This window comes from Rhinoraja longicauda, chromosome 12 (assembly GCF_053455715.1).
Source record: "Rhinoraja longicauda isolate Sanriku21f chromosome 12, sRhiLon1.1, whole genome shotgun sequence".
NCBI lineage: Eukaryota > Metazoa > Chordata > Chondrichthyes > Rajiformes > Arhynchobatidae > Rhinoraja > Rhinoraja longicauda.
Window position 1 is genome coordinate 53011107 of NC_135964.1, and position 72089 is coordinate 53083195.

Genomic DNA, 72089 nt, shown 5'->3' on the forward strand with positions numbered 1-72089 from the left:
TGCCAACTTCCTCACTCCCAAATACGGTAGAAGGTGACGTCACCGCCCCGCGCCCCACGTGACCTCACCCAGCCAGCGCCCATGTGCTCCCGCTCCACCGATGGCGGCCGCCCGGGCCGGGAGGCGGGTTGCTAGGCAACCTCCATCAGGCGGCGCCCGGGCCTCCGGGCCTACACTGTCCAGAGCTAAAATGTCGGAAACCTAAACTGTCAGGACCTAAACTGTCGGGACCTGCAGCGTCGGGGCCTACTGTGTCCGGGCCTACACTGTTCGGGCCTACTGTGTCCGGGCCTACATTGTTCGGTCCTACATTGTTCGGGCCTACTGTGCCTGGCCTACACTGTTCGGGCCTACTGTGTCCGGGCCCACACTGGTCGGGCCTAAAGTGTCGGGGCCTACAGCTGCAGGAGGAGGCCATTCGGCCCTTTGAGCCAGCACCGCATTCATTGTGATCACAGCTGATCATCCACAATCAGTAACCCGTGCCTGCCTTCTCCCCATATCCCTTGATTCCACTAGCCCCTAGAGCTCTATCTAACTCTCTTTTAAATACATCCAGTGAATTGGCCTCCACTGCCTTCTGTGGCAGAGAATTCCACAAATCCACAACAAATTCTCTGGGTGAAAAGTTTTTTTCTCACCTCAGTTTTAAATGGCCTCCCCCTTTATTCTTAGACTGTGTGACCCCTGGTTCTGGAAGCATCGCTCAGTTGCGTTGTTCGATGGGATTAGGATATCCCTTTGACTGTGGGTTTAATCCGACAAAGCCCTTTGTCCATTGATCTGCCTTTCACTGGTCGAGGTGGATTGGGGGAGTTTGGGGGGGGGGGGTGGGGGGTCGGAGGGGGGTGGGGGGATTGTTGATGAGCTCAACAATATCCTCAGTGTGAGATCATCGGTGCTCAATGGAGTGGTTCGGGAGCTCCCAGGCTCCCCCCTTCACTGCGTTGAATGGGCCACTGTCTTCAGTGAAAGGGGGCAGAGCTGAAAGGATCCATTGATGTCCCTGCAGACTCCAACGTCCAAGGAGAAATAATGGACGCCGTCCATCCCATCAACAGACCATGTCCCGACAGACAGGTGTCGGTAATCCTCCATTCAAGAGAGAGCTAGATAGAGCTCTTAAGGATAGCGGAGTCAGGGGGTATGGGGAGAAGGCAGGAACCGGGTACTGATTGAGAATGATCAGCCACGATCACATTGAATGGCGGTGCTGGCTCGATGGGCCGAATGGCCTCCTCCTGCACCTATTGTCTATTGCCAATGTCTAACCCATCCTACACTGTCCTTCAGTTCAGCCTGAAGAAGGGTCTCAACCCGAAACGTCACCCATTCCTTCTCTCCAGAGATGCTGCCTGACCCGCTGAGTTACTCCAACATTTTGTGTCTACCTTCTTTGTCCTTCATTGCTTCATAGAAACGTAGAAAAAATAGGTGCAGGAGGAGGCCATTCGGCCCATCCATCCAGCACCGCCATTCAAATCAGAATCATGATCCCGACTATGGGTGCTGTCTGTACGGAGTTTGTACGTTCTCCCCGTAACCCGCATGGGTTTTCTCCGAGATCTTCGGTTTCCTCCCACACTCCAAAGACGTGCAGGATTGCAGGTTAAATGGCTTGGTATAAATGTAAAAATTGTCCCCAGTGTGTGTAGGATAGTGTTAATGTGCGGGGATCGCTGGTCGGCGCGGACCCGGTGGGCCGAAGGGCCTGTTTCCGCGCTGTAAACTAAACAATCGTCTCCGTTGGTCTCTGATCGCTGAAACTCCCTCACAATTAAGGAGCGAGGGTGGTTTCACTCCACCGCCCGACCTCCTGCCCTCTCAGTTCCCCAGCAACACACTCCCAAAGATGCAACACAAAATGCTGGGGTAACTCAGCGGGTCAGGCAGGCAGCATCTCTGGAGAGAAGGAAAGGGTGACGTTTCAGGTCGAGACCCTTCTTCACCTGAAACGTCACCCATTCCTTCTCTCCAGAGATGCTGCCTGCCTGACCCGCTGAGTTACTCCAGCATTTTGTGATGCCTTCGATTTGCACCAATAGACAATAGACAAAAGGTGCAGGAGTAGGCCATTCGGCCCCTCGAGCCAGCACCGCCATTCAATGTGATCATGGCTGATCATTCTCAATCAGTACCCCGTTCCTGCCTTCTCCCCATACCCCCTGACTCCGCTATCCTTATGAGCTCTATCTAGCTCTCTCTTGAAAGCATTCAGAGAATTGGCCTCCACTGCCTTCTGAGGCAGAGAATTCCACAGATTCACAACTCTCTTTACAACTCAATGATCCGACACCATTATTTTTATGTGTGAGTTACTACTTTTTTTTTATTTTTTAAAATCTATTTTGATTATTCGGCGTTACATTTGTGAGCCAGATGCGACGGAATTTCGGTCAAATATGCACTCGTCTGGTGTATAGTTTTTGAACGGCAATAAAGTTATATTCATTCATTCATTCATTCTTGACTGGCCTAGCGAGATCTATGGCTAAGACTATGACAAGGCAACGATTGAAGCAGGCCGGCGAAGACCACACACTGGAGTTATCAACAGTGTTTGATCTTCATCTTAAATATTGCATTTCCAACTCCCACCTCGTCCGAGCGTGCTGGAAGTTATAGGGCAGCGGGGTGAAATGTAGGAGTAAATCGGGCGTAGCACGTTTGACCAAAAACCAAAGACCCGTTGAGTAACTCCAGATTTCTGTGTAGATCATCCATCTGAGAGTCAGGTATTCCCATTCTTTGTGGCCCTTCTATCTGTGTCAGTCTGAAGAGTTAGATAGAGCTCTAGGGGCTAGTGGAATCAAGGGATATGGGGAGAAGGCAGGCACGGGTTACTGATTGTGGACGATCAGCCAATGAATGGCGCTGCTGGCACGAAGGGCCGAATGGCCTCCTCCTGCACCTATTTTCTATGTTTCTATGTTTCTCTGTAAGAAGGCTCTCGACCCGAAACGTCGCCCATTCCTTCTCTCCCGAGATGCTGCCTGTCCTGCTGAGTTACCCCAGCATTTTGTGTCTTATCTTCTGTGATGCGTTTGGAGATCAGAGCGCTGAGTCCCGATTCAATTCAACCTCTCAGACGCTCGATCTTTTCTCATTGAAATCAAGGCAGAGATCCAGCCGAGGATGATAAACCCGCCCGGATAAATATTTTGACGAGCGCAGAATCCGTCTGAAGAAAGGCGTTTTGAAGTCCGGATTATGCTCGTGAATGGGGACAACTGGGCAAGTGAACAATACCATCACACTGGGGGCCTCGTTGAACAGGGTTACGAGCCACTGTGAGAGGGGGTGGGGGTGGGGGGGGCAGGTGGGTGGGACATTGGAAACTCTGCACACACACACACACAGTCTCCTCTCAGCATCCCCGGCGTTTCATGTAGCAAAAAAAAAGCCGCTCGGCTTTACAATTGCCTTTTTGTGTGAGTGCAGTTATTGCAAAATAATTAATACTGTCAAAACAGTAATTTAACACCTCTTCAGTGTCTGGGACTACTAAACCGGAAAGGAGGGGGGGTGGGAGGGGGGGTTAGGCCGCGAGCCTACACACACACACACAGCTCTGGGTAGAAACACATACCTTCAACATTATTACAACAGTCCCATAAAAGAAAACTCAGAGACAGAAATGTTCACACATTTCATTCACACCAGCTGGAGGTTTCAGAGCACCAGTTCTCATCCTCGGCCACAACTGATTCATCGCCACCGTCTGATGGAGGGTCTCGAGCCCGAAACGCCACCCCATTCCTTCTCTCCAGAGATGCTGCCTGACCCGCTGAGTTACTCCAACACTTTGTGCCTATCTTCGGTGTGTAAACTGGCACCTGCAGTTCCTTCCTAAACAAAACTTCTCCCTTTTATAGACAATAGGTGCAGGAGGAGGCCATTCGGCCCTTCGAGCCAGCACCGCCATTCAATCTGATCATGGCTGATCATTCTCAATCAGTACCCCGTTCCTGCCTTCTCCCCATACCCCCTGACTCCGCTATCCTTAAGAGCTCTATCTAGCTCTCTCTTGAATGCATTCAGAGAACTGGCCTCCACTGCCTTCTGAGGCAGAGAATTCCACAGATTCACAACTCTCTGACTGAAAACGTTTTTCCTCGTCTCCTTTCTAAATGGCCTACCCGTTATTCTTAAACTCCAAAGACGTACAGGTTTGTAGGTTAATTGACTGGGCAAATGTAAGAATTGTCCCTAGTGTGTGTGTGTAGGATAGTGTTAGTGCGCGGGGATCGCTGGGCGGCGCGGACCCGGTGGGCCGAAGGGCCTGTTTCCGCGCTGTATTTCTAAATCTAAATCTAAAACCGTAGCCCCTGGTTCTGGACTCCCCCGACATTGGGAACATGTTTCCTGCCTCTAACGTGTCCACTTTTAATTTGAAACGAGTAATTTGATGGAGACCACGAGCCACTGAAGCCTTGAGTGGTGGTATCGGACTGTTGCCTGGTGGCCTGTTACCTAGTGTTGTACTGGCTCTCTGATGCTCTCTCAGCCACTTGCAAGTTGGCTTTTCCCTATCAGCTGGCAGCAGCTGTCTGCGTTTAATTATTTGGACTGCTCTCCCATTGAAACGGATGAAACGCACCACCACAGACATGTTATCGGTGCTGAGTAAGTTAGATGAGAATACATAAGCCAGCATATGTTTTCAAAGTTCTTCTTAATAGGTTCGGGAAAGGCTGATATATATATTTTTTTTATTTGGCCGTCGTGAACTTTTAGCTTAGACACGAAATGCTGGAGTAACTCAGCGGGTCGGGCAGCATCTCGAGAGAGAGAAGGAATGGGTGACTTTCGGGTCGAGACCCTTCTTCAGACTGATTTAAACACTCAGACATTCGATTTAAACCAGCATCTGCAGTTTTTTTCCTACATACTTTAGTTTAGTTTAGTTTAGAGATAGAGTGGGGAAATACAAGCCCTTCGGCCCACCGGGTCCGGGCCAACCATCGATCACCCGTACACTAGTTCCATCCTATACACACTAGGGACAATTTTACACAAGGCAATTAACCAACAAACCTGCACGTCTTTGGGATGTGGGGGGAAACCGGAGATCCCAGAGAAAACCCACGCAGGTCAAGGGGAGAACGTGCAAACTCCGTACAGACGGCGCCCGTAGTTGGGATCGAACCTGTGTGTTAATATGAGGGGATCGCTGGTTGGGCCGAAGGGCCTGTTTCCGCGCTGGGCCTCTAAACTAAACCAAAAGAAACTAAATTACTGAGTGTGTGGGAAAGAACTGCAGATGCTGGTTTAAATCGAAGACAGACACAAAATGCTGGAGTAACTCAGCGGGACAGGCAGCACCTCTGGAGAGAAGGAATGGGTGACGTTTCGGGACTCAAGAAGGGTCTCGACCCGAAACATCACCCATTCCTTCTCTGCAGAGATGCTGAATTACTGAGTACTGCATCTATAGGCCAGTTATGTCTCTGCATGTCAGAATTTCATTGTTCCGTTTTGGTACTTATGGCAAAAACACACATGCTTGATTCTAACTGCTGGATTCTAACATCACACCCGGAACTAAGAGAGGGCAGGACGCACACAGCTGCTCGGCAATCGGAAGGGAACCATTTTTAGATTTAGATTTAGAGATACAGCGCGGAAACAGGCCCTTCGGCCCACCGGGTCCGCGCCGCCCAGCGATCCCCGCACACTAACACTATCCTACACACACTAGGGACAATTTTTACATTTACCCAGTCAATTAACCTACAAACCTGCACGTCTTTGGAGTGTGGGAGGAAACCGAAGATCTCGGAGAAAACCCACGCAGGTCACGGGGAGAACGTACAAACTCCGTACAGACGGCGCCCGTAGTCGGGATGGAACCTGAGTCTCCGGCGCTGCATTCGCTGTAAGGCGGCAACTCTACCGCCGCGCCACCGTGCCGCCCCTGCGCCAACTCTTTCTAAGCGTTCCATCATTCACTGAAGCGGAATCCTTCATAGAAACAAAGAAAATAGGTGCAGGAGTAGGCCATTCGGCCCTTCGAGGCTGCACCGCCATTCAATATGATCATGGCTGATCATCCAACTCAGTATCCCGTACCTGCCTTCTCTCCATACCCCCTGATCCCTTTAGCCACAAGGGCCACATCTAACTCCCTCTTAAATATAGCCAATGAACTGGCCTCAACTACCTTCTGTGGCAGAGAATTCCACAGATTCACCACTCTCTGTGTGAAAAAAAACTTTCTCATCTCGGTCCTAAAAGACTTCCCCCTTATCCTTCAGCTGTGACCCCTGGTTCTGGACTTCCCCAACATCGGGAACAATCTTCCCGCATCTAGCCTCTCCAACCCCTTAAGAATTTTATATGTTTCTATAAGATCCCCCCTCAGTCTTCTAAATTCCAGCGAGTACAAGCCGAGTCTATCCAGTGCCTACTTCATGTCCCATTGTTACCTCGTTGAATAAAGATCAAGGGATTCTCTGGAAGCTTTCAAGAGAGAGTTGGATTGAGCTCCTAATGATAGCAGAGTCAAGGGAAGGCAGGAATGGGGTACTGATTGTGGATGATCAGCCATGATCACAGTGAATGGCGCTGCTGGCTCGACGGGCCGAATGGCCTCCTCCTGCACCTATTGTCTATTGTCTACAAATGGCTCTCCAAACATGGAGCAGATTGTAAATGAGATCTCAATGAGTTACAGACAGCGGTAGAAGTTCTCCCCTCTCCCATCGGGCAAGAGGTACAGAAGTGTGAAAACGCACACCTCCAGATTCAGAGACAGTTTCTTTTCCCGGCTGTTACCAGGCAACTGAACCATCCCACCACAACCAGAGAGCAGTGCTGAACTACTATCCACCTCATTGGTGACCCTCGGACTATCCTTGATCGGACTTTGCTGGCTTTACCTTGCACTGAACGTTATTCCCTTATCATGTATCTGTACACTGTAAATGGATGGATTGTAATCATGTATTGTCTTTCCGCTGACTGGAGAGCACGCAATAAAAAGCTTTTAGACAATAGACAATAGGTGCAGGAGGAGGCCATTCGGCCCTTCGAGCCAGCACTGCCATTCAATGTGATCATGGCTGATCATTCTCAATCAGTACCCCGTTCCTGCCTTCTCCCCATACCCTCTGACTCCGCTATCCTTAAGAGCTCTATCTAGCTCTCTCTTGAATGCATTCAGAGAATTGGCCTCCACTGCCTTCTGAGGCAGCACCTGCAGTTTTTTTCCTACTACACTGTCCTGACCCACAGCGCCCCCCGGGCCTAATACGGGACAAGAGCGGTCCCGTATGGGACAACCAATTTAGCCCTAAATACGGGATGTCCCGGCTAATACGGGACAGTTGGCAACCCTACCCATGATTGAACGGTGTAGACTTGATGGACTGAATGGCCTAATTCTGCTCCTATCATTTATGAACTTACGAAATTATGCTTCCGCGCTGTTTCTCTAAACTAATCAAAGCTGAGCTCAGACCGACACTCCCTACACACCACACAGGGCGCTCTTCAATCACACACTCTGCATTGCACATTCAATCTGCAAACAGCCCAACGACTAAATCATTTGTGTGGCGGTTTCGAGATAGTGTGCAGACTCTCACCGATACTGGAAATGCTAAGTTGCTAAGTTAAAGTGGGAGCTTTGAGTGATTATCTTTTAATGGAACATCCCTGCTGTCCAACTTCAAATCCTTCGTCGGTCTCCTGATCCGAGAGTCCTTGTATCATCACGGCACCAGCTTAGCAGAGTGTATGATCCTTGGGTTAGAGTACAGTGGAGATTTCTTCACTGGAAATACCACAGTCTGAAGTGGCATCAAAGGTCCTGTCGCAGTTACGCGTATTTTAAGGCGACTGCCGGCGACTGTCAAAGTCGTAGATCGCCGGAATGTTCTTTCACCCCACGGCAATGACAACGACAATGACCGCGACAATGACCACGACAATGACCACAATGACCACCACAATGACCACAATGACCACCACAATGACCACAATGACCACGACAATGACCACGACAATGACCACAATGACCACCACAATGACCACAACGACGACCACAATGACCACAACGACCACGACAATGACCACGACAATGACCGCGACAGTGACCGTGACAATGACCGTGACAATGACCACGACAATGACCACGACAGTGACCACGACAATGACCGCGACAATGACCGCGACAATGACCACGACAGTGACCACGACAATGACCACGACCACGACAATGACCACGACAATGACCACGACAGTGACCACGACAACGACCACGACAATGACCACGACAGTGACCACGACAATGACCGCGACAATGACCGTGACAATGACCACGACAGTGACCACGACAATGACCACGACCACGACAATGACCACGACAATGACCACGACAACGACCACGACAACGACCATGACAACGACCACGACAGTGACCACGACAATGACCGCGACAATGACCGCGACAATGCCGAGTCAGGTCGACACCGGTCACTTTTCTTGTGAAACTAGCAGCTGGCTAAGAGATTACACCGTCTTCGGAAACATCGCGAAATTCCCACACTTACCTGACCGTCAAACTGCCGCCTCCAATCTACCCGTCAAATGTCCTGACGGTAAATAAATTGGTTCAACAAAACTATCTTCTGGTGTCTTCAAATGCATTTTCTTAATTTAATATTACGTGCTTCTAAACGCATCTGAGACAACCTGGCAAACCTGGGGCCAGCGTGCGACAGACAGCGCCCACAATAAGCAACGATACCTGGCCACAAGCCGGCTGTCACCGAGACATTTCTAGCAGGTAAATGTTTCCGCGACGCGCCGAGATCCGCTACGATTCGTTGAAGATTCCTCGCGATCGTGCCCGCAACACCTCGGCAAACGTTCAACGACAGCCTAGTCACCGGCAGGCGCCTTAACGTAACCTAAGTGGGACAGGGCCTTTAGAATATTGAGGGTGTTCAGAACCAGGTCTTCAGCAGATCTGGTGTTGGACGACGAGGGTTGAAATTAAGAAGGTGTCTGCTGTGTGACGATGTTATGGATTCGTACAGCGCAAAAACTGGCCCTTCGGCCCATCGAGCCCGACCTGATCATCAAACACCCGTTTACGCCAATCCTACACCGATCCCATTCATATCTTCCCAATTTCATAGAGTCATAGAGACAGACAGCGTGGAAACAGGCCCTTCGGCCCAACTTGCCCACACCAACCGACACGCCTCATCTATACCAGTCCCACCTGCCTGTGTTTGGCCCCTATCCCTCCAAACTCTGCCACAGAAGGTAGTTGAGGCCAGTTCATTGGCTATATTTAAGAGGGAGTTAGATGTGGCCCTTGTGGCTAAAGGGATCAGGGGGTATGGAGAGAAGGCAGGGACAGGATACTGAGTTGGATGATCAGCCATGATCATATTGAATGGCGGTGCAGGCTCGAAGGGCCGAATGGCCTACTCCTGCACCTATTTTCTATGTTTTCTATGTCTATGTTTCCATCCATGTACCTGTCCAACTGTTTCTTAAACGTTGGGATAGTCCCAGCCTCAGCTACCTCCTCTGGCAGCTTGTTCCATACACCCACCACCCTCTGTGTGAAAAGGTTACCCCTCGGATTCCTATTAAATCTTTTCCCCTTCACCTTGAACCTATGTCCTCTGGTCCTCGATTCCCCTACTCTGGGCAAGAGACTCTGTGCATCTACCAGATCTATTCCTCTCATGATTTTGTACACCTCTATAAGATCGCCCCTCATTCTCCTGCGCTCCAAGGAATAGAGTCAATCGACAATAGACAATAGACAATAGATGCAGGAGGAGGCCATTCAGCCCTTCGAGCCAGCACCGCCATTCAATGTGATCATGGCTGATCATTCTCAATCAGTACCCCGTTCCTGCCTTCTCCCCATACCCCCTGACTCCGCTATCCTTAAGAGCTCTATCTAGCTCTCTCTTGAATGCATTCAGAGAATTGGCCTCCACTGCCTTCTGAGTCCCTGTTCAACCGCTTCCTACACCGAGGTACAGTGAAAAGCTTTTGTTGCGTGCTAACAAGTCAGTGGAAAGACAATACATGATTGCAATCGTCATCCACAGTTACCTTTTCATGAACGTAACTTCCCTATGGAAGACCATACCTGGAGCAGAATTAGGCCATTCGGCCCATCAAGTCTACTACGCCATTCAATCATGGTCGATCTATGTAGGAAGGAACTGCAGATGCTGGTTTAAACCGAAGATAGACACAAATAGCTGGAGTAGCTCAGCGGGACAGGCAACATCTCTGGAGAGCAGGAATGGGCGACGTTTCAGGTCGAGACCCTTCTTCAGACTGAGATAGCGTCAGCCGTATGTAAACATTTCTGTTGATACAAGTGTGGAGCTGGCAAAGCCATCTGGCTATCTCCGCACGAACGTGAAGTGATTACAAATTAATGAGCAGCTCGTTAGTGGAGGTTAGCTGGAGGTTTATACGTGGGAACTAACGGAGAGGCCACCAGGCCCTTGGCCCCGACCAGTGCAGACTTTAGCAGCGGGGAGAGAGGTCTTGTACCGCAACATCATGAGGCCCATCATGTCTACTCCGCCATTGAATCACGACTGATCTCTCTCTCCCTCCTAACCCCATTCTCCTGCCTTCTCCCCATAACCCCTGACACCCGCACTGATCAAGAATCTAGCTATCTCTGGAATTAAAAATATCCACTGACTTGGCCTCCACAGCCGACCACAGATTCACCACCCTCAGGAAATTCCTCCTCATCTCCTTCCTAAAGGTACTCCCTTTTATTCTGAGGCTGTGACCTCCGGTCCTAGCCTCTCCCATCAGTGGCAACATCCTCTCCACATCCACTCCACCCTTTTCTTCTCTGCATTGAATATATATTGCCTGCCGCCATTTCAGCTCGGTGAAGACACAAGACCCACAGATGATGGAATCTGGAGAAATGTCAAAGTGCTGGAGTAACTCAACAGGTCAGGAAGCATTTCTGGAGGACATGCTTAGGCGATGTTTCTAGGTCGACACCCTTCTTCAGGCTTTATGTTCATCTCCTGCAGGGATCCTGTCTGACTCGCTGAGTTACTCTTGCCTACAGCGTCCGGGCCTACAGTGTCCGGGCCTACAGTGTCCGGGCCTACAGCGTCCGGGCCTACAGCGTCCGGGCCTACAGCGTCCGGGCCTACAGCGTCCGGGCCTACAGCGTCCGGGCCTACAGCGTCCGGGCCTACCGTGTCCGGACCAACAGCGCCCCCCGGGCCTAATACCGGACAAGGGTGGTCCCGTACGGGACAAACCAATTTAGCCCAAAATACGGGATGTCCCGGCTAATACGGGTCAGTTGGCAACCCTAAGTGTGTTGCCAAAGGTCCCTGGAGCCAGGAGATACAATCATAAAGGCAATGATGTGGAAACATGCATCTTCCAGCAAAGGAGGGGGAACTCTAAAGGAAACCCTCCAAACCTATAATGTTACTGCACATAATGGATGCCTTGCAGTGAATTGAACGATAGCAATCTAATCCTTGAAACCTCTCGAACAGATTACTGCTTGTAAAGCACCGTGAGAGACTCAGCCTTTCAATATTTCTTTTCCAAAAGAGAAACATTCTAATTATTGGTTTAATCCCCAGTGCTCTCTGTATTTTCTGGTGTGTTGATCACATTAGGAGCTCTAACTCGGAATGTTCATTTGGAAGGCAGACTCAGAGTGCCGGAGTAACTCAGCGGGTCAGGCAGCATCTCGGGAGAGAAGGAATGGGTGACGTTTCGGGTCGAGACCCTTCCTCAGACTGATGTCAGGGGAGGGGGGGGGGGGGGGGGCGGGACAAAGATAGAATGTAGTCAGAGACAGGAAAACTAGTGGGAAAACTGGGAAGGGGTGGGGATGGAGAGAGAGGGGGAAAGCAGGGACTATCTGAAGTATCATTTGGAAGGCTCCTGGTTGTGAGTTGTCAGTCAGATGACGTCACGGTGGCGCAGTGGTAGAGTTGCCGCCTTACAGCGAATGCAGCGCCGGAGACCCAGGTTCCATCCCGACTACCGGCGCTGTCTTATGGAGTTTGTACATTCTCCCCGTGACCTGTGTGGGTTTTCTCCGAGATCTTCGGTTTCCTCCCACACTCCAAAGACGTGCAGGTTTGTAGGTTAATTGGTTTGGTATAAATGTAAAAATTGTCCCTAGTGTGTGTAGGATAGTGTTAGTGTGCGGGGATCGCTGGTCGGCGCGGACCCGGTGGGCCGAAGGGCCTGTTTTCTCACTGTGTCTCTAAACGAAACTAAACCAAACTGAAAACCCATTGATCGTGAAAAAAGCCCATCAACCATCGACGGTAGACAATAGACAATAGGTGCAGGAGGAGGCCATTCGGCCCTTCGAGCCAGCACTGCCATTCAATGTGATCATGGCTGATCATTCTCAATCAGTACCCCGTTCCTGCCTTCTCCCCATACCCCCTGACTCCACTATCCTTAAGAGCTCTATCTAGCTCTCTCTTGAATGCATTCAGAGAATTGTCCTCCACTGCCTTCTGAGGCAGAGAATTCCACAGATTCACAACTCTCTGACTGAAAAAGTTTTTCTCATCTCCGTTGTAAATGGCCTACCCCTTATTCTTAAACTGTGGCCCCTGGTTCTGGACTCCCCCAACATTGGGAACATGTTTCCTGCCTCTAATGTGTTAAACCCCCTAATAGTCTTGTATGTTTCGATAAGATCCCCTCTCATCCTTCTAAATTCCAGTGTATACAAGCCTAGTTGCTCCAGTCTTTCAACATACGACAGTCCCGCCATTCCAGGAATTAACCTAGTAAACCTACGCTGCACGCCCTCAATAGCAAGAATGTCCTTCCTCAAATTTGGAGACCAAAACTGCACACAGTACTCCAGGTGCGGTCTCACCAGGGCCCTGTACAACTGCTGTATGTTGTGTAAGATGCTGGTACAAATCAAAGGTATTTATTCACAAAATGCTGGAGTAACTCAGCAGGTCAGGCAGCATCTCAGGAGAGAAGAAATGGGCGACGTTTCAGGTCGAGACCCTTCTGACTGGCTGCATCACTTCCTAGTTTGGCAACTCAAACGACTAGGACCAAATGAGATTCCAAAATGTGGTGGACACTGCCCGGTCCATCACTGGCTCTGGCCTGCCCACCATCGAAGGGAACTACAGGAGTCGCTGCCTAAAGAAAGGCAGCCAGCATCATCAGAGACCCACACCATCCCGGCCACACACTCACTGACCCACACCACCCTGGCCACACTCTCACTGACCCACACCACCCTGGCCACACTCTCACTGACCCACACCACCCTGGCCACACTCTCACTGACCCACACCACCCTGGCCACACTCTCACCTCGCTGCTACCATGGGGGAGAAGGTACAGGAGCCTGAAAACCGTGACCTCCAGGTTCAGGAACAGCTTGTTCCCAGCAACCATTGGGCTATTGAACACTGCACACTCCAACTAAACTCCAAACTGCCATGGATAGAAACAGAAACATAGAAAATAGGTGCAGGAGGAGGCCATTCGGCCCTTCGAGCCAGCACCGCCATTCATTGTGATCATGGCCGATCATCCACAATCAGTAACCCGTGCCTGCCTTCTCCCCATATCCCTTGATTCCACTAGCCCCTAGAGCTCGATCTAACTCTCTTTTAAATCCTTCCAGTGAATCGGCCTCCACTGCCCTCTGTGCAGAGAATTCCACAGATTCACAACTCTCTGGGTGAAAACGTTTTTTTCTCACCTCAGTTTTAAACGGCCTCCCCTTTATTCTTAGACTGTGTGGCCCCTGGTTCTGGACTCCCCCAACATTGGGAACATTTTTCCTGCATCTAGCTTGTCCAGTCCTTTTATAATTTTATACGTCTCTATAAGATCCCCTCTCATCCTTCTAAACTCCAGTGAATGCAAGCCTTGTCTTTTCAATCTTTCCTTATATGACAGTCCTACCATCCCGGGGATTAACCTCCTGAACCTACGCTGCACTGCCTCAATAGCAAGGATGTTGCCATTCGATCCATCGAGTCCATGCTAGCCACTAGCAGAACAATCCCATCAGTCTCATTTTCCTGCTCTTTCCCCTACATCCCTGTAAACTATTTTCATACAGCTACCTCTCAGATTACCTTTGAAATCCCCCTGGCAGGCAGTGATTTACATCCACTCCCTGCGTGAATGAGATATTTAACATTTACAATTAGTTTAGTTTAGAGATTTAGTTCAGAGATACAGTGCGGAAACAGGCCCACCGAGCCCACACCGCCCAGCGATCCCCGCACACTAACACTATCCTACACAAACTAGGGGACAATTTACATTTATACCAAGCCAATTAGCCTACAAACCTGCAAGTCTTTGGAGTGTGGGAGGAAACCGAAGATCTCGGAGAAAACCCACGCAGGTCACGGGGAGAACGTACAAACTCCGTACAGACGGCGCCCGTAGTCGGGATCCCTGGCGCTATGAGGCAGCAACTCTACCACTGCGACACCGTGCCGCCCTTGAATTCATGAAATTAGATGAGCTTTAATCAGACAGCCACGCTGATGCAGAGACAGTGGGCGGTCACGGTGGCGCGGCTGTAGAGTTGCCGCCTTACAGCGAATGCAGAATTCCACAGATTCAGAATTCCACAGATTCACCACCCTCTGACTAAAGACATTTCTCCTCGTCTCCTTCCTAAAAGAAAGTCCGTTAATTCCGTATCAAAATTTTGGACACTTCCATCAGGTCTCCCTTCAATCTCTGGCGTTCCGGAGAAAACAATCCAAGCAATTCCCATCCCCACACTGACCTTTCTGTCCTGGACCTCCTCCATTGTTGTAGTGAAGACACGTGCCAACTGGAGGAACAAGGTCTGATATTTCCCCCGGGCATCTTACCACCCAATGGTATGAACATTGATTTTTCTAATTTCAAGTAACTACTGCATTCCCTCTTCCTCCTCTCCTCTACACCACTCTACACCCCTCTACACCCCTCTACACCACTCTACACCCCTCTACACCACTCTACACCCCTCTTCAACAGACAGTAGACAATAGGTGCAGGAGGAGGCCATTCGGCCCTTCGCGCCAGCACCGCCATTCACTGTGATCATGGCTGATCGTCCACAATCAGTATCCCGTTCCTGCCTTCTCCTCATACCCCCTGACTCCGCTATCCTTAAGAGCTCTATCTAGCTCTCTCTTGAATGCATTCAGAGAATTGGCCTCCACTGCCTTCCTAGCGGAGTCAGGGGGTATGGGGAGAAGGCAGGAATGGGGTACTGATTGAGAATGATCAGCCATGATCCCATTGAATGGCGGTGCTGGCTCGGGGTCGAATGGCCTCCTCCTACACCTATTGTCTATTATCTATTGTCAACTACCTCCTCTGGCACGTTGCTCCAAACACCCACCACCCTCTGTGTTAAAAAGTTAACCCCTCGGATTCTTATTGAGTCTTTCTCAGCGACTATCACACTTCCAATGTTAATGCAATGTCTTGCACTCATGGTTCGTGCAGTAATCGTCCACTGAAGACACACTCTTCACCTGACCGCGACCATCTGTCGGCCTTCTACTGTTGTCTTTATCTGCCGTGACTACTGGAGTTCTCTGGCCATCAGGTGGCAGTGAAGTGGGGAGCAGGAGTTATTAAAAAATCCTAAATGACTATGTTAATAGTTGTTGAATAATTTGTTCACTCAATGGTGCACCATATGTTACATTAACATTATTGTAAGTGTAATTAGACAGCACAAACCCTTGGAGCGCTGGCGCGGTGATTCAATACTCATGGCTAATGAGTCGGCCCAAGTGTGGCGTCGAGCCTGGGGAGATCGGAGAGACAGGGGGCTTCTGACCCACTCCTCACTGTGTCTTTAACCCCCTTAGAAGGATGAGAGGGGATCTTGTAGTGAGTCCAGACGAGTGGTATTATCCAAATTCTTTATTGGTATAAAACCCGTGACAAACGCAACAGACTTCTTTCTGGACGAACACTAACTACACTCACTAATCTAATCTCTAATCTAACGTTTGGCGCCAAGCATTTAAATACCCCGCGCTTCCTCACCCCGTGACCGTAACCCAATCCGAGGGTTCTATTACCTGGCCAATCCCTATGTCCCTACATGACCCCCCCCAGAACCCTCGAAACCATACCTCACGGGCGGCCGAACCTCCCGCCCAGAACGTGTACAGATGGGGGAAACCGATACCCCCAGCGTGACAGGAGGCAGGGTGGACGCCGCCGCTGGAGGCGATGGGGGGTCCACTGGAGCGGAGGGTGCAGGTGACGGGGGGCACTTGATGAACAACGGCAGCCCGGGACCAACCATAGGCGGCGGAGGCCCAAGAGGTGGTAAACTGGGCGCCGCTGACGGGACCAGTCGAGCAGCCACAGGCCGGCCCCGGCGCGGCAGCTGAGCCACCGACACGGGGAGGTCCTGGTCTAAATGGGCCGGCTTGAGACGGGACACTGAAACCAGTTGCAAGGTGAAGGTTACAGTCCCTCTTTTGAGCACCTGGAACGGGCCCTGGTAAACCGGCTGGAGAGGGGGGCGGTGGCAATCTTTCCGAAGAAACACGAAATCACAGCTCCGCAATTCCGACGGAACGTGAACTGCTGTGCTTCCGTGACTAGAGGTGGGGACTGGAGCCAGAGAACCCACCCGTTCCCGGAGGGAGCACAAGACTGACGTGACGGATGGCGGCAAGGCGGGAGTGGAAGGGAGAATGTCGCCCGGCACCCGCAGGGGCGAACCGTAGACGAGCTCGGCCGAAGATGTGCCCAGCTCAGCCCGCGGGGCCGTACGGATGCCGAGGAGGACCCAAGGCAGCTGGTCAGCCCAATCGTAGCCAGTCAGGCGAGCACAGAGGGACGCCTTCAGCTGCCGATGGAAACGCTCAACCATCCCGTTGGCTTGGGGATGATAGGCGGTGGTCTGCTGTAATCGAGCACCATACAGCTGCGCCAGCGCGGCCCAGAGAGACGAGGTGAACTGGGCTCCCCGATCTGTAGTGATGATAGCCGGGACCCCGAAACGAGCCACCCAATGCAACGCCAGGGCCCGTGCACAGGAGGCCGCCTCCGGCCAACGAGTGAACCGATCAACCACCGTCAGTAGATGAGTGTAACCCCTAGAATAGGGCAATGGACCCACCAAATCCACATGGATGTGGAAAAAACGGGCGGGGGGAACCTCGAATCTCTGGTGTGGGGGCTGGACATGACGATGGACTTTGGAGGTCTGGCACGGAATGCAGGCGCGTGCCCAGGCTGCCACCTGCTTTCGCAGGCCATGCCAGACAAACCGGTCAGCCACCATGGCTGAAGTCGCCCTGATGGACGGATGTGCCAGGCCATGAATGGCCTCAAAAACCTTACGCCGCAGAGCGGCAGGCACCACCGGGCGAGGGCGTGGGAGAGTAACGTCGCACCACAACTTGATACCTGTGGGGCCACACGCCACCTGCTCTAAACGCAGTCCCGAGGTTGTGGAGGCGTACACCGCGGCAGTTCCTTCCAGGCGCTGAGCCTCCGCTAGCTCCTGGAAATCCACATGTTTACCAACCACGGCTACGGAGGGAATGGCCGGCCGGGACAGGGCATCAGCAACGGCATTCAGCCTACCCGCAATATGACGGACATCGGTCGTAAACTCCGAAATGAGGGTTAGGTGCCGCTGCTGACGAGCCGACCACGGATCAGAAACCTTAGCAAAAGCGAATGTCAAAGGTTTGTGATCCGTGTAGACCACGAAAGAACGGCCTTCTAAAAAATAACGGAAGATTATTAAGGGTTTGGACACGTTAGAGGCAGGAAACATGTTCCCAATGTTGGGGGAGTCCAGAACCAGGGGCCACAGTTTAAGAATAAGGGGTAGGCCATTTACAACGGAGATGAGGAAAATCTTTTTCAGTCAGAGAGTTGTGAATCTGTGGAATTCTCTGCCTCAGAAGGCAGTGGAGGCCAATTCTCTGAATGCATTCAAGAGAGAGCTAGATAGAGCTCTTAAGGATAGCGGAGTCAGGGGGTATGGGGAGAAGGCAGGAACGGGGTACTGATTGAGAATGATCAGCCATGATCACATTGAATGGCGGTGCTGGCTCGAAGGGCCGAATGGCCTACTCCTGCACCTATTGTCTGTTGTCTATTGTCTATTGTAAGATCTGGTGCAAATTTTTTGTTTTTGTTGGAGCCGAACCGTCAGAAACACAGAAACATAGAAAAATAGGTGCAGGAGTAGGCCATTCGGCCCATCGAGCCAGCACTGCCATTCAATACAATCACAGCTGATCATCCACAATCAGTACCCTTTTCCTGCTTTCTCCCCGTATCCCTTGGTTCCGATAGCCCTAAGAGCTAAATCTGACTATATTGTCTATACTGTTCCCCCACAACACTGACTACACTGCGAGAGGCAGAGCGAACGGGAAGGTTATTTTTCTTTTCAAATGTTTCTGGACGTTTCTGCCTACTAAAATGGCGCCGTGACGTACTACGGTTTTTAGGGTCGAGTGGTCTATCTTGCTCCTCTAGTATCTTTGGGCAGCATCTCTGGAGAGAAGGAATGGGTGACGTTTCGGGTCAAGACCTTTCTTCAGACTGAGAGTCAGGGGGAGAGGGAAACGAGAGAGATAGACGGTGATGTGGAGAGATATAGAACAAATAGCAGTCAGCTGGTTTTGACAGGAGACAATAGACAATAAACAATAGGTACAGGAGGAGGCCATTCGGCCCTTCGAGCCAGCACCGCCATTCAATGTGATCATGGCTGATCATTCTCAATCAGTACCCCATTCCTGCCTTCTCCCCATACCCCCTGACTCCGGTATCCTTAAGAGCTCTATCTAGCTCTCTCTTGAATGCATTCAGAGAATTGGCCTCTCTGACTGAAAACGTTTTTCCTCATCTCCGTTCTAAATGGCCTCCGTTCTAAATGGCCCCTTATTCTTAAACTGTGGCCCCTGGTTCTGGACTCCCCCAACATTGGGAACATGTTTCCTGCCTCTAACGTGTCCAACCCCTTAATAATCTTATATGTTTCGATAAGATCCCCTCTCATCCTTCTAAATTCCAGTGTATACAAGCCTAGTCGCTCCAGTCTTTCAACATACGACAGTCCCGCCATTCCGGGAATTAACCTAGTAAACCTACGCTGCACGCCCTCAATAGCAAGAATATCCTTCCTCTTCGCTTCCTATTTTGCTTACTAAAATGGCTCCTTTGCGTACTACACTTCAGTATAGGCGATTTGAACAGAGTCGTCCATCTTGTTCCTCTGGTATCTTTGATGCTGCCTGTCCCGCTGAGTTACTCCAGCTTTGTGCGGCTCTCAGTCAGGGCCGGACTGGGCCGGCCTGCTAGGGAGAAGAACGTGCAGTTCAACAACCTCCAGCTTGCTCCCCTGAGAACCTGCACAGTGCGATGCAGAATGTCACACAGGGAGGGGCATGTGTGTGCTTTTTATGGTCTTCTGCCCAGAAACGGAACGATGAAACCCTTTACCTGCAGCAGCACAACAGATACATGACATAGTGCTCCCCTAAACACATCGTAAACGACACAACAAAAAGATAGACACGCAAAAATGCTGGAGTAACTCAGCGGGACAGGCAGCGTCTCGGGATAGAAGGGATGGGTGACGTTTTGGGTCGAGAAACGTCAGTCTGAAGAAGGGGACCCCACCCGGAACGTCACCCATTCCTTCTCTCCGGAGATGCTGCCTGACCCGCTGAGTTACTCCAGCACTCTGTGAAACGTCACCTATCCATTTTCTCCACAGATGCTGCCTGACCCGCTGAGTTACTCCAGCACTCTGTGAAACGTCACCTATCCATTTTCTCCACAGATGCTGCCTGACCCGCTGAGTTATTCCAGCACTCTGTGAAACGTCACCTATCCATGTTCTCCAGAGATGCTGCCTGACCCGCTGAGTTACTCCGGCACTCTGTGTGTGACTCCCCTTGAGTTATGTGTTGAGTTTAGTTATGAGTTTATGAGTTTATTGTCACGTGTAGCGAGGTACAGTGAAAAGCTTTTGTTGCGTTTCCCTGCACGAGCAATGGGATTGTGTATTCAGGTTTGTAGGTTCATGAGTTCTAGGAGCAGAATTAAGGATCTTATAGAATTAGACGTTGCCTGTCCCGCTGAGTTACTCCAACATTTTGCGTCTATCTTCGGTTTAAACCAGCGTCTGCAGTTCCTTCTATCACCCCTCACTGATAGCGGTGGAATGTTTATTTCCCAGCCAACGCTAATGACTTCGGCAGAGGGGTTTGGCTGTCACGGATAGCGGGAGGAATAGGAGATCATCGACCGGCGATATCTACACTCTCCCCCCTCCCCTCCCCAGTACAGGTCGAAGGCTCAGAGGATGGTAATCTGTCTTCACTCGAACTGCCAGCTCATTAATATCTCCAGAGGCCCCACCGCTAACAAAGCCTGCATCAGCCGTGACTTAAAACACGCTGAGGGCGAGAAAAAAAGAAAAACCAACTAAAGTTAAAAGGAGGAACTGTGGATCGTGGGGACTCAGACCTAGAGTTGCACACGCACGCAAACAGGACGTCCTTGCTATTGAGGCAGTGCAGCGTAGGTTCACCAGGTTAATCCCCGGGATGGCGGGACTGTCATATGAGGAAAGATTGGAAAGACTAGGCTTGTATTCACTGGAGTTTAGAAGGATGAGAGGGGATCTTATAGAGACGTGTAAAATTATAAAAGGACTGGACAAGCTAGATGCAGGAAAAATGTTCCCAATGTTGGGGGAGTCCAGAACCAGGGGCCACACAGTCTAAGAATAAGGGGGAGGCCATTGAAAACTGAGGTGAGAAAAAAAACTTTTTCACCCAGAGAGTTGTGAATTTGTGGAATTCTCTGCCACAGAGGGCAGTGGAGGCCGATTCACTGGATGGATTTAAAAGAGGGTTAGATAGAGCTCTAGGGGCTAGTGGAATCAAGGGATATGGGGAGAAGGCAGGCACAGGTTACTGATTGTGGATAATCAGCCTTGATCACAATGAATGGCGGTGCTGGCTCGAAGGGCCAAATGGCCTCCTCCTGCACCTATTTTCTGTGTTTTTTCTATGTAACTCATCTCTGCCTCCCATGAAGTCTCTCTGAATATCGACACTTGTGTAAGAGGGGACTGCAGATGCTGGTTTACACCGAAGGTAGATGCTGGAGTAACTCAGCGGGACGGGCAGCATCTCTGGAGAGGGGGGAACGGGTGACGTTTAGGGTCGAGGCCCTTCGATCAGACTGAGAGTCAGGGGGAGAGGGAGGCAGAGATGTGGAAGGGTAAGGTTTGACCTCTCTCTTTTACACCTTACACCTCAATATCTCCGTCTCCCTCCAAACCTGCACGTCTTTGGAGAGTGGGAGGAAACCGGAGCACCCGGAGAAAACCCACGCGGGTCACGGGGAGAACGTGCAAACTCCGTACTGACAGCGCCCGTAGTCGGGATCGAACCCAGGTCTCTGGCGCTGTGAGGCAGCAACTCTACCGCCGTGAAGGGACTGTTTCTGAGCTGTACGACTGAGCTTTTCCGGATGTTGGTAAAAATCCCGGTAGTGGGAGGAATCACAGCTAACGATTAATGCTGACTTACAACACGACTATGTGCAGGAAGGAACAGCAGATGCTGGTTTACACCGAAGGTAGGCACAAAATGCTGGAGTAACTCAGTGGGTCAGGCAGCATCTGTGGAGAACATGGATAGGTGACGTTTCACAGAGTGCTGGAGTAACTCAGCGGGTCAGGCAGCATCTTTGGAGAACATGGATAGGTGACGTTTCACAGAGTGCCGGAGTAACTCAGCGGGTCAGGCAGCATCTGTGGAGAACATGGATAGGTGACGTTTCACAGAGTGCTGGAGTAACTCAGCGGGTCGGGCAGCATCTGTGGAGAGGAGGAATGAGCGACGTTTCGGGTCGAGACTACTTCTCCGGGAAGCTCTCGACCCGAAACGTCATCCCGGTTCCTTCTCTCCAGAGACGCTGCCTGTCCCGCTGAGTTGCTCCAGCATTCTGTGTCTTCTCTTCGACACACTTTGTCTTGTTTGGGTTACGCAGGCTCATTGGGCCCACGACGGAGGCCCTCGGGACCCACTCTCGCTGGGCCTACGGGTCAGGCCCGGCCTGGTCGTCACGGCGATGGCCACAGCAGCAGCAGTTGTCAAGAAGGAGGCAGAGAGAGGAAAGCAAAAGAGCAATAGAGCATCAAATCCCTGCAATTAGCTCCCGATAATGATGGCCGCAGGGTGCAGTTTTCTAATTTTACACGGCTTAATTTTATTCCTTATTATCTACTTAATAATTTTCCCCTTCATAATTTCAAGGTATCAGGGAGCAAAGATCCTATTCATGCTAATTTATGTTTCAAAGCCAATTAAGTAATGGGAGGTTAGATAACGACACTGATGCCGACTTGACGACCAAACACTGGATGTCTATTTTACTCAAACGGTCCGTGTGGCTGTGGTGGTTGCCAACTATCCCACTCCAAAATACGGGACAAAGGGTGACGTCACTGCCCCACGCACCGCCCTGCGTGACCTCACCCAGCCAGCGGCCACGTGCTCCCCACGCAGGTCACGGGGAGAACGTACAAACTCCGTACAGACGGCGCCCGTAGTCAGGATGGAACACGGGTCTCCTGCGCTGCATTCGCTGTAAGGCAACAACTCTACCGCTGCGCCATCGTGCCGCCCCTATCTAACTCAACTGGGGACAGTAATCATTCAAGGATGTTGGTGCCATTAGGTCATAGGGCCATAAATGATAGGAGTAAAATTAGGCCCTTCGGCCCATCAAGTCCACTCCACAATTCAATCATGGTTCTTGGTTCTTGGTCCTCCAAAATATTCCAAATGGAATTTAAACTGGTTGATCTATCTCTCCCTCCTAACCCCATTCTCCTGCCTTCTCCCCATAACCCCTGACACCCGCACTGATCAACAATCTATCAACCCGTGCCTTAAAAATACCCACTGACTTGTGGCCTCCACAGCCGTCTGTGGCAAAGAATTCCACAGATTTACCACCCATTGACTAAAGAAATTCCTCCTCATCTCCTTCCTAAAATAACGTCCTGTAATTCTGAGGCTGTGCCCTCTGGTCCTAGACTCTCCCACTACTGGAAACATCCTCTCCACATCCACTCTATCCAGGCCGCTCACTGTTCTGTACGTTTCAATGAGATCCCCCTCTCATTCCTTCTAAACTCCAGCGAGTACAGGCCCAGTGCCCACAAACGATCATCATAGGTTAACCCTCTCATTCCTGGGATCGTTCTTGTGAACCTACCTAGTCTTTCCGCCGACTGGTCAGCACGCAACGTAAACCTTTCACTACACCTCGGTGCACGTGACAATAAACGAAACCACTGGAAGCGTACAGGGTTACAGCAGCAGGAAGAGGCCCTTCGGCCCACCGGGTCTGTGCCGACTCTCAACAACCCGTAACAGTGAGGCGGTGGTGAGAAGGTTACCTGTGGTTGGATCGGAGCTGTGCGGGCTTGCGGTGGGCTGTGTGGAGTCAGGGGTGGCCGCGGTGCTTCTCGGCTCTCTCCTGCACGGATGGGGTCTCCAAGGAATCCGCCTGAGCAGGAGGAAGGGCCACGCTCGGTAACGTTCTCGCCTGCAACCCTTTGCCTGGCGCGCCACACGTCTCTTCCCACTCATTTCCAAATGGCCTAGGATTCAACGGCAGAGGTTTGCTGACAGTCTGAAGAATGGGTCTCGACCCGAAACGTCGCCCATTCCTGTTCTCCAGAGATGCTGCCCGACCCGTTGAGTTACTCCGGGCTTTCAGATTTTAGATTTAGATTTAGAGATACAGCACGGAAACAGGCCCTTCGGCCCACCGGGTCCGCGCCGCCCAGCGATCCCCGCACACTAACACTATCCTACACCCACTAGGGACAATTTTTACATTTGCCCAGCCAATTAACCTACAAACCTGTACGATTTGGAGTGTGGGAGGAAACCGAAGATCTCGGAGAAAACCCACGCAGGTAACGGGGAGAACGTACAAACTCCGTACAGACGGCGCCCGTAGTCGGGATGGAACCCAGGTCTCCGGCGCTGCATTCGCTGTAAGGCGGCAACTCTACCGCTGCGCCACCGTGACCGCCTTAATTGGCTTCTGTAAATTGTCCCTAGTATGTGTAGGATAGACTTGGGCCTCCTTCCTGAATCTATCAGTGTTACCTTCTCTCACGCCAACATCACTCGTGTGTATCTGAGAGAGAAAGGAATCGCAAGCGTTACACTTTTCCATTTTTACCGCAAGTTCTATATTCTCATGGAGAAACATCGAAACATAGAAAATAGGTGCACGAGGAGGCCATTTGGCCCTTCGAGCCAGCACCGCCATTCATTGTGATCATGGCTGATCGTCCACAATCAGTAACCCGTGCCTGCCTTCTCCCCATATCCCTTGATTCCACTAGCCCCGCAAGCTCTATCTAACTCTCTTTTAAATTCATCCAGTGAATTGGCCTCCACTGCCCTGTGTGGCAGAGAATTCCACAAATTCCCAACTCCCTGGGTGAAAAAGTTTTTTCTCACCTCAGTTTTAAATGGCCTCCCCTTTATTCTTAGACCGTGTGGCCCCTGGTTCTGGATTCCCCCAACATTGGGAACATTTTTCCTTTTACAATTTTATACATTTCTATAAGATCCCCTCTCATTCTTCTAAACTCCAGTGAATACAAGCCCATAGTCTTTCCAATCTTTCCTCATACGACAGTCCCGCCATCCCGGGGATTAGCCAGGTGAACCTATGCTGCCCTGCCTCAATAGCAAGGACGTCCTTCCTCAAATGAGGAGACCAAAACTGCACACAATTGTTTTAGTGGGTTTTTTTGTGACATCTTCCATGATGAAGATCTTACTTTATTGTCACTAGCTCCTAGGTACAGTGACATTTCTTTAGTTTTGCTTACAAAATACACAACTTCCCCAGATGTGGCGTTGAAAGTATTTTATCGGGATGCATCACTCCACAGTTTTGGTAACAGCTCCATCCCAGAGCGCAAGAAATTGCAGAGAGTTGTGGACGCAGCCCAGACCATCACACAAACCAACCTCCCTTCCATCGACTCCATCTACACCTCACGCTGCCTCGGCAAGGCCAGCAGCATCATCAAGGACCAGTCTCACCCCCGGCCACTCCCTCTCCTCCCCTCTCCCATCGGGCAAGAGGTACAGAAGTGTTGAAACTAAGCTATAAAACTAAAGTGATGTGTAAACCGAAGGTAGACACAAAACGCCAGAGTAACTCAGCGGGTCAGGCAGCATCTCCAGAGAGAAGGAATGGGTGGCGTTTCGGGTCGAGACCCGTCTTCCGACACAGAGATATGGAAGGGTAAGGTGTGAAACGCAAGGGTAAGTGGCAAGGTTTTGATCTCTCGTTTCCACACCTCATCCATTCCTTCTCTCCAGAGATGCTGCCAGTCCCGCTGAGTTGCTCCAGCCTTTTGTGTCTCTCTGGAGCAGATGCAGGTTTACTTAATGATGGGACCTTCCATTCAAGATTCAAGATAGGTGTGTTGAATGATGGGACCTTCCGTTCAACAGTCAGGTGAGTGCACCTGGAATTGACCAGTTCAGGTGATGGAGGGAGGAGTCGAGGTGAAGACCGAGGAGTCAGGCGATCAGCAGCACGCGGGGGTTGGGGGGAGGGGGAGAGAGCAGGCGGGAGAGGTTACCTGGGCCCAGAGTCACAGTGTGGGGAGTGGAAGTGCTGACTGCCGCCTTGGAGGTAGTAGACCTTGGCAATCCGAGTAGCCTTGCCTCCAGATCCTTGGCGCAGGGAAGATCCATCTCAAAGTCCCGACTGTACGCTCCCAGCATCAGCAGATGGCTGAGACAAACCTTTTCCCGGTAGGGTCTGCGTCCTTTATGTAACCTCTGCCAAAGCCCTGGAAGTCAACGGCACATGTTTGTGAAACGGTGGTCTTTTCACGCGCTGAGATAGATCGGAGTCTAAGCGAGCAGGTAACTGAAGGGGCGATGGGTTACACTGGAAAGCCATGGGCCAGTGGCGTGCTCGGAACTACGAGGTCTTAGTCGGTCCATCTGGAACCCACCGTTCCATCATCTCCTCACGGTCATCTATTCTCAGCGCCCAGCAGAAGGACCAAGGGCTTCACGAAGGCTGTGGAGGCCAAGTCAATGGATGTATTTAAGGCAGAGATGGATAGGTTCTTGATCAGTTCGGGCGCCAGGGGTTACAGGGAGAAGGCAGGAGAACGGGGTTGGGAGGGAGAGATAGATCGGCCGCGATTGAATGGCGGAGTAGACTTGATGGGCCGAATGGCCTAATTCTGCTCCTATCACTTGTGACACCTCCAGGTCTCTGCATTCCTGCACGTTTGACACAATAGACAATAGACAATAGACAATAGACAATAGACAATAGGTGCAGGAGGAGACCATTCAGCCCTTCGAGCCAGCACCGCCATTCAATGTGATCATGGCTGATCATTCTCAATCAGTACCCCGTTCCTGCCTTCTCCCCATACCCCCTGACTCCGCTATCCTTAAGCGCTCCATCTAGCTCTCTCTTGAATGCATTCAGAGAATTGGCCTCCACTGCCTCCTGAGGCAGAGAATTCCACAGATTCACAACTCTCTGACTGAAAAGGTTTTTCCTCATCTCAGTTCTAAATGGACAAGGAAACCTCTCCCTGGCAACAGAGCACAAAGGATTGCAAGCTTGGGGGTTGGGGGGGGGGGGGGGGGGGAAGAGGTCGGGTTGAAGGCTGACGTTCCTGTGCTTTTTGCGCGGTGTTCTCTTCAGCCAACTCCCGCCCGAGGAGGTAGCAGTGCTCAGTGTGAAAGCGAGGGGGACTTTGCGATTGAGAAGGTTGGAGCAAGAGAACGTTCAAAGCCAAAGAGACCCAATTAATTAATTGGGCATGCGTAGGGGTTGCCAACTCCCTCACTCCCAAACGCGGGACAAGGTGACGTCACCGCCCCGCGCCCCACGCGACCTCACCCAGCCAGCGGCCACGTGCTCCCGCTCCACCAATGGCGGCCGCCCGGGCCGGGAGGCGGGTTGCTACGCAACCTCCGTTAGGCGGACGCACTCCGTTAGCCTACGCTGTCCAGGCCAACAGCGGCCCGCGGGATAGTGTAGGCTAATGGAGTGTGTTCGGAGGTTGCGTAGGGGCCTGCGGGCCTAATACGGGACAAGGGCGGTCCAAACCAGCTTAGCCCAAAATACGGGATGTCCCGGCTAATAAGGGACAGTTGGCGACCCTAGACATGCGGGACATGAGGGGGGAGGTTCTCTGCCACCTCCTTCAGTCCTCTAATCCTCCACAATCACTGCGCTCCTCCAGTATAAAAGACTGGAGCGACTAGGCTTGTATACACTGGAATTTAGAAGGATGAGAGGAGATCTTATCGAAACATATAAGATTATTAAGGGGTTGGACACATTAGAGGCAGGAAACATGTTCCCAATGTTGGGGGAGTCCAGAACAAGGGGCCACAGTTTAAGAATAAGGGATAGGCCATTTAGAATTGAGACGAGGAAAAACGTTTTCAGTCAGAGAGTTGTGAATCTGTGGATTTCTCTGCCTCAGAAGGCAGTGGAGGCCAATTCTCTGAATGCATTCAAGAGAGAGCTAGATAGAGCTCTTAAGGATAGCAGAGTCAGGGGGTATGGGGAGAAGGCAGGAACGGGGTACTGATTGAGAATGATCAGCCATGATCACATTGAATGGCGGCGCTGGCTCGAAGGGCCGAATGGCCTCCTCCTGCACCTATTGTCTATTGTCTATTGTTTTGACCTCTTCAAGTCAAGTCAAGTTTAACCTCCTGGATTGCAGCCACTCCCCAACTGATGGCCAAAGCTTCCGACAAAAAGGTTCTCAGCTCTGGGATTCCCTCCTTTGCTGGGACACTGGGTCACAGCGACCTGTCCAAGCAAGGTTTTGAACGGCTGTATATCAAAATGTTCCCGTGTGGAATGTGCAGAACCGAAGGTAGACACAAAAGGCTGGAGTAACTCAGCGGGACGGCCAGCCTCTCTGGAGAAAAATGGAATGGGTTTTCTCTCCAGAGACTCCTCCCGTTCCTTCTCTCCAGAGTTACTCCAGCACTTTGTGTCTATCTTTAGTATAAACCAGCATCTGCAGTTCTTTGTTCCTACGTTTCTTCAAATTCTCCCCGAGCACCTTTGACTGCTTTGTTTAGAGATACAGCGCGGAAACAGGCCCTTCGGCCCACCGGGTCCGCGCCGACCAGCGATCCCCGCACACTAACACTATCCTACACACACACTAGGGACAATTTTTGACATTTATACCAAGCCAATCAACCTACAAACCTGCACGTCTTTGGTATGTGGGAGGAAACAGAAGATCTCGGAGAAAACCCACGCAGGTCACGGGGAGAACGTACAAACTCCGTACAGACGGCGCCCGTAGTCGGGATGGAACCCGGGTCTCCGGCGCTGCATTCGCTGTAAGGCGGCAACTCTACCGCTAGTGAGGTGTAGTGAAGGCAAGGTGCTATAATAGAACATAAGTCATTGATGGTGCCCATACGGAAATAGCAATATATGGTAAGTAATAAATAGAAAGGTGGAGATAGCAGATGGGTTTGAGCAAAGTTATTGATCCTTGACTCGATGTGGCTAATCAATGGGAAACAGTCAATGACGAGGCAGGGAAAGACCCAGGGAAATGTCAATAGGCATTTGAATGTTAATCAACAGACCTCATAAAAAATGACTGAGACAATTTACTTCAACCTGTGGCCCATCTCTAGAGGACGAAGGCCAACATGCGCATGGGAACACCGCCCCCTGCAGGCCGCACTCCACGCCCGGTCGGGAGACCAGCGGCCTCTTAAGTTCTTTAGAAGGATGAGAGGGGATCTTATCGAAACGTATAAGATTATTAAGGGGTTGGACACGTTAGAGGCAGGAAACATGTTCCCAATGTTGGGGGAGTTCAGACCAAGGGGCCACAGTTTAAGAATAAGGGGTAGGCCATTTAGAACTGAGATGAGGAAAAACTTTTTCAGTCAGAGAGTTGTGAATCTGTGGAATTCTCTGCCTCAGAAGGCAGTGGAGGCCAATTCTCTGAATGCATTCAAGAGAGAGCTAGATAGAGCTCTTAAGGATAGCGGAGTCAGGGGGTACGGGGAGAAGGCAGGAACGGGGTACTGATTGAGAATGATCAGCCATGATCACATTGAATGGCGGTGCTGGCTCGAAGGGCCGAATGGCCTCCTCCTGCACCTATTGTCTATTGTCTAATCACGCTCGTTCACCAGTCACAGGAGCAGAACTAGGCCCTTCGGCCCATCAAGTCTACTCCGCCATTCAATCACGGCTGATCTCCCTCTCCCTCTCAACCCTATTCTCCTGCCTTCTCCCCATGAGGGGGAGAGGGGGGGGGGGGGGGGGGGTGTGGGGGACCTCATTGAAACTTCCCGAATAGTGAAAGGCTTGGATAGAGTGGATGTGGAGAGGATGTTTCCACCAGTGGGAGAGTCTAGGACCAGAGGGCACAGCCTCATAATTAAAGGGCGCACTTTTAGGAAGGAGATGAGGAGGAATTTCTTCAGTCAGAGGGTGGTGCATCTGTGGAATTAATTGCCATAGAAGGCTGTGGAGGCCAAGTCAATGGATATAGAGTCATAGAGCGATGCAGTGTGGAAACAGGCCCTTCGGCCCAACTCGCCCACACCGGCCAACATGTCCCAGCTACACTAGCCCCACCTGCCTGCGCTTGGTCCATATCCCTCCAAACCTGTCCTATCCATGTACCTGTCCAACTGTTTCTTAAACGTTGGGATAGTCCCAGCCTCAACTACCTCCTCTGGCAGCTCATTCCATACACCCACCACCCTCTGTGTGAAAAAGTCACCCCTCAGATTCCCATTAAATCTTTTCCCCTTCACCTTGAACCTGTGTCCTCTGGTCCTCGATTCCCCTACTCTGGGCAAGAGATTCTGTGCATCTACCCGATCTATTCCTCTCGTGATTTTACAGAATGAATATGTGGTTTATCAAGGTGCCTCGACAAATGAAAGCTTGAATGCACAGATGGAAAGGAGATTACCGTCTGAAGGTCGACATTACAGCAGAGGGTACTCCAAACTCCACCTTAGTTTACTATTGTCGTGTGTAGGGTGCAGTAAAAGCTTTTCTTTGCAGGCTATCCAGTCAAAGAAAAGATTACACAGGATTACAATCAAACCTTCCAAAGTTCCCAGATACAGGATCAAAGGTATATCATTTAGTGCAAGATAAACACCGATTAAAGATAGCTCAAAGGTCCCCCAATGAGTAAGGTTGCCAACTTTCTCACTGCCAAATAAGGGGCAAAAGGTGACGTCACCGCCCCGCGCCCCACGTGACCTCACCCAGCCAGCGGCCGGGCCTACAGTGTCCGGGCCTACAGTGTCCGGGCCTACAGTGTCCGGGCCTACAGTGTCCGGGCCTACAGTGTCCGGGACTACAGTGGCATCTGGGCCTACAGTGCCCGGGCCTACAGTGCCCGGGCCTACAGTGTCCGGGCCTACAGTGTCCGGGCCTACAGCGCCGTCCGAGCCTAATACGGGACAAGGGTGGTCCCGTACGGGACAAACTTATTTAACCCAATATATGGGATGTCCCGGCTAATACGGGACAGTTGGCGACCCTACCACTGAGGTAGATTGAAGAAGGGTCTCAACCCGAAACGTCGCCCATTCCTTCTCTCCTGAGATGCTGCCTGACCTGCTGAGTTACTCCAGCATTTTGTGAATAAATACCTTCGATTTGTACCAGCAGCTGCAGTTATTTTCTTCCTCTAACTGGAGAGAGGACAGTTCAGGAGTTTAAGTTTTTGTAATTACGTGTACCGAGCGAGGTACAGTGAAAAGCATTTGTTGCGCGCCAACCAGTCAGTGGAAAGACAACACATGATTACCATCAAGCCATTTACAGTGTATAAGATACAGGATAGCGGGAATAACCTTCAGTGCAAGATAACCACAGTGGGCACAACATTTAGTACAAGATATAACATTGAAGTCAGAAACTCTCCATTAATAGCACATTTTGCAGACTTCCACTGAATGTGGACTATTCACCAGCTACAAATGTCTCGCCATTTTATTTCCATGGTTTCATTTTATTGGTGATAGTCAATAGACAATAGACAATAGACAATAGGTGCAGGAGGAGGCCATTCGGCCCTTCGAGCCAGCACCGCCATTCAATGTGATCATGGCTGATCATTCTCAATCAGTACCCCGTTCCTGCTTTCTCCCCATACCCCCTGACTCCACTATCCTTAAGAGCTCTATCTAGCTCTCTCTTGAATGTATTCAGAGAATTGGCTTCCACTGCCTTCTGAGGCAGAGAATTCCACAGATTCACAACTCTCTGACTGAAAAAGTTTTTCCTCGTCTCCGTTCTAAATGGCCTACCCCTTATTCAGATGTGCAGCACTTTGGTCAACGTGGGTTGTTTTTAAATGTGCTATACAAATAAATTGACTTGACTTGACTTGACTTATTCTTAAACTGTGGCCCCCAGGTTCTGGACTCCCCCAACATTGGGAACATGTTTCCTGCCTCTAACGTGTCCAACCACTTAATAATCTTATATGTTTTGATAAGATCCCCTCTCACCTTCACATCTCTGCGTAGAGCAGTCCTATGCAATGTAGACAGGTCGGCTTCATCCAGTGAACCAAATGAGGAGGGCTATCTATATACTAAAACTCTCGTTTGTTTGTTTGTTTGTTCCTGAACTACAGCCAAAGTGGTACACGATAGCGCGACAATCTTAGGCCCACCTTACTCACCTTGCTCACCTTGGTGCTAATGGAAGAGTTTCATTGAAAATTATATTTTATAAAGTTATTCACATTTTAAAGTTTAAATCTATCTCCTAGGGAAGGAGGGAGAGGGAGGTGGAGGGGGGGGGGGAGGGAAGGAGGAATAAGGGGGGGGTTGAGGGGGATGGAATGGGCGGGAGGGGAAGGAGGGGGGGAAGGGGGCGAGGTGGAGGGGAGGGGGAGGGAGGGGGAGGGAGGGGGAGGAGGGAAGGGGGGAGGGGGGGAGAGGGTGCTGCACCAATGCAGGAGAGGATTGGGCCCAACGGGTCCACTTGGTCTAGTCGTCCACTAAATGTCCACCCTAGTCATGAATCAGTATAACACAACAAGAAACATTGCCCATTGCCACTTGCATCTAAGTTCCTCTTGTTCTCTCTGAACCCAAAGGTCAGCAGATTAATCAAAGTGCCAACAGCTGATCATGGAGAGAGAATATGGATTTTCCAAACCGACCTGCCTCTCCATTGCATCATACAGCCATACAACTTGGAAACAGGCCCTTCGGCCCAACTTGCCCGCACCGGCCAACATGTCCCATCCACTCGAGTCCCACCTGCCCATGTTTGGGCCCATAGCCCTCCAAACCTGTCCTATCCATGTACCCCGTCCGAATGTTTCTTAAACGTTGGGATCGTACCTTCCCCAACTACCTCCACCGGCAGCTCGTTCCACACACCCACCACCCTCCTTGTGAATCAGTTACACCGCAGGCTGATAGCAAATCTTTCCCCCCCCCACCCCCCTCACCTTAAACCATATTCCATTTGGTGAGACCAAGGGTCATCTTACCTCGTCCAAGTGCTGGGTAAAGATGTCCACCATTGCTGGTCATGGCGGCCAATGGATGTAGCATGAATACTGGCCAACACGATCCAGAGGTAACGGAGAGAGTTTCACCACATGCCATCTTCAGTCCTTACCAGCTCTCTAATAAAAATCATCCTCAAACTATCTCTCTCTCAGACTTTAGGGCGGCACGGTGGCGCGGCAGTAGAGTTGCCGCCTTACAGCGAATGCAGCGCCGAAGACCCGGGTTCCATCCCGACTACGGGCCCCATCTGTACGGAGTTGGTATGTTCTCCCCATGACCTGTGGGCGGGTTTTCTCCGAAGAATGTTGAAAGACTGGAGCGGCTAGGCTTGTATACACTGGAATTTAGAAGGATGAGAGGGGATCTTATCGAAATGTATAAGATTATTAAGGGGTTGGACACGTTAGAGGCAGGAAACATGTTCCCAATGTTGGGGGAGTCCAGAACCAGGGGCCACAGTTTAAGAATAAGGGGTAGGCCATTTAGAACGGAGATGAGTTGAGTATAGGAGCAAAGAGGTCTTTCTGCAGTTGTACAGGGCCCTAGTGAGACCGCACCTGGAGTACTGTGTGCAGTTTTGGTCTCCAAATTTGAGGAAGGATATTCTTGCTATTGAGGGCGTGCAGCGTAGGTTTACTAGGTTAATTCCCGGAATGGCGGGACTATCATATGTTGAAAGACTGGAGCGACTAGGCTTGTATACACTGGAATTTAGAAGGATGAAGGGAGATCTTATCGAAACGTATAAGATTATTAAAGGGTTGACACGTTAGAGGCAGGAAACATGTTCCCAATGTTGGGGGGAGTCCAGAACAAGGGGCCACAGTTGAAGAATAAGGTGTAGGCCATTTAGAACGGAGATGAGGAAAAACTTTTTCAGTCAGAGAGTTGTGAATCTGTGGAATTCTCTGCCTCAGAAGGCAGTGGAGGCCAATTCTCTGAATGCATTAAAGAGAGAGCTAGATAGAGCTCTTAAGGATAGCGGAGTCAGGGGGTATGGGGAGAAGGCAGGACAGGGTACTGATTGAGAATGATCAACCATGATCTGTCAGTGCAATGACAGTGTCCTCCATGGGTTGGTAGTCGTTGTCTAGCAGCGATGTTATCTTTGCCATCATCCTCCTCATCTCTCCCACCGCCTGCACTGAGTCGAGGGCCGAGAGTTTAACCCCTGGCCAGCCAACCACTTGCCTCGGTTCCACGAAGAGCCTCCGATTGAGAAACAAAACATGGACACACAGCGAGTAAAGAGAAAAAGACGGATTACCTGAGCTCTGACTGGGAGAAGGTTTGCCACCGACCGTGGTACTGACTGTGGTACTGGTTGTGGCGTGCAACCCAAATATCTTCCTGTGAGATCCTCACACAGGGGAGGTCCATCTCATAGGTTTTAAGGAACTTATTGTATTGAAATAGTGTGATGATACAATGCTTTTCCCGGCCGGACAATCGCTGGTTACGAAACAATTCTTAAGCCCTAGAAACCAACGGTACAAATTACTAGATAGACATCGTGGACCATCCTGAGCTCTCCAGTGTGTGGGGAGGGGGAGGGGGAAGAGGGAGGGGAGAGGGGAGGGGAGGGGGAGGGGAGGGGGAGGGGAGGGGGAGGGGGAGGGGAGGGGGAGAGGAGGGGAGAGGGAGAGGGAGAGGGAGAGGGAGAGGAGAGGGAGAGGAGAGGGAGAGGGAGAGGGAGAGGAGAGGGAGAGGGAGAGGGAGAGGGAGAGGGAGAGGGAGAGGGAGAGGGAGAGGGAGAGGGAGAGGGAGAGGGAGAGGGAGAGGGAGAGGGAGAGGAGGGAGAGGGAGGAGGGAGAGGGAGAGGGAGAGGGAGAGGGAGAGGGAGAGGGAGAGGGAGAGGGAGAGGGAGAGGGAGAGGGAGAGGGAGAGGGAGAGGGAGAGGGAGAGGGCAGACTGGGACTCAAAGCTCCAGGTTCCAAAGATAAGAATCAAGTGCTGAGGTTCTTCCAGAAGAGGAATGAAGAAGAGAGGAGAAGCAGGTCAAAAAGCTGAAACTGAGAGAAGGGAGCGACCATTTATGCTTCATTTTCGATTCCAATGTCTGTAGCTCCGTTGGCGCCAGGTTTAGAGTTGCCAACTGTCCCGTATTAGCCGGGACATCCCGAGGAGGAAGTTGGCAACCCTCGCTAGGTTCCACAGAAGCCAACAGCCCTGGTGGGAAGCCTTCATGAAGACTCTGCGACCTCTGGACACGTTTCACACCATCAGCGTTCAATGCCAACTTAGACCAGAAGACATTTGTTCACAAAATGCTGGAGTAACTCAGCAGGTCAGGCAGCATCTCAGGAGAAGATGCTCTCCTGAGGTGCTGCCTGACCTGCTGAGTTACTCCAGCGTTTTGTGAATAAATACCTTCGATTTGTACCAGCGTCTGCAGTTATTTTCTTACAGACCAGGAGACAGGTCACTAAATTACATCGAATATCAACGACCAACATATGAATCTTTGTGGACATCGGTCCTTCTCAGCACTTGGAGAACTAGGTTGATCACAGCCCTTGGACATTGGCTTTTATTTGTAGGTATTTGTTAATGCCAGCAGTCTGAAGAAGGGTCTCAACCCGAAACATCACCCATCCCTTCTCTCCTGAGATGCTGCCTGACCCGCTGAGTTACTCCAGCATTCTGTGTCTGTCTTCGGCCTACATCCAAAACACATGATGAGACGGAATGACAATGAGTCGATGGTTCAATAGACAATAGGTGCAGGAGGAGGCTATTCGGCCCTTCGAGCCAGCACCGCCATTCACTTTGATCAAGGCTGATCATTCTCAATCAGTACCCCGTTCCTGCCTTCTCCCCATACCCCCTGACTCCGCTATCCTTAAGAGCTCTATCTAGCTCTCTCTTGAATGCATTCAGAGAACTGGCCTCCACTGCCTTCTGAGGCAGAGAATTCCACAAATTAGATCAGAATTCACATGTAGAGTTTAGAGATACGGCGTGGAAACAGGCCCTTCGGCCCACCGGGTCCGCGCCGACCAGCGATCCCCGCACATTAACACTACCTTACACACACACTGGGGACAATTTTTTTAAACATTTACACCGAGCCAATCAACCTACAAACCTGCACGCCTTTGGAGTGTGGGAGGAAACCGAAGATCCCGGAGAAAACCCACACAGGTCACAGGGAGAACGTACAAACTCCGTACAGACGGCGCCCGTAGTCGGGATGGAACCCGGGTCTCCGGCGCCGTGAGGCAGCAACTCTACCGCTGCGCCACCGTGTCGCTCTATTTATTTGTGCATTATCGTGTTCATTTGCCTGTAAAGCTGCAGCAAGTTAGAATTTCACCGTTCCATCGCAGATACACATGACAATTAAACACATTTGACTCTGAAGCACCTGAGATGGAGACTATATTAGCTTGTTCACAATAGCAGGTCCCCAGGTAGAAGCAATAGATCGGCAGAAGGTGATACTAGTTTGTTGGCCTAACATGCATCGACCAACCAGCAGACGAGCTGGTTAAAACTCCACCAGCGTTGCTGGGAGCTGGCATCGACAAATGCTAGTCACCGGTCTTCAAAGCCATCTCTACAGGTCTGAAGAAATGTCCCGTTTGAAAACGTCACCTACCCACGTTCTCCAGAGAAGCTGCCTGACCCGCTGAGGTCCTCCAGCACTCTGTGAATCCCCACCTATCCATGTTCTCCACAGATGCTGCCTGAGCCGCTGAGTTACTCCAGCACTCTGTGAAACGTCACCTATCCATGTTCTCCACAGATGCTGCCTGACCCACTGAGTTACTCCAGCACTTTGTGTTTTCTTTTGTAGAAATGAGGAACTGCAGGTACTGGTTTACACAAAAGGACACAGAGTGCTGGAGTAACTCAGCGGCTCAGGCAGCATCTGTGGAGAACATGGATAGGTGACGTTTCATTATAAACCAGCGTCTGCAGTTCATTTTTATTACTCCTTAGCTTCTACATTACATTGGGGCAAGTACATTGGGGCATCTAAAAATGCCGATGACTGTAAAAGTAAGTTCTTCAAATAGGATGGGAGATGATAATTGCTCTTCAAATGCTTTGCCGAGCGCAGCACTAATTACGGTCTTGGTTTGGTACACATGTTTTCCCAACTCGCCTCAGGACCACGGCATTTTCTCCTCTCTTCAGTGCGGATAGATAGACGTCCACTCGCCCATCTCCCGGTCAGAGTTGTGGGGACAACCCAGGGACAACGGAAACGGAGATGAAAAATAAACTGTTACCTGGGCTCTGGCCGAACGAGTCGGGAGGAACGCGTGCGGCAGTGGTACTGACTGTTGTGGTGGTGGTTGTGGGCAGTAACTGAAGCATCTTCTCTACCAGGTTCCGGGCGCAAGGCACGTCGGTGGCGTATCGCATTTTGTACCGCGTGTGGGCGCCATAGTAGTCTGAAATAATATGGACACAAAACTTCTCCCGCCGAGAGAGCTGTTTGCTGCCCAACAACGTCTCAAGTCCTAAAAGCCAATGGGAACAGATTTACTAAGACAATTGTCCTCTCCGTGCGGCAAAGTATCGCCCGCGGAATGGCCGACAACCTGGGAAAACCCCAGCTCTCCGGCGTTTCCTGGGCTGACAGTTTATACCGGAGCTCACATTTCCAGGACCAGAGGGCGTATCCTCAGGGTAAAAGGACGTCCGCTTAGGAAGGAGATGAGGAGGAATTTCTTTAGTCGGAGGGCGGTGAATCTGCGGAATTCATTGCCACAGACGGCTGTGGAGGCCACAAGTCAGTGGGCGTTTTTAAGGCAGAGATGGATAGATTATTGGTTAGTGTGGGTGTCAGGGGTTATGGGGAGAAGGCAGGAGAATGGGGTTAGGAGGGAGAGATAGATCAGCCACGATTGAATGGCAGAGTTGACTTGATGGGCCGAATGGCCTAATTCTGCTCCTATCACTTATGACCTGATGAATTTGTGAACTAGGATAGTTGCCGATCGGAGACTGGGACCTTCGGTTTCTGAGATATTGGGTTAAGTCGATGGGTGTTTTTAAAATAGGGATTGATGAGTTCAGGGATTGGTAAGGGCATCATCATAGACATTCTGACCTTCCATCACAGTGAGGAGGGGACTGGAGGAGACTCACTGTGATGGATGTTTATTTTTTGTTGTGTGTTGTGTTGGTTGGGGTTGTGTGATTTGCTTATTCAATTGCTCTTATTGTTGGACTGTGGGTGACAAAATCTCGTCCAAAAGACTTGTTTTTCGGATGACAAATAAAGATATCCTGAATCCTGAATAGGTCACGGATGAAAGCAGGAGGATGGGGTTGAGAGGGAAAGATGGATCAGAAATTATCAATGGACCGAATGTCCTAAATTCTGCTCCCGTGCCTTGTGGCTTTATGGTCCTGTGTCTTTCTCCATCATTCGTGCGTTCTTCCTGTTGAAAGCCTAGCTGTTTCAGGGTGTTCCACAGGGTTTGAAAGGAAATTCAGAATGTGTTCTCGCGCTCCCGGTCATCCCAGGGGTAATTTGCCAGGGGCCCTAAAAAGATTGGGATCTTCTGAAGGGGTAGTCAAGTTCCCCACAGAAGGTTTTGAGGCTCTGTGGAATTTAGCACCTTCAGTTTTGTCGGGTTGAAGGTTTCCTGAACAGTCTTCAGTGTGTACAACTGAATGGGCAGCTATGTCATAGAGTCACGGAGAATGGAGACAGGCCCTTCGGCCCAACCTGCCCATGCTGACCAAGGGTTGCTCCCTCTACACTAGTCTCACCCAGCCCGCGTTTGGCCCATATCCCTCTGAACCTCTCCTATCCAATCTACCGGTCTGAATGTCTTTTACATGTTGGTATGGAACCAGCCTCAACTACCTCTTCAGGCAGCTTGTTCCACACACCCACCACCTTCTGTGTGGAAAAGTTGAGGCTGGTTCCATACTTCCCACATCCCAATAGAAATAGAGAAACATAGAAGCATAGAAAATAGGTGCAGGAGGAGGCCATTTGGCCCTTCGAGCCAGCACCGCCATTCATTGTGATCACGGCTGATCATCCACAATCAGTAACCCGTGCCTGCCTTCTCCTCATATCCCCTGATTGCACTAGATTCCTAGAGCTCTATCTAACTCTCTTTTAAATTCTTTTCAATTCATCCAGGGAATTGGCCTCTGCTGCCTTCCACAGATAACAATAGGTAATCACAAAATGCTGGAGTAACTCAGCGGGTCAGGCAGCATCTCTGGAGAGAAGGAATGGGTGATGTTTCAGGTCTAGACCCTTCTTCAGACTCCTGTCTAAAGAAGGGTCTCGACCCAAAACATCACCCATTCCTTCTCTCCTGAGATGCTGCCTGACCCGCTGAGTTACTCCAGCATTTTGTGATACCTTCAGTTTGTACCAGCATCTGCAGTTATTTTCCTACACAGATAACAATGACATTGACGTTTACATTGGGTCCGTAGGCTAATTGGCCGCTGTAAATTGCCTCTGCAAATTGCGCGGAGAATCTGCTGGAGTTGTCGGGATCGTGGAGAGAATAAAATTGGTTCACCGACGGTCAGTGCAATAAATGGATTATTGATGGTTGGTACAGACTCGGTGGGCCAGAAGGTTTGGATGCTACATCAGTCTGTGACTTAAATACCCACCGCATCACTTATCGCCAATGGCTTAAGCAATATTTATCAGTCGGTATTATTGACAAATGGAGGATTTATTCTTCATTTTGGTGTTGGAGAGAACTTGCCCTGCATGGACCTGAACTGACAACGACTGCTACCTGAAAATGTCCCCAAGCTGGCAACTCTGTACCCTGTCTCAGTGCACGACTGCTGTACACCTGTACTGTATCTTAGATGCTTCTCTACCATGCATCTATGTGCGTATATACAGTTATAGAGTCACAGAGTGATACAGTGTGGAAACAGGCCCTTCGGCCCAACTCGCCCACACCGGCCAACAATGTCCCTGCTCCACTAGTCCCACCTGCCTGCGTTTGGTCCATATCCCTCCAAACCTGTCATATCCATGTACCTGTCCAACTGTTTCTTAAAGGTTGGGATAGTCCCAGCCTCAACTACCTCCTCTGGCAGCTCGTTCCATACACCCACCACCCTCTGTGTGAAAAAGTTACCCCTCAGATTCCGATTAAATCTTTTCCCCTTCACCTTGAACCTATGTCCTCCTACGTACAGTGATAGTTGTACTAAACTGTATACAAAAACGTCACAAATAACTCGGTACACGTGACAATAAACTGCCATACCCATAACCTCATAAAATATCAATTGCACTTTTAAGATTTAGTTTAGTTTAGAGATACAGCGCAGAAACAGGCCCTTCGGCCCACCGGATCCGCGCCGACCAGCGATCCCCGCACACTAACACTATCCTACACACACTAGGGACAATTTTTACATTTACACCAAGCCAATTAACCTACAAACCTGCACGTCTTTGGAGTGTGGGAGGAAACCGGAGAACTCGGAGAAAACCCACGCAGGTCACGGGGAGAATGTACAAACTCCGTACAGACGGCGCCCGTAGTCGGGATGGAACCCGGGACTCCGGCGCTGCATTCGCTGTAAGGCGGCAACTCTACCGCTGCGCCACCGTGCCGTCATCTGACACACTAGGGAACAATTTACTGTTTTTTACCGAAACCAAGCAACCTACAAACCTCCACATTTATTGGAGTGTGGGAGGAAACCGGAGCACCCGGAGAAAACCCACGTGGTCACGGGGAGAACGTACAAACTCCGTACAGACAGCGCCCGTTGTCAGGATCGAACCTGGGTCTCTGGCGCTGTGAGGCGGCAACTCTACCGCTGCGCCACCATGCCGCTGACAGTCTAAGGAAGGGTCCCGACCCAAAGCGTCACCCATCCGTGGTTTCACAAGGATGCTCCAGTTCCTCCAGCACTTTGTGTCTTTTTCTTGCAAAACCAGCCATCTGCAGTTCCTCCTGTCTACATCAGCACCCTCTGGCAGTGGGTGGAAACCTTGGACAGATGACGTTTTGGGTCGAGACCCTTCTTCAGACTGAAGGTCCCAACCTGAAACTTCACCTATCCATGTTCTCCACAGATGCTGCCGGACCCGCTGAGTTACTCCAGCACTCTGTGAAACGTCACCTATCCATGTTCTCCACAGATGCTGCCTGGCCCGCTGAGTTACTCCAGCATTTTGTGTCTTTTCTACAAATAAATAGTCTACAACTAACAGACCTTTATGGCTGGCTGAAGCTGAGACGGTGAATTGGCACCAAAACCTGGTGACTCTTGCAAACAGACTCAGTGTGCTGTTTGTATGCATTATGCACTGAATCAGGGATTATACCTATGTATGGCAATAATACGGGTAGACAAAACGCTGGAGTAACTCAGCGGGTCAGGCAGCATCTCGGGAGAGAAGGAATGGGTGACGTTTCGGGTCGAGACCCTTCCTCAGACTGAAGAAGGGTCTCGACCCGAAACGTCACCCATTCCTTCTCTCCTGAGATGCTGCCTGACCCGCTGAGTTACTCCAGCATTTTGTGATACCTTCGACTGATGTCAGGAGAGGGGGCGGGACAAAGATAGAATGTAGTCGGAGACAGGAAGACTGGTGGGAGAACTGGGAAGGGAGAGGGGATGGAGAGAGCGAGGGAAAGCAGGGACCATCTGAAGTTAGAGAAGTCAATGTTTATACCGCTGGGGTGTAAGCTGCCCAAGCGAAATATGAGGTGTTGTTCCTCCAATTTGCGCTGGGCCTCACTCTGACAATGGAGGAGGCCCAGGACAGAAAGGTCAGATTCCTAAGGCAATAATCCTATTGATCTGTGTGCAAAACAAAGAACATCACTGTATCTCAGTACACCTGATAATAAAGGGACCATTGACATCTGCTCCCAATATGAAGATCACTGCTCAGGGGGTCAACTGAAAGCCCTCTGATCCTCTGGGGAATGTGTGGCCAGCTCGCTCGACAGGTGGACAGTGGGCCGAAGGGCCAATGTCACCCCTGCATCTCCAAAGTCTAGAGTAAAGACCTGCTGAGTTACTCCAGTACTTTGTGTCCTTTTGTGTATTAACCAGCATCTGCGGTTCCTTGTTTCTATTCCCCTGACACTTCCCCTTTCCAGAATGTGTAGGGGGGAACAATAGACAATAGACAATAGGTGCAGGAGGAGGCCATTCGGCCCTTTGAGCCAGCACCACCATTCAATGTGATCATGGCTGATCATTCTCAATCAGTACCCCGTTCCTGCCTTTTCCCCATACCCCCTGACTCCGCTATCCTTAAGAGCTCAATCTAGCTCTCTCTTGAAAGCATCCAGAGAATTGGCCTCCACTGCCTTCTGAGGCAGAGAATTCCACAGATTCACAACTCTCTGACTGAAAAAGTTTTTCCTCATCTCCGTTCTAAATGCCCTGCCCCTTATTCTTAAACTGTGGCCCCTTGTTCTGGACTCCCCCAACATTGGGAACATGTTTCCTGCCTCTAGCGTGTCCAATCCCTTAATAATCTTATATGTTTCGATAAGATCACCTCTCATCCTTCTAAATTCCAGTGTATACAAGCCTAGTCGCTCCAGTCTTTCAACATACGACAGTCCCGCCATTCCGGGAATTAACCTGGTGAACCTACGCTGCACGCCCTCAATGCTGGTTTACACCGAAGATAGACACTCGGTGGTATCACGAAATGCTGGAGTAACTCAGCAGGTCAGGCAGCATCTTGGAGAGAAGGAATGGGTGACGTTTTGGGTCGAGACCCTTCTTCAGACTGAAGGAGGGTCTGGACCCGAAACGTCACCCATTCCTTCTCTCCCGAGATGCTGCCTGACCCGCTGAGTTACTCCAGCGTTCTGTGTCTACTCCAGCATGTACCCAGTCACTCCAGCGTTCTGTGTCTACCCTCCTCTCCCCCTTCCAGAATCCTTCCATCCACAAGATGCCACCTCCTGCTTTGCCCAGCAGTTCCATTGAATAAGCTGCATCTCTGGCCAGGCTCCAGTTTGGACAGAGAGAGAGAGAGAGAGAGAGAGAGATTGGATCAGACAATCGCTGCTCACGTGTCCCATGCAGAAGCTCGCCCGTCGGGTGAGTCAGTCACGCAGCACCGGTGAAAGAGAGAGAAGGTTACCTGGGCCCTGACTCAGGGTGAGAGGGGAGCGACTGACTGTGGAAGTGACTGTGGTGGTGGTTGTGGGCAGCAAGCGGAGCATCTTCTCCGTGAGGTCCTTGGCACACGGGAGGTCCATCTCCAGGTCTCTAGCATACACGTTGTACTGTATAACTCTGCGAACACAATACCTCTGTTGGCGTGACAGAGGCTTATAGCGAAACAATTCCTCGAGCCCTAGGAGTCAACGGGACAGATTACCGCTGCAGTACAGGTGTGCCGGGAACATGCTCTGTTGAGTTTAGCCCTAGAGATACAGCAGGGAAACAGGCCCTTCGGCCCAACGAGCCCGTGCCGACCAGCAATAACCCAGCACACTAACACTATCCTACACACAAGGTATCACAAAATGCTGGAGTAACTCAGCGGGTCAGGCAGCATCTCTGGAGAGAAGGAATGGGTGACGTTTCGGGTCACCCATTCCTTCTCTCCAGAGATGCTGCCTGACCCGCTGAGTTACTCCAGCATTTTGTGATACCTTCGATTTGTAACCAGCATCTGCAGTTATTTTTCTAAGGTAAGTCTGAAGAAGGGTCTCGACCCGAAACGTCACCCATTAATTCTCTCCAGAGATGCTGCCTGACCCGCTGAGTTATTCCAGCATTTTGTGATACCTTCGATTTGTATCAGCACCTGCAGTTATTTTCCTACACAACGGACACACACACACACACACACACACACACACACACACACACACACACACACACACACACACACACACACACACACACACTAGGGGCATTTTTTACATTTACCAAGCCAATTAACCTACAAACCCGCACGTCTTTGGAGTGTGGGAGGAAACCGGAGCACCCGGAGAAAACCCAGGCAGGTCACGGGGAGAACGTACAAACTCCGTACAGACAGCGCCCGTAGTCGGGATGGAACCCGGGTCTCTGGCGCTCGCTGTGAGGCAGCAACTCTACCGCTGTGCCATCATGCCCACTATGTTTAACTAATTGAGTGGATTAAGGGGGATTGGAATGATATCATATACCTGTGATTTTCAGATATTGGCTGACAACATCTTAATGCAATGCTGATGGAAAATAGATTAAGACTCAAGTCTTAATTTTTTGGGGGTTTAATTTATTATTATTGTCACGAATAAATCCCTTGCCCGCTCAACCTCTCCTTTCAACCCCTCTAGTCCTGGCAACATCGTCTTCACTAAACTCTACAGAGCTCAATGACATAGTTTTACTTTAGTTTGTTGTCAAGTGTACCGACTAACAGCGAAAAAGGTTTTTGTTGCGAGCTAACCAGTCAGCGGAAAGCCAAACATGATTACAATCGAGCCGTCATGTCCACAGTGTACAGATACAGGGTAGAAACATAGAAACATGGAAAATAGGTGCAGGAGGAGGCCATTCGGCCCTTCGAGCCAGCACCGCCATTCATTGTGATCATGGCTGATCATCCACAATCAGTACCCCGTGCCTGCCTTCTCCCCATATCCCTTGATTCCACTAGCCCCTAGAGCTCTATCTTTGGAATTGGCTTCATGAGCCGAAGGGCCTGTTTCCACACTACATCCCTAAACTAAACATATTCAGATGGCCGTCCAGCCCAGTAGGTCTATCTAGGTTAGGTTTAGGTTTATTATTGTCAAGTCTACATTGAAAAGCTTTGCAGGTAGACACAAAATGCTGGAGTCACTCAGCGGGTCAGGCAGCATCTCGGGAGGGAAGGAATGGGTGATGTTCCGGGACGAGACCCTACTTCAGACTGAGAATTCATCAGTCTGAAGAAGGGTCTCTACCCGAAACGTCACCCATTCCTTCCCTCCCGAGATGCTGCCTGACCCACTGTGTTACTCCAACATTTTGTGTCTACCTTCGATTTAAAGCAGCATCTGCATTTTTTTTTGCTTTGCGCGCTATCCAAACAGGTCAGATAATGCCACACACAAATACAATCAGGTCAAACTCAAGTACAACAGGTGGAGCAAAGGAGAAAGATACAGAGTACAGAATATCGTTCTCAGCATCGTAGCGCATCAGTTCCACAGACAAAGTCCAATGTCCGCAATGGGGTAGAGGTGAATCGGACAGTGCCCTACATTATTCATGAGTATTAAGGTCTGAAGAAGGGTCTCGACCCGAAACATCACCTATTCCGTTTCTCCAGAGATGCTGTCTGGATTGCTGAGTTATTCCAGATTTTTGTGCCGATCTTTGCGACTAATTAATGATCTGCTGGTTGAGGTTTGTTCGGCAAAGAGTGAAAGAATTTAATATGAAACTTGAAGTTAGAGAAGTTTTTTAGATTTAGATTTAGAGATACAGCGCGGAAACAGGCCCTTCGGCCCACCGGGTCCGTGCCGCCCAGCGATCCCCGCACACTAACACTATCCTACACCCACTAGGGACAATTTTTACATTTACACCAAGCCAATTAACCTACAAACCTGCACGTCTTTGGAGTGTGGGAGGAAACCGAAGATCTCGGAGAAAACCCACGCAGGTCACGGGGAGAACGTACAAACTCCGTACAGACGGCGCCCGTAGTCAGGATCGAACCCGGGTCTCCGGCGCTGCATTCGCTGTAAGGCAGCAACTCTACCGCCGCGCCACCGTGCCGAAGTTACAATGCTACACCTTCTGATTTCATAAGTAATCAAGAGTAATCACTCAAAGTTTCGAGACAAGTTGATTGCCAAAAGCTAATATAATTTCCTATTAGGCATTTATTGTACTTGGTAATACTTTTATAGCATAACAGAATATATAGAAACATGGAAAATAGGTGCAGGAGGAGGCCATTTGGCCCTTCGAGCCAGTACCGCCATTCATTGTGATCATGGCTGATCATCCACAATCAGTAAAATGGGGTTGGGAGGGAGAGATAAATCAGCCTTGATTGAATGGCAGAGTAGACTCGATGGGCCGAATGGCAGAGTAGACTCGATGGGCCGAATGGCCTAATCCTGCTTATGAACTTATGGCTTCGACAGAAATGTCAAAGTGGATCTTTGGCTGATAGAAAGGAAAGATTTAATTGGGAAAACAAGGAACGTGCCAGAGAAACTAGACAATTATTATATACTGTCATGGAAGAAATGAAACTTTTCCAAACGTAATGGGGAAAACAACATCTTCAGAAATAAAGAGCAGAAAGATATTAGTGCAAGTTAGAAGAGTATTGGACATTGGATAGAAACAGCAAGTCCCCCTGGAACACAAGACACAAGCTGCAAAAGAAGATTGGCGTAGGCCCATTGCAGTTGGGTGGTTGGTTGTTGGTGGGGGCTTGGTGGGGTGCAGGCCACCAATTCCTCATCTATACAGGGGGTGAGCAAAGCATCAAGGCAGATACCTGGTATGTCAACAGACCTGGCTAATAACATGTAGTCACTTCAATTCAATTCAATTCAATCTATCACTCCTCTGACTACAACATGGGTACATTGGTTCCACCAATGGTAGAACTGCCTCTGCACCTTGTAACATAGCCAATGTCATCCACTACTTAATAAAAGAGGGGGGGGGGGTGTAGGGAGGAGAGGGAGAGAGGAAGAGAGAGGGAGAGAGAGGGAGAGAGAGAGGGGGAGAGAGAGGGGGAGAGAGGGGGGGAGAGAGGGGGGGAGAGGGGGAGGGAGAGGGGGAGGGAGAGAGAGGGAGAGAGAGGGGGGAGAAAGGGGGGAGCGAGGGGGGGAGAGAGGGGGGAGAGAGGGAGAGAGAAAGAGAGAGAGAAGAGAAAGAGAGAGAGAGAGAGACTGAGACAGAGACAAAGAGAGTGGGAGACAAAGAGAGAGACAGAGAGAGTGAGAGAGTGAGTGAGATGCAGAGACAGAGAGACAGAGAGAAAAATCAGTATGCTGAGAGCCAATTGACCTGGCATCAATTGCCATCTATTATTAAAGATTTGTTAAAGGACACGTAGGAAACAACAACAGGGTCAGACGGAATCAATGACATTTATGTGAAGGAAATCATATCAGACAAATCTTTTAGGATTGTTTTGCTTATGACCAACAGCATGGATCACAGAGAATCATTGGGTGTTGTGCCTTTGATAAGAGGGTTGTGGGGAGGTTGTTGAGATAGTCTGAGCTGAGTCACAACCAGTATTAGTCTTTCCAGTCAATAATATTGCCACAGACGGCTGTGGAGGCCAGCATGCCTACTCTTCAGGTGGAGACTCTTGATTAATAAAGAGAGAGAGAGTGAGAGTGAGAGAGAGAGAGAGAGAGAGAGAGAGAGAGAGAGAGAGAGAGAGAGGGAGAGGGGCAGTGAGGGAGAGGGGGGGTAGGGGATGGGTAGGGGGGATGGGGAGAGGGAGGGAGGGGGAAGGGGGGGGAGAGGGGAGGGGGAGGGGAGAGAGAGGGAGAGACAGAGACAGAGAGAGAGAGAGAAAGAGACACAGAGAGAGAGAGAGAGAGAGAGAGAGAGAGAGAGAGAGAGAGAGAGAGAGAGAGAGACAGGCAGAAAGAAAGAGAGAGAGAGAGACAGAGAGACAGAGAGAGAGAGAGAGAGAGATTTTTATATTCATGCATTTTAAATATGTGTGTTATGTTCTATGGCGATATAATGATGTATCTTATCATGCCAATAAAGTATTTTAAATTGAAACTTGAAATTGAATTGAGAGAGAGAGAGACAGACAGAGACAGAGACAGAGACACAGAGAGAGAGAGGGAGAGAGAGAGAGAGAGAGAGATATTACAGGGAGAAGGCAGGAGAATGGGGTTGAGAAGGAACGATAGACTAACCATTTTTGAAAGACAGAGTAGACTCGATGGGCCGAATGGCCTAATTCAGCTCCTACGACTTATGAACTTTGTAATATTTCCATCAGAACCATTCGCTCGGCCAAAGGCACTCTACTAAACAAACACACGTCTCTCTCTCTCTCTCTCTCAGCCATTTTTCTCGAGACTAATTGCCTTCATCCTGTGAAATCCCATGGCCCATTTGTCCTGCGGACCTCCAGAAGGAGACCGTCACCCACAGACCATCTCGAGACGTACAGAGCATCCAGGTTCTACCCCTGACCACATGTTCCATTTGCTGAAACAACACTTCAACACCAATGACAAGATCCATTGCATCATAGAAACATAGAAACATAGACAATAGGTGCAGGAGTAGGCCATTCGGCCCTTCGAGCCTGTACGCACTGCCATTCAATATGATCATGGCTGATCATCCAACTCAGTATCCCGTACCTGCCTTCTCTCCATACCCCCTGATCCCTTTAGCCACAAGGGCCACATCTAACTCCCTCTTAAATATAGCCAATGAACTGGCCTCAACTACCTTCTGTGGCAGAGAATTCCACAGATTCACCACTCTCTGTGTGAAGAAATGTTTTCTCATCTCGGTCCTAAAAGACTTCCCCCTTATCCTTAAGCTGTGACCCCTGGTTCTGGACTTCCCCAACATCGGGAACAATCTTCCCGCATCTAGCCTCTCCAACCCCTTAAGAATTTTGTAAGTTTCTATAAGATCCCCCCTCAGTCTTCTAAATTCCAGCGAGTACAAGCCGAGTCTATCCAGTCTTTCTTCATATGAAAGTCCTGCCATCCCAGGGATCAATCTGGTGAACCTTCTCTGTACTCCCTCTATGGCAAGAACGTCTTTCCTCAGATTAGGAGACCAAAACTGTACGCAATACTCCAGGTGTGGTCTCACCAAGGGTCCTGTACAACTGCAGCAGAACCTCCCTGCTCCCTGCTCCTATACTCAAGGCAGGTGATGGTCCACCTCCTCCTCGAAGACCTCCTCCTCGTCGATTTGGCGCAACATTGAACACGCGACGGAAAAGAGCGAAAATGTTACCTGGACTCTGACTCAAACTGAAGGGAAGTTTGCGACTGAGTGTGGCACTGACTGTGGTGGTGGTGGTGGTGGTGGACCATAACTCAAGCATCTTCCCCACGAGATCTTTCACACAAGGGAGATCCATCTCAAAGGTTTTAGAGTACGAGTGGTATCTTAAAAGATTGTGTACACAGTTACGTTCCCTCCACGCCAAACGTCCATAATGAACCAACTGCACCAGCCCTAGAAGTCAACATTACAAATTACTCAGGCGTGCTACTTTAGTTAACTGTGTATTTACTCTAATCAGTCTTTGTCGTGACCGACCACTTAATAGTAATCTCAGGAGGTGCCTGGAGTCCTTCACTTGTCCTCCACATCCTTCTCAGGAAAACTAAACTAAGCTGAAGACGGACACTAAATGCAGGCAGCATCTCTGGAGTGAAGGTATAGACAATAGACAATAGGTGCAGGAGGAGGCCATTCGGCCCTTCGAGCCAGCACCGCCATTCAATGTGATCATGGCTGATCATTCTCAATCAGTACCCCGTTCCTGCCTTCTCCCCATAACCCCTGACTCCGCTATCCTTAAGAGCTCTATCTAGTTCTCTCTTGAATGCATTCAGAGAATTGGCCTCCACTGCCTCCTGAGGCAGAGAATTCCACAGATTTCCAACTCTCTGACTGAAAACGTTTTTCCTCATCTCCGTTCTAAATGGCCGACCCCTTATTCTTAAACTGTACCAGCACCTGCAGTTATCACAAAATGCTGGAGTAACTCAGCAGGTCAGGCAGCATCTAGGAGAGAAGGAATGGGTGACGTTTCGGGTTGAGACCCTTCTTCACACTGAAGAAGGGTCTCGACCCGAAACGTCACCCATTCCTTCTATCCAGAGGCGCTGCCTGACCTGCTGAGTTACTCCAGCATTTTGTGATACCTTCGATTTGTACCAGCATCTGCGGTTATTTTCCTACACTCTCTGGAGTGAAGGAATGGGTGACGTTTCGGGTCGAGGCCTTTCTTCAGATCCTAACCCTAACCCTAATGCATGGTCTCGACCCGAAACGTCACCCATTCCTTCTATCCAGAGATGCTGCCTGACCCGCTGAGTTACTCCAGCATTTTGTGATACCTTCGATTTGTACCAGCATCTGCGGTTATTTTCCTACACTCTCTGGAGTGAAGGAATGGGTGACGTTTTACAATAGACAATAGACAATAGGTGCAGGAGTAGGCCATTCAGCCCTTCGAGCCAGCACCGCCATTCAATGCAATCATGGCTGATCACTCTCAATCAGTACCCCGTTCCTGCCTTCTCCCCATACCCCCTCACTCCGCTATCCTTAAGAGCTCTATCCAGCTCTCTCTTGAAAGCATCCAACGAACTGGCCTCCACTGCCTTCTGAGGCAGAGAATTCCACACCTTCACCACTCTCTGACTGAAAAAGTTCTTCCTCATCTCCGTTCTAAATGGCCTACCCCTTATTCTTAAACTGTGGCCCCTTGTTCTGGACTCCCCCAACATTGGGAACATGTTTCCTGCCTCTAATGTGTCCAATCCCCTAATTATCTTATATGTTTCAATAAGATCCCCCCTCATCCTTCTAAATTCCAGTGTATACAAGCCCAATCGCTCCAACCTTTCAACATACGACAGTCCCGCCATTCCGGGAATTAACCTAGTGAACCTACGCTGCACGCCCTCCATAGCAAGAATATCCTTCCTCAAATTTGGAGACTAAAACTGCACACAGTTTTGGGTCGAGCCCTTTCTTCAGATCCTAACCCTAACCCTAATGCATGGTCTCGACCCGAAACGTCACCCATTCCTTCTCTCCAGAGATGCTGCCTGACCTGCTGAGTTACTCCAGAGCGTTTTGTATCTATCTTCAGTTTAAACCAGCATCTGCACAAATGAAAACTAAGCTAATGACTTCAACCTGGGTACATTGGTTCCACAGATTTACACATGAACTTTTTTGTTTATTACATTGTTTACAGACTACTACGTTTACATATCCGATGTGCTTCTGCAAGTAAGGTTTTCATTGTTCTGTTTGAGACATCTGACAATAAAACACTCTCAACTCTTAATAGGAAATTTCCAGAGATCTCCTAAGTATTTTGAGTTCAGATATCCAGCATCAAGAGTATAGACAATAGACAATAGACAACAGACAATAGACAATAGGTGCAGGAGGAGGCCATTCGGCCTTTCGAGCCAGCACCGCCATCCACTGTGATCACGGCTGATCATCCACAATCAGTACCCCGTTCCTGCCTTCTCCCCATACCCCCTGACTCCGAATGGCCTTCCCCTTGCTCCTAACCCTTCTGTCTTATGTCTTGGGGATATTGGGGTGGGTCGGCCCTTGTCATATTACCTGTCCGCAGAGCTGAGGCAAGTATAGCTTTCATTCCTCCATTCACGGTGCATACGACAATTGAACACTCTTGATAACTCTTATAGACAATAGGTGCAGGTGGAGGCCATTCGGCCCTTCGAGCCAGCACCGCCATTCAATGTGATCATGGCTGATCATCCACAATCAGTACCCCGTTCCTGCCTTCTCCCCATACCCCCTGACTCCGCTATCATTAAGAGCTCTGTCTAACTCTCTCTTGAAAGCATCCAGAGAATCGGCCTCCACTGCCTTCTGAGGCAGAGAATTCCACAGATTCACGACTCTCTGGGTGAAAAAGTTTTTCCTCATCTCCGTTGTAAATGGCCTACCCCTTATTCTTAAACTGTGGCCCCTGGTTCTGGACTCCCCCCCCCAACATCTTTTGTTCTCTTTCCCTGTCTATAGACACTGGAACTTGCTGGGCCATTTCAGGCAAGTTTTATCTGGTCAGATTCATGTGGACTTCATTGCCACGCACACAAACACGGTGACCTGCTTATACCTGTACTTCAATGAAGATGCCGCTGGTATTTTCCAACCTCAACCTTGGTTAGACATGCCCATTGCCCACAGGTCTGAGGTGTGTTTGGCTTCCATCAACGATGCCACTGAAATCGAGGTATTCCATTACCACTTTGCAGGTTCAGTTGAATGAACCGCAGGTAGATAGGCAACAACTTTCAACGTTGACCAAAGATCTACACCGATCAGCCAAAATATTATGACCACTGACAGGCGAAGTGAATAACATTGATTATCTTGTTGCAATGGCACCCGTCAAGAGGTGGAATATATTAGGCAGCAAGTGACTAGGGGTTGCCAACTTCCTCACTCCCAAATAAGGGACAAAAGGTGACGTCACCGCCCCGCGCCCCACGCAACCTCACCCAGCCAGCGGCCACGTGCTCCCGCTCCACCAATGGCGGCCACCCGGGCCGGGAGGCGGGTCGCTACGCAACCTCCGGTAGGCGGCGCCCGGGCCTAGACTGTCCGGGCCTACAGTGTCCGGGTCTACAGTGTCCGGGCCTACATTGTCCGGGCCTACAGTGTCCGGGCCTACAGTGTCCAGGCCCACAGTGTCCGGGCCCACAGTGTCTGGGCCCACATTGTCCGGGCCTACAGTGTCCGGGCCTACATTGTCCAGGCCTACACTGTCCAGACCTACAGTGTCCGGGCCTACAGTGTCCGGGCCTACACTGTCCAGACCTACACTGTACGGGCCGACAGTAGCCCACAGGCTTACAGTGTCCAAGCCTACAGTGTCCAGGCCTAGCCCCTGTTCCAATATCTAAAGGGGCTGCTCCTTGCTTTTTGGCTGCATTTTTCACCCACCATCCTCATCTTTGGACACCCTGTGCGTAGGGGGGAGGGTAGGGCCGAAGATATCCTTGTTGGGTTGCTCCTGGGCCAGGCCAAGCTGGCCATCCGCGACTCACGGCGCCAGGCGGAAGAGGGCTCTGCCCGAGCCAGCTGCCTGCCCCTTTTCCGGGGTTACGTCCGTGCCCGGGTGGTGTTGGAGAGGGACTACGCGCTGTCCACGGGCACCCTGGAGGATTTCCGGGACCGCTGGGCACCGTGGGGGATTGGATGTATCCTGGATGGGGATTGTAATATAATTGTATGATAGTTTCAATCGGTATATTTGTTTGTATAATATTCTGGTGGTGGGTTCTGTTTTGGTTTTATTGTATTGTATATATGATTTTAATATTTGAATAAATATTTTTGATTAAAAAAAACAACAAAAAAAACAGTGTCCAGGCCTACAGCGTCCGGGCCTACAGCGTCCGGGCCTACAGCGTCCGGGCCTACAGCGTCCGGGCCTACAGCGCCCCCCCCCGGGCCTAATACGGGACAAGGGCGGTCCCGTAGGGGACAAACCAATTTATCTGAAAAATACGGGATGTCCGACTAATATGGGACAGTGGGCAACCCGAGCCACAATACTGACCCTCCACACTGACTACCACCATGTCACCAGGTCTGCTCTCACGGGCAGATGTCCAGCTTAGCAGCGCTAAGGCCTCAACCGATCATCCGTGTGCCACGGACACGCCACGAGAAAAGAGTGAAAAGTGTTACCTGGATTCTGACTGAAAGTGTAAGGAGTTGTTTTGCGACTGACTGTGGTACTGACTGTGGTGGTGGTTGTGGACAGTAACTGCAGCATCTTCATGGTGAGGTCTGGTGCGCACGGGATGTCCAGCTCAAGGTCTCTATTGTAGGAGTGGTACTCTAAGAGAGTGGAGGCACAGTAGCGCTGGTGCCGTGACAACCGTCTGCTGCGCGTCAATGACCAAATTCCTGGAAGTCAACAGTAGACGTTACTAAGACGAGGACAACACAGCCTGGGTGCGCTATCGTGACGTTGGCTGGGCTTCCCTGGGACCTGGTGTCTGAAGGCCGGGGCTAGTTGGGCAGAGGGTACCGAGAGGTTGAGCCACCGAGTTCATTGGCACGCTCACCGATCTCATTCGAAAGCCAGATCATTGGATCATTGGATCTCTGCCCACAAATGGGGATGAAGAGATGTTCCAGACAAATGCATTGGAGGAAGATCAGGCACAATCTTTGCGAGTGGCAGCACAGGTTGGAAGGGCTGAATGGCCTTCCCCTTGATCCTAACCCTTCTGTTCTTATGTCTTGGGGATATTGGGGTGGGTCGGCCCTTGTCTTATTACCTGTCCGCAGAGCTGAGGCAAGTATAGCTTCCATTCCTCCATTCACGGTGCATACGACAATTGAACACTCTTGATAACTCCTATAGACAATAGGTGCAGGAGGAGGCCATTCAGCCCTTCGAGCCAGCACCGCCATTCAATGTGATCATGGCTGATCATGAAACAATCAGTACCCCGTTCCTGCCTTCACCCCATACCCCCTGACTCCGCTATCTTTAAGAGCTCTATCTAACTCTCTCTCGAAAGCATCCAGAGAATTGGCTACTGCCTTCTGAGGCAGAGAATTCCACAGATTCATAACTCTCTGGGTGAAAAAGTTCTTCCTCATCTCCGTTCTAAATGGCCTACCCCTTATTCTTAAACTGTGGCCCCTGGTTCTGGACTCCCCCAACATCGGGAACATGTTTCCTGCCTCTAACGTGTCCAATCCCTTAATAATCTTATATGTTTCGATAAGATCCCCTCTCATCCTTCTAAATTCCAGTGTATACAAGCCTAGTCGCTCCAGTCTTTCAACATACGACAGTCCCGCCATTCCTGGGATTAACCTCGTAAACCTACCCTGCACGCCCTCAATAGCAAGGATGTCCTTCCTCAAATTTGGAGACCAAAACTGCACACAGTACTCCAGGTGCGGTCTCACTAGGGCCCTGTACAACTGCACACAGTACTCCAGGTGCGGTCTCACTAGGGCCCTGTACAACTGCACACAGTACTCCAGGTGCGGTCTCACTAGGGCCCTGTGCAACTGCACACAGTACTCCAGGTGCGGTCTCACTAGGGCCCTGTACAACTGCACACAGTACTCCAGGTGCGGTCTCACTAGGGCCCTGTACAACTGCACACAGTACTCCAGGTGCGGTCTCACTAGGGCCCTGTACAACTGCACACAGTACTCCAGGTGCGGTCTCACTAGGGCCCTGTACAACTGCACACAGTACTCCAGGTGCGGTCTCACTAGGGCCCTGTACAACTGCACACAGTACTCCAGGTGCGGTCTCACTAGGGCCCTGTACAACTGCACACAGTACTCCAGGTGCGGTCTCACTAGGGCCCTGTGCAACTGCACACAGTACTCCAGGTGCGGTCTCACTAGGGCCCTGTACAACTGCACACAGTACTCCAGGTGCGGTCTCACTAGGGCCCTGTACAACTGCACACAGTACTCCAGGTGCGGTCTCACTAGGGCCCTGTTCAACTGCACACAGTACTCCAGGTGCGGTCTCACTAGGGCCCTGTGCAACTGCACACAGTACTCCAGGTGCGGTCTCACTAGGGCCCTGTACAACTGCACACAGTACTCCAGGTGCGGTCTCACTAGGGCCCTGTGCAACTGCACACAGTACTCCAGGTGCGGTCTCACTAGGGCCCTGTGCAACTGCACACAGTACTCCAGGTGCGGTCTCACTAGGGCCCTGTACAACTGCACACAGTACTCCAGGTGCGGTCTCACTAGGGCCCTGTGCAACTGCACACAGTACTCCAGGTGCGGTCTCACTAGGGCCCTGTACAACTGCACACAGTACTCCAGGTGCGGTCTCACTAGGGCCCTGTACAACTGCACACAGTACTCCAGGTGCGGTCTCACTAGGGCCCTGTACAACTGCACACAGTACTCCAGGTGCGGTCTCACTAGGGCCCTGTACAACTGCACACAGTACTCCAGGTGCGGTCTCACTAGGGCCCTGTACAACTGCAAAAGATCAAACTAAAGAAGTTTCTGCAGCTGATGTACTTTTGGAAGTGTAGTTGCAATTGCAAAGTAGGAAATGCAACAAACATTTTGCAAGTGGAAGTGTGAAAATTATGTGATTACAAACCCCAGCGATCTACCTCTTAGTGAAGGTATTTCTTCACAAAATGCTGGAGTAACTCAGCGGGTCAGGCAGCATCTCAGGAGAGAAGGAATGGGTGACGTTTCGGGTCGAGACCCTTCTTCGGACTGTTAGGAGAGAGAGAGAGCTAGGCTTTGTTCAGGAAACTGGGAGAACGGAGTGTGTATGTCTATCCCGTGACCTGTGTGGGTTTTCACAGAGATCTTCAGTTTCCTCCCACACTCCAAAGACGCCAGCTGGCTTAGTATAAATGTAAATTGTCCCTAGTGTGTGTGTGTGTGTGTGTGTGTGTGTGTGTGTGTGTGTGTGTGTGTGTGTGTGTGTGTGTGTGTGTGTGTGTGTGTGTGTGTGTGTGTGTGTGTGTGTAGGATAGTGTTAGTGTGAGGGGAACGCTGGTCGGCGCGGACACGGTGGGCCCACGGGACTGTCATATGTTGAAAGACTGGAGCGACTAGGCTTGTATACACTGGAATTTAGAAGGATGAGAGGGGATCTTATCGAAACGTATAATATTATTAAGGGGTTGGACACGTTAGAGGCAGGAAACATGTTCCCAATGTTGGGGGAGTCCAGAACCAGGGGCCACACAGTTTAAGAATAAGGGGTAGGCCATTTAGAACTGAGATGAGGAAAAACTTTTTCAGTCAGAGAGTTGTGAATCTGTGGAGTTCTCTGCCTCAGAAGGCAGTGGAGGCCAATTCTCTGAATGCATTCAAGAGAGAGCTAGTCAAGTCAAGTTTATTTGTCACATACACATACACGATGTGCAGTGAAATGAAAGTGGCAATGCCTGCGGATTGTGCACAAAAAAGCTCTTAGATAGAGCTCTTAAGGATAGTGGAGTCAGGGGGTACGGGGAGAAGGCAGGAATGGGGCACTGATTGAGAATGATCAGCCATGATCACATTGAATGGCGGTGCTGGCTCGAAGGGCTGAATGGCCTCCTCCTGTGTCTATTGTCTATTGTATCTGTAAACGAAACTAAACCAAACTCCCAAGTTGGTGCCATTCTTTTGAAAACGCCGTCTATCACGTGCCGTTTCGCGGTGACGGTCTTCCATAAATCTGTCATCGGCAAGCTTGCTCATCAACCTGTCTCCATTTACGTCCATATCACAAACAACAGATGAAACATGGTCTCCCTCGCCTCGACGCCACCGAGATCCATCAGAATCTCATTTGTGTCATTCAGCGCCGCCTTGACGTGTTATTCAGCACCGCGTGTAAAAAAGTAAAGTTTGTCACAGAGCCCTAGAGCACAGCGAGGGGGCCTTCTAACCACCATGGGCCAAGCTGACTTATTTGACCTTGACGTCCATCTGCGCTAAACCCATCTGTCTCCTTAAAGACCAAATTATGATCTCAATTTCCTTGTGGCAATTTCAAATGTTTTACCTCTCATCTGCGATCCGTCAAGCAAGTGAAATATTCTTTCCCCTCTCCACTGGTAATAACACTGTATAATTCTGAGACCGTAACTCACACGAGACAAGGGAGCGCTCTGAATCTGGAGGCTGTCACAGAGGGTGAAGGATGAGGCAGGAGCACTGGGAGAACGCGGGCGGGCAGGCAGACAGACATGTCACCGAGGATGAATAGGAGGCTCTGATGAATGGGGTGAAGCGAAGAGCAGGGGCACCAGCACAGGGCGGTCGGGCCGAACGTCCTGTTTTTCTGGGCTGCGAGTTCCAGGCTCTTCTACGGGATTCGACAAGCCACGACGGGCTTTGCAAGTGGTTTAAAAATCAGCCCTCCCATCAGGTCATAGGTGACAGGAGCTCCAACGACATACAGGTTTGTAGGTTAATTGACTAGGTTAAATGTTTTAAAAAGAAATTGTCCCTAGTGTGTGTCGGATAGTGTTAATGTGCGGGGATCGCTGGGCGTCGCGGACTCGGTGGGCCGAAGGGCCTGTTTCCACGCTGTATCTCTAAAAAAAAAGGAGCAGAATCAGGCCATTCGGCCCATCAAGTCCACTCCACCGTTCAATCATGGCTGATCTATCTCTCCCTCCTAACCCCATTCTCCTGCCTTCTCCCCGTAACCCCTGACAATGAATGAAGGATCTACCAATCAATCTTCTTCAGTCTGAAGAAGGGTCTCGACCTGAAACGACACCCATTCCTTCTCTCCTGAGATGCTGCCTGACCTGCTGAGTTACTCCAGCATTTTGTGAAATAAATACCTTCGGAGTAACTTAGCGATCCCCGCACATTAACACTATCCGACACACACTAGGGACAATTTCTTTTTAAAACATTTAACCTAGTCAATTAACCTACAAACCATGGAATTCCTTGAGTCTACATTTTCTCATTAGCTTCAGTTAATTAATCTTTGTAGGTGGATCTATTCCACAACTATGTTACAGACCAATCCTCAGTCTTGTTTCTTTAATTATATCTTCCTTCGGTTTCTGCTTACGCCAACCTCCAAAGCCACCTTGCTTTGTCCAGACCTTGGACAGGGGAGCTGTCCACTATCCGCGGTGCTGATCCGGAGAGCAGGTCCAGGGAGGCAGAGTGAATAGACAATAGACAATAGACAATAGGTGCAGGAGGAGGCCATTCGGCCCTTCGAGCCAGCACCGCCATTCAATGTGATCATGGCTGATCATTCTCAATCAGTACCCCGTTCCTGCCTTCTCCCCATACCCCCTGACTCCGCTATCCTTAAGAGCTCTATCTAGCTCTCTCCTGAATGCATTCAGAGAATTGGCCTCCACTGCCTGCTGAGGCAGAGAATTCCACAGATTCACAACTCTCTGACTGAAAAAGTTTTTCCTCATCTCAGTTCTAAATGGCCTACCCCTTATTCTTAAACTGTGGCCCCTGGTTCTGGGCTCCTCCAACATTGGGAATATGTTTCCTGCCTCTAACGTGTCCAACCCCTTAATAATCCCTTAATAATCTTATACGTTTCGATAAGATCTCCTCTCATCCTTCTAAATTCCAGTGTATACAAGCCTAGTCGCTCCAGTCTTTCAACATATGATAGTCCTGCCATTTCCAACACTAACTCCCAGCCATCTGGAGAGTTTCACAGCTCCCGACACTTCAGGATACAAAGTGCCAGAGTAACTCAGCTCAACCTGAAGCCTGTCCACGTTCTCCAGAGATGGCACACGGTGTCGCGGCGGTAGAGCTGCCGCCTCACCGCGCCAGGGACCCAGATTCGATCCTGACCATGGGTGCTGTCCGTACAGAGTTTGCACGCGTGGCCGAGTGAATTTTCTCCAGGTGCTCCAGTTCCCTCCCTCACTCAAAAGACCCGCAGGTTGATAGGTTAATTGGCTTCGGTAAGTTGGTGTGTTGGATAGTGCTCGTGTACGGGGTATTTATTCACAAAATGCTGGAGTAACTCAGCGGGTCAGGCAGCATCTCAGGAGAGAAGGAATGGGCGACGTTTCGGGTCGAGACCCTTCTTCAGACTGGCCCGAAACGTCGCCCATTCCTTCTCTCCCAAGATGCTGCCTGACCCGCTGAGTTACTCCAGCATTTTGTGAATAAATACCTTCGATTTGTACCAGCATCTGCAGTTATTTTCTTATACTACTTAGCGTACGGGGTGATCGCTGGTCGGTGCGGACAACGCGGGCCAATTGGCCTATTCCAGCGCTGTATTTTGAGGCCTAAAGTAAAAACCCTGCTGAGTTACTCCAAACACTCTGTGTCCCTTTGTGCATTAACCAGCATCAGGCAGTTCCTTGTTTCGAATGCGTAGGATGTTGGTTTACCCGAAGATAGACACAAAATGCTAGAATAACTCAGCGGGACAGGCAGCATCTCTAGAGAGAAGGAATAGCTGGAGAAGGGTCTCGGCCTGGAACGGCACCTGTTCCTTGTCTCCAGAGATGCTGCTTGACCCGCTGAGTTACTCCAGTGTCTATCCCCCTTCCAAAATCCTTCTTTCTGCAAGATTCCACCTCAAACTTTGCCCCCCCCCCCCCCCCACAATGACCGTTGAATAAGCTGCATCTCTGGCCAAGCTCCAGTTTGGTCAGAGCGAGAGCGAGCGAGAGAGAGAGAGAGAGAGAGAGAGAGAGGTTGGATCGGACAATCGTTGCTCACGTGTCCCATGCAGAAGCTCGCCCGTCGGGTGAGTCAGTCACGCAGCACCGGTGAAAGAGAGAGAAGGTTACCTGGGCCCTGACTCACGGTGAGAGGGGAGCGACTGACTGTGGAAGTGACTGTGGTGGTGGTTGTGGGCAGCAAGCGGAGCATCTTCTCCGTGAGGTCCTTGGCACACGGGAGGTCCATCTCAAGGTCTGTTTTGTAGTAATGGTAGTCTACAAGATTACGGACACAATGGCTTTCCTTCCAAGGCAAGCGCTTGCTAAAGAACAACTTGTCCAGCCCTGGAAGTCAATGGTATACATTACTCAGATGCAGCCCATCAAGGTGTTCAGCTTGTTGTATGAATGATTATGCTTTACTTCATGGAAACAGGCCATTCAGCCCATCCAGTCCATGCTAACCATTCAAGAAGCCGTTTATGCCAGTCATATTTCATTCTCCCCACATTCCCAACAACACTAGATTCTACCAATCAAACACACACACACAAGGGGCGGAAAACGTAGAGACAAAATGCTGGAGTAACACAGCTGTCTTTGTGGAGTTTGCAAGTTTAGTTTCTCTCTATCTACATAGCTTTCCTCCCACAATCCAAAGATGTGTGTGTTGGGAGGTTAATGGCCCTCTGTTAATGTCCCCCTTGTGTGTAGGAACTGCAGATGCTGGTTTAAATCCAAGGTAGAGCCAAAATGCTGGAGTAACTCAGCGGGTCAGGCAGCATCTCTGGAGAGAAGGAATGGGTGACGTTTCGGGTCGAGGCCCTTCTTCAGACTGATGTCAGGGAAGGGGGGGGGTGGCACAAAGATAGGACATAGTAGGGGACAGGAAGATTAGTGGGAGAACTGGGAAGGGGAAGGGGAGAGAGAGGAAAAGCAGGGACTATCTGATGTTGGAGAAGGCAACGTTCATACCACTAGGGGGGTAAACTACCCAAGTGAAATATTAGGTGCTTTTGAAGAAGGGTCTCGACCCGAAACGTCACCCATTCCTTCTCTCCAGAGATGCTGCCTGACCCGCTGAGTTACTCCGGCATTTTGTCTCTACCTTGGATTTAAACCAGCAGTTTTTTTTCCTACACACAAGGGGGAATAGACAATAGACAATAGGTGCTGGAGGAGGCCATTCGGCCCTTCGAGCCAGCACCGCCATTCAATGTGATCATGGCTGATCATTCTCAATCAGTACCCCGTTCCTGCCTTCTCCCCGTACCCCCGCTATCCTTAAGAGCTCTATCTAGCTCTCTCTTGAATGCATTCAGAGAATTGGCCTCCACTGCCTTCTGAGGCAGAGAATTCCACAGATTCACAACTCTCTGACTGAAAATGATTTTCCTTATCTTATTTCTAAATAGCCGATCCCTTATTCTTAAACTGTGGACCCTTGTTCTGGACACCCCCAACATTGGGAACATGTTTCCTGCCTCTAACGTGTCCAACCCCTTAATAATCTTATACGTTTCGATAAGATCTCCTCTCATCCTTCTAAATTCCAGTGTATACAAGCCTAGTCGCTCCAGTCTGTACAGAGGGCCATTAACCTCCCAACACACATATCTTTGGGTTGTGAGAGGAAACCTACGTAGACATAGAGAAAAAGAAACATGCACACTCCACACAGGCAGCATTGGAAGTCAGGATTGAACCCAGAGCACTGGATCAAAGGGCCAGTTGTACAACCAGCAGTGCCAGGGTGAAGCCTGACCCATTGAAGCCCGCCCGGAACTTGGAAATTATTTTTGCTTAGCCCTGGAGAAGACCATGACCCACTGAGTAACGCCAGCACTTTTTTTGTGTCATTTTTTTTTGTGAATCATAATCTGTAGTTCCTTGTTTCTATTCTAATGTTTAAGATGACTAGGCCTTACTGTGTTGAAAATATCTGATACTATGTGGGCCAAGCCTAGTCAGCGAGAAAGGACAAGCTGAATTCCATGGGCAAAATCTTCTAAATTTCATAGAAACAGAAAATAGATGCAGGAGGAGGCCTGTCATATGAGGAAAGACTGTCATATGAGGGTAGACTGTCATATGAGGAAAGATTGGAAAGACTAGGGAGTATTCACTGGAGTTTAGAAGGATGAGAGGGGATCTTATATAAACATATAAAATTATAAAAGGACTGGACAAGCTAGATGCAGGAAAAATGTTCCCAATGTTGGGGGAGTCCAGAACCAGGGGCCACACACAGTCAGAGAATAAAGGGGAGGCCATTTAAAACTGAGGTGAGAAGGAACTTTTTCACCCAGAGGGTTGTGAATTTGTGGAATTCTCTGCCACAGAGGGCAGTGGAAGCCAAATCACTGGATGGATTTAAGAGAGAGTTAGATAGAGCTCTAGGGGCTAGTGGAAACAAGTGGTACGGTGAGAAGGCAGGCACGGGTTACTGATTGTGGACGATCAGCCATGATCACAATGAATGGCGGTGCTGGCTCGAAGTGCCGAATGGCCTCCTCCTGCACCTATTTTCTATGTTTCTATGTTTCTAGGTGCCACCTTCATGGCTGATCATCTAAAATCATTCCTGCTTTCTCCCCATATCCCTTGATTCCGTTGGCCCTAGGAGCTATATCTAACTCCCAAAGTCAAACCTAATAATATGGATAAAAAGAAGGCTCCATCTGTTTTGTTGAAACAGATGTGTGGTTATGGGCAACGAGATTCAGTAACAGAGATGTAGAGGCATTTATTTCCTCTGTTTGGGGAATACAAAACTATGGATGGAATCTTTCAAAAAGTGTGACGTGCCATTTGACCTGAAACCATGAATCACTTTTCTTTTTAAACAAAAGGATAGAAAATCATAAGATCATTAGTGTAGGAAAATAACTGCAGATGCTGGTTCAAATCAAAGGTAGACATAAAATGCTGGAGTAACTCAGCGGGTCAGGCAGCATCCCTGGAGAGAAGGAATGGGTGACGTTTCGGGTCGAGACGCTTCTTCAGACTGATGTCAGGGGAGGGGGCGGGACAAAGATAGGATGTAGTCGGAGACAGGAAGACTGGTGGGAGAACTGGGAAGGGGAGGGGATAGAGAGGGGTAGAGGAACTATTCGAAATTAGAGAAGTCAATGTTCATACCGCTGTGTGTAAACTGCCCAAGCGAAATATGAGGTGTTGTTCCTCCAATTTGCACTGGGCCTCACTCTGACAATGGAGGAGGCCCAGGACAGAAAGGTCAGACTGAGAGTGGGAGGGGGAGTTGAAGTGCTGAGCCACCGGGAAATCAGGTTGGTTAAGCCGGGCTGAACGACTGAGCAAGGCACCTTCACTGCCTGACCCGCTGAGTTATTCCAGCATTTTGTGTCTACTATAAGATCATAAGTCATAGGAGCAGAATCAGGCCATTCGGCCCATCGAGTCTACTCCACCATTCAATCATGGCTGATCTATCTCTCCCTCCTAACCCCATTCTCCTGCCTTCTATAGTGGAAAATAGTGGAATTTGTGTTTTCTGTGTGTTGGAAATTTGCTTTCGTGCCTGGCCCATTGTAATGTTGAGTAACAAAACCAATGGACATTTGTGTAGGAAGGAATTGCAGATACTTGTTTAAACCGAAGATAGACAAATAATGCCGGAGTAACTCAGCGGGTCAGGCAGCATCTCTGGAGAGAAGGAATCGGTGAGGTTTTTCTGGTCGAGACCCTTCTTGACTGAAGAAGGGTCTTGGCACGAAACGTCACCTATTCCTTTTCTCCAGAGATGCTGAATTACTCCAGCGTTTTGCGTCTATCAATGGGCATTTGGTTGGGTCAGGGGTTTATTGGCACAAAGCCAATGGAAGCAAAGCTAAGGTGCAGACCCTCCAAGGTCTGATCTACTGGGAGAACAGGTGGGAAGGGCCGAACAGCCTCCTCCTGCTTCCAAGGTGTGTCCATGTGCCCAGATACACTGGAATTTAGAAGGATGAGAGGGGATCTTATTGAAACATATAAGATTATTAAGCGATTGGACACGCTAGAGGCAGGAAACACATTCCCGATGTTGGGGGAGTCCAGAACCAGGAACCACAGTTTAAGAATAAGGGGTAGGCAATTTAGAACGGAGATGAGGAAAAACTTTTTCACCCAGAGAGTTTTGAATCTGTGGAACTCTGCCACAGAAGGCAGTGGAGGCCAATTCACTGGATGCATTCAAGAGAGAGTTAGATAGAGCTCTTAAAGGTAGCGGAGTCAGGGGGTTTGGGGAGAAGGCAGGAACTGGGTACTGATTGGGGACGATCAGCCATGATCACATTGAATGGCGGTGCTGGCTCGAAGGGCCGAATGGCCTCCTCCTGCACCTATTGTCTAGCGTCTGTTGTCTGAGAGAGATTTGAAACATTTGGGTAGAAAATGCCAAAGAGGCGTTCATAAGTGAGAGGCATGGAACTGGGACACGTTATTACAAAAATACAAAGTGATTGCAAGAAAGAGTCCCAAATGAATACAAGGAACAACATCGAACCAATGTGAAACCCTTCTCAACAATCACAGGATGCAGCTAATATTCAAATGGACTTGATTATTAGAACATTAATAAATAAAGTTACCAGCACTTGGCATTAAGTACGTGCACAATATCTGTAAGCTCTACCTACAACACATTTCTAAAACATGACAGGCAAGGGACATCAAAGACATTGGGTTGTGTTCCACAGGCAGGGCTAGCCCACTGACGTACCGTTCAGCTTATGTAGCTGTGCATTCATTTATTTACTGGGATGTGACTGCTGCCAGAGACACCTTCATCGCCAATCCCCAACAAAGGATATTTAACTATTGAGGGCGTGCAGCGTAGGTTTACTAGGTTAATTCCCGGAATGGCGGGACTGTCATATGTTGAAAGACTGGAGCGACTAGGCTTGTATACACTGGAATTTAGAAGGATGAGAGGGGATCTTATCGAAACGTATAGGATTATTAAGGGGTTGGACACGTTAGAGGTAGGAAACAAGTTCCCGATGTTGGGGGAGTCCAGAACCAGGGGCCACAGATTAAGAATAAGGGGTCGGCCATTTAGAACGGAGAGTCAGAGAGTTGTGAATCTGTGGAATTCTCTGCCTCAGAAGGCAGTGGAGGCCAATTCTCTGGGTATTCCAGTTGACTTTTTTCACTCAACCCCCTCAAAAATAAGACAATAACTGCAGATGCTGGTACAAATCGAAGGTATTTAATCGAAGGTCTCTTCCCCTCCCCTTCCCAGATCTCCCTCTATCTTCCTGTCTCCACCTATATCCTTCCTTTGTCCCGCCCCCCCCTGACATCAGTCTGAAGAAGGGTCTCGACCCGAAACGTCACCCATTCCATCTCTCCCAAGATGCTGCCTGACCCGCTGAGTTACTCCAGCATTTTGTGAATAAGTAACTCGAATGAATGAATGAATGAATGATAGTCAAATGTACCTAGGGAACTTTTATATAAAAATTGAACGTTCTTCATTACACTGCACGCAAACCAACTACAAAGCCCTGGAAGAACTCAGCGGGTCAGGCAGCATCTGCGCAAGGCATGGACAGATGATGTTTCGGGTTGGGACCCTTCCTCAGTCCCTGAATCTGAAGAAGGTTTCCGACCCAAAACATTGGAGGTCACGGATAGGCACAGGCCTGACAGATCATCAGTCTGAAGATGGGTCCCAACTCAAAACGTCATCTATCCATGGTCTCCACAGATGCTGCCTGACCCGCTGAGTTACTCCAGCATTTTGTATCTATCTTTGGTGTAAACCAGCATCTGCAGTTCCTTCCTATACACTCCACCTATCACTTGCCAGGCTCTGTCCTGCCTTCCCTCCCCCCCCCCACTCCCCAACTACAATCAATCTGAAGAAGGACTCTGACCCTGACCTGAAACATTGCCTATTCACGTCCTTCACAGATTTTCAGTTTCAATTTAGTTTGTTGTCACGTGTACCGAGGTACAGTGAAAAGCTTTTGTTGCGTGCGAACCAGTCAGCGGAAAGACAATGCATGATTACAAACGAACCGTCCACAGTGTACAGATACATGATAAGGGACTAACGTTTAGTGCAAGGTAAAGCCAGCAAAGTCCGATCAAAGGTAGTTCGAGGGTCACCAATGAGGTAGATGGTAGTTCAGCACTGCTCTCTGGTTGTGGTGGGATGGTTCAGTTGCCTGATAGACAATAGACAATAGGTGCAGGAGGAGGCCATTCGCCCCTTCGAGCCAGCACCACCATTCAATGTGATCATGGCTGATCATTCTCAATCAGTACCCCGTTCCTGCCTTCTCCCAATAGCCCCTGATTCTGCTATCCTTAAGAGCTCTATCTAGCTCACTCTTGAATGCATTCAGAGTATTGGCCTCCACTGCCTTCTGAGGCAGAGAATTCCACAGATTTACAACTCTCTGACTGAAAAGGTTTTTCCTCATCTCAGTTCTAAATGGCCTACCCCTTATTCTTAAACTGTGACCCCTGGTTCTGGACTCCCCCAACATGGGGAACATGTTTCCTGCCTCTAACGTGTCCAACCCCTTAATAATCTTATATGTTTCAATAAGATCCCCTCTCATCCTTCTAAATTCCAGTGTATACAAGCCTAGGCGCTCTGTAATATTTAGATTTAGAGATACAGCGCGGAAACAACAGCCGGGAAGAAATTGTCCCTGAAACTGGAGGTGTGCGTTTCCACACTTCTGTACCTCTTGCCCGATGGGAGAGGGGAGAAGAGGGAGTGGCCGGGGGTGAGACTGGTCCTTGATTATGCTGCTGGCCTTGCCGAGGCAGCGTGAGGTGTAGGCGCCACCTATCTATGCCCATCACAGGTGCTGCCTGACCCGCCGAGTTCCTCCAGCACACTGTGCTTTGCTCGGGGGATTCTAGCACCTGCAGTTCCCTCCGTCGTTGCTTGTCCCCATTTAGTACAATCAAACATGATCTCAGTGTTGTCTTTTTAATGTCCTAATTCCGTCGACATGATCTGTTGGCGGAGAGATTTATATCATGATTTAACGATCGTCTGGATCAGGTCAGCTTACGAGAAGCATCAGACCACTCAACAGCAGGGACAAGTGACGATAATGAAAGAAGAAAAGTCCCACCTTTGGCAGGCAGTCAATAAGGCTCCATCATAAATCCCCCCATCACGGTGGGAAAAAACAGCAGTGAAGAATCATTAGTGCCGTTAATGGATCAACTTCTCCGAAACGCGGGCAGGTTCAGTTTGGATTTATTTCTAATATTTATGATCATCTTTTATCCCAATGCTCTACTCAAAGATTTAACCAGTTGTTTACGGACCATTTCCCCGTTCATCCACAATTCACGGTGAGCCGCTTGTGTGTGACAGACTATAGGAACAAATAGGTGCAGGAGTAGGCCGTTCGGCCCTTCGAGCCAGCACCGCCATTCAACATGCTCAATAGACAATAGACAATAGACAATAGGTGCAGGATTAGGCCATTCGGCACTTCGAGCCAGCACCGCCATTCAACATGATCAATAGACAATGGACAATAGGTGCAGGAGTAGGCCATTCGGCACTTCGAGCCAGCACCACCTTTCAATATGATCAATAGACAATAGACAATAGGTGCAGGAGTAGGCCATTCAGCCCTTCGAGCCAGCACCGCCACTCAACATGATCAATAAACAATAGACAATAGACAATAGGTGCAGGATTAGGCCATTCGGCCCTTCGAGCCAGCACCGCCATTCAACATGATCAATAGACAATAGACAATAGGTGCAGGAGTAGGCCATTCGGCCCTTCGAGCCAGCATCGCCATTCGACATGATCACGGATGATCGTCCAGAATCAGTACCCCGTTCCTGTTTTCTCCCCGTACCCCTTGATTCCATTAGACCTAAGAGCTCTATCTAAATTTCTCTTGAAAACATCCAGTGAATTGGCCTCCACTGCCCTCTGTGGCAGAGAATTCCACAGATTCACAACTCTCTGGGTGAAAAAGTTTTTTTCTCACCTCAGTTTTAAATGGCTTCCCCTATATTCTTAGACTGTGTGGCCCCTGGTTCTGGACTACCCCAACATTGGGAACATGTTTCCTGCATTTAGCCTGTCCAGTCCTTTCATAATTTTATACGTCTCTCCAAGATCCTCAAGCTATTCTTGCTCAGGATATTGGAACTGTTCTACAATAGACAATAGACAATAGGTGCAGGAGTAGGCCATTCGGCCCTTCGAGCCAGCACCGCAATTCAATGTGATCATGGCTGATCATTCTCAATCAGTACCCCATTCCTGCCTTCTCCCCATACCCCCTGTCTCTGCTATCCTTAAGAGCTCTATCTAGCTCTCTCTTGAAAGCATTCTGAGAATTGCACTCCACTGCCTTCGGAGGCAGAGAATTCCACAGATTCACAACTCTCTGAGTGAAAAAGTATTTCCTCATGTTCGTTCTAAATGCCCTACCCCTTATTCTTAAACTGTGGCCGCTGGTTCTGGACTCCCCCAACAATGGGAACATGTTTCCTGCCTCTAATGTGTCCAATCCCTTAATAATCTTATAAGTTTCAATAAGATCCCCTCTCATCCTTGTAAATTCCAGTGTATACAAGCCTAGTCGCTCCAGTCTTTCAACATATGATAGTCCCGCCATTCCAGGAATTAACCTAGTAAACCTACGCTGCACACCCTCAATAGCAAGAATATCCTTCCTCAAATTTGGAGACCAAAACTGCACACAGTACTCCAGTTGCGGTCTCACTAGGGCCCTGTACAACTGCAGAAGGACCTCTTTGCTCCTATCCTCAACTCCTCTTGTTATGAAGGCCAACATTCCATTGGCTTTCTTCACTGCCTGCTGTACCTGCATGCTTCCTTTCAGTGACTGATGCACTAGGACACCCAATGTGATCATGGCTGATCATTCTCAATCAGTACCCCGTTCCTGCCTTCTCCCCATACCCCCTGACTCCGCTATCCTTAAGAGCTCTATCTAGCTCTCTCTTGAAAGCATTCAGAGAATTGGCCTCCACTGCCTTCTGAGGCAGAGAATTCCACAGATTCACAACTCTGAGTGAAGAAGTTTTTCCTCATCTCCGTTCTAAATGGCCGACCCCTTATTCGTAAACAGTGGCCCCTGGTTCTGGACTCCCCCAACATTGGTTACATGTTTCCTGCCTCTAATGTGTCCAATCTCCCTTAATAATCTTATATGTTTCAATAAGATTGCCTCTCATCCTTCTAAATTCCAGTGTATACAAGCCTAGTCGCTCCAGTCTTTCAACATACCACAGTCCCGCCATTCCGGGAATTAACCTAGTCAACCTACGCTGCACTGCCACATGTACGTTCTACATTCTACATTCTCCGGTCCAGCTTGAAGATGAAGCATATCTCTGCCCCGCAGAAAGACTTTGCAAAAGCAAAAGACCTACTCAAGTCAACCCACCAATGGGCCACATGAGAATCTCCAGGAAGCCATCATCAGGTACACGAGAATGGAAAGATTTTACCTGGTCGATCCACCAAGATCAACGGACGTGTGGTGCGTTCTGTGGTGCTGGTTGGCATGACGGTTGGGGTGTGCTTTTGGATTATCTTTGACGCAAGGTCCTTCACACAGGGAAGATCCATATCAAAGTTTCTCGTGTAGTACTGGTAGGTTAAAAGATCACGAATACAACCTTTGTCTTTCCAAGATACACCTCTTCTACGCAAAATGTCAATGATTCCTAGGAGCCAACAATTTAGGTTTACTAAGGTTTTGCCCAAGTGGACACCAGGCTTTGTTTTCTTTCTAAAGCCAATTTAGATAGTCTAGGTCAGTTAAGCAGATTTTTCTTATATTTCATTCAGATCTACGTAGAAAATTACGAATCAAGAATTTAAGGATTAGGCAACAGTTCTGAGTGATACCGATCAAGCACAGAGGTACTCAGTGGGAGAGGAGAAGGAACAGAGGGGGGAACAGATGAAGAATGTGTCTAGTTTAGTTTAGTTTAGTTTAGTTTAGAGATAAAGCACGGAAACAGGCCCTTCGGCCCATCGGGTCTGTGTCAACCAGCGATCACAATAGACAATAGACAATAGGTGCAGGAGGAGGCCATTCGGCCCTTCGAGCCAGCACCACCATTCAATGTGATCAAGGCTGATCATTCTCAATCAGTACCTCGTTCCTGCCTTCTCCCCATACCCCCTGACTCCGCTATCCTTAAGAGCTCTATCTAGCTCTCTCTTGAATGCATTCAGAGACTTGGCCTCCACTGCCTTCTGAGGCAGACAATCACCACACACTAACACCATCCCACACCCAGTAGGGACAATGTTTACACCTACCAAGCCATTTAACCTACAAACCCGCACGTCTTTGGAGTGTGGGAGGAAAACAAAGATCTCGGAGAAAACCAACGCAGGTCACGGGAAGAACGTACAAACTCCGTACAGACGGCGCCCGTAGTCGGGATGGAACCCGGGTCTCCGGCGCTGCATTTGCTGTGAGACAGCAACTCTACCGCTGCTCCACCGTGCCTCCCATCAAAGCTGCGTGCGTGTGTGGTTTCAGCTAAAGGGAGGTGTAGTTTGCTCGATGGGTTCAGCTGGGCTTCGGAGAAGGACAATAAACAATAGACAAAAGACAATAGGTGCTGGAGGAGGCCATTCGACCCATCGAGCCAGCACCGCCATTCAATGTGATCATGGCTGATCATTCTCAATCAGTACCCCGTTCTTGCCTTCTCCCCATACCCCCTGACTCCGCTATCCTTAAGAGCTCTATCTAGCTCTCTCTTGCAAGCATTCTGAGAATTGACCTCCACTGCCTTCGGAGGCAGAGAATTCCACAGATTCACAACTCTCTGAGTGAAAAAGTATTTCCTCATGTCCGTTCTAAATGCCCTACCCCTTATTCTTAAACTGTGGCCGCTGGTTCTGGACTCCCCCAACAATGGGAACATGTTTCCTGCCTCTAATGTGTCCAATCCCTTAATAATCTTATAAGTTTCAATAAGATCCCCTCTCATCCTTGTAAATTCCAGTGTATACAAGCCTAGTCGCTCCAGTCTTTCAACATATGACAGTCCCGCCATTCCAGGAATTAACCTAGTAAACGTACGCTGCACTGCCACTTGTACGTTCTACATTCTACATTCTCCGGTGCAGCTTGAAGATGAAGTATATCTCTCCCAAGCAGAAAAACTTTGCACCAAAACCAAAAGACCTGCTCAAGTCAACCCACCAATGGGCCACATGAGAATCTCCAGGCAGCCATCTCCAGGTACACGAGAATGGAAAGATTTTACCTGGTCGATCCACCAAGATCAGCGGACGTGTGGTGCGTTCTGGGGTGCTGGTTGGCATGACGGTTGGGGTGTGCTTTTGGATTATCTTTGACGCAAGGTCCTTCACACAGGGAAGATCCATATCAAAGTTTCTCGTGTAGGACTGGTAGGCTAAAAGATCACGAATACAACCTATGTCTTTCCAAGATACACCTCTTCTACGCAAAATGTCAATAATTCCTAGGAGCCAACAATATAGGTTTACTAAGGTTTTGCCCAAGTGGACACCAGGCTTTGTTTTCTTTCTGAAGCCAATTTAGATAGTCTAGGTCAGTTAAGCAGATTTTACTGATATTTCATTCAGTTCTACGTAGAAAATTACGAATCATGAATTTAAGGATCAGGCAACAGTACTGAGTGATACCGAACAGGCACAGAGGTACTCAGTGGGAGAGGGGAAGGAACAGAGAGGGAAACAGATGAAGAATGTGTCTAGTTTAGGTTAATTTAGAGATAAAGCACGGAAACAGGCCCGACGGCCCACCGGGTAAGCATCAAACATGGATCCCCGCACACTAACACCATCCCACACACGCTAGGGACAATTTTTACGCCTAACAAGCCATTTAACCTACAAACCCGCACGTCTTTGGAGTGTGGGAGGAAACCAAAGATCTCGGAGGAAACCCACGCAGGTCACGGGGAGAACGTACAAACTCCGTACAGACGGCACCCGTAGTCTGGATGGAACCCGGGTCTCCGGCGCTGCATTCGCTGTGAGGCGGCAACTCTACCGCTGCACCACCGTGCCGCCCATCAAAGCTGCGTGCGTGTGTGGTTTCAGCTAAAGGAAGGTGGAGTTTGCTCGCTGGGTTCAGCTGGGCTTCAGAGAAGGACAATAGACAATAGGTGCAGGAGGAGGCCATTCGGCCCTTCGAGCCAGCACTGCCATTCAATGTGATCATGACTGATCATTCTCAATCAGTACCCCGTTCCTGCCCTCTCCCCATACCCCCTGACTCCGCTATCCTTAAGAGCTCTATCTAGCTCTCTCTTGAATGCATTCAGAGAATCGGCCTCCACTGCCTTCTGAGGCAGAGAATTGCACAGATTTACAACTCTCTGACTGAAAAGGTTTTCCTCATCTCAGTTCTAAATGGCCTACCCCTTATTCTTAAACTGTGGCCCCTGGTTCTGGACTCCCCCAACATTGGGAACATGTTTCCTGCCTCTAACGTGTCCAACCCCTTAATAATCTTATATGTTTCAATAAGATCCCCTCTCATCCTTCTAAATTCCAGTGTATACAAGCCTAGTCGCTCCAGTCTTTCAACATATGACAGTCCCGCCATTCCGGGAATTAACCTAG